This window comes from Mytilus trossulus, chromosome 13 (genome assembly GCF_036588685.1).
Source record: "Mytilus trossulus isolate FHL-02 chromosome 13, PNRI_Mtr1.1.1.hap1, whole genome shotgun sequence".
In the NCBI taxonomy this organism is placed as follows: Eukaryota; Metazoa; Mollusca; class Bivalvia; order Mytilida; family Mytilidae; genus Mytilus; species Mytilus trossulus.
In genome coordinates this window covers 32,876,745-32,937,025 of record NC_086385.1, presented here as the reverse complement: position 1 = coordinate 32,937,025, position 60,281 = coordinate 32,876,745, and the positions used below count along the sequence as shown (strand labels likewise).

Sequence of the window (60,281 nt, the reverse complement as noted above, 5' to 3'; positions counted from 1 at the left end):
AACACATGTGATCTTTTAAGCAGATTATTGTTTGCTGAAACAAGACTTTATTGTAGCATGTTATACCTGTATCTATTGTAGCTGACACATGCCATTATTATTATTAATTAAAATCTTGGATGGTTTTGTTTATATAAAGTTGGTATTGTGTTTCCTGAATTTTGCATCAATAACACTGATGAATAATTGTATGTCAAAACGTTTGCTGCAACAAAATTTATATCAGTTATGTTTATACAACAATGTAAAATGTGTGTCCATATTTTATGAGGGTGTGGATGGAATTAACATAATGTAGGATGATGGAGTAAATATGCAGCAGAAACAAAAAAGCAAAGACAAAAAAAAATAAAAGAGATACTGGGCAAAATGTTAACATATGTTTTTTAGGGTGTAGATGGGATAAACAGAATGTTTATAGGATAATGGGTACAATCTGAAGCAGAAAGGGGAATAAACATAGAGACAAAGACTAAGACAAAAAAAAATAAAGAGAATACTGGGCAAAACAAATAAAGAATTGAAAAAACTTGTCTAAAAAATAAAGATAAGTTATGAAGTTCCCCCATCCATAACCTCTTGTATTTGAATGCAGTTACAAACATTAAGAAAATAAATAAAACAATCAGATCTGTCAGTATGCGTCTTTTAATTGGTTAAATTGAAATGTTAAAGAAAGACTACAAGGTTAAGAAAATATAAATTTTAAATTACGAAAGAAATCACACGAACTATTTTTTTCTTTTCCTTAAATGAAATGATCAAGTTATGATTATTTTTTGCAACAAAAGAATTGAACATCGTTGAGAGCAGTGTCATCAATGATCAGTCCTTGCGGAAGCTGTATCCTTACTTTAAGGCCACAGATAGCTGACCCCACTGCACAATACTCACTCCATGCACCGAAGTCGCCCCATAAGCCACTTGTTCCCAATGTTGTACCGGAACTAGGACTGCCGATTTCTCTACATTTAAATCTTACATAATTTGCAGCAGAGTTATCTCCGTTGAACTGTTAAAAAATGTTCAACATTTATAAAAGCGTTAATAGATCTGTAATTTAAAAATATCCATATGCATATTCTAAGTTGTTACAAATATCGTTCTCCCTTTGATCAGTAATATCTTGATATCATTTGCATGACGACAAAATGCATTTCTGACGTAAACAAGTTTAATTCTGGTAACTATTTAAGTATTTTAAGTTATTTTATAGAAGACATCAAGATGGTAGGTACTTGTATCTATTAATGATTTTTCTTCACAAATCAATCTTTTGCACCTGTCCTAAGTCATGCATCTGATGTTCAGTGGTTGTCGTTTATTTATGTGGTTCATTAGTGTTTCACGTTTTTCGTTTTTGTATAGATTATAGACTTTTGGTGTTCCCGTTTGAACGGTTTTACACCAATATGTTCAACCCTTTATTGCTTGGTGTACGGTGTGAGCAAAGATTCCGTGTTGAAGGTCGTACCTTGAACTATAATGGTTTACATTTATATTGTTGCTTGGATGGTGAGTTGTCTCATTGGCACTCATACCACATCTTCCTATATCTATATTCATTCAATCATATACTAGGAATAAATGTATATACTACCCAACATTAACCCCTTTCAGAAAATTATTCCCCTACGAAGAAATATAGGTTGTGTATTATATTGGAGAAAAATACGCCAACAAAATACTAGAAAAATAAACAAACGTATATGACAAATATCTTATAACAAAATATATTAAAAATCAGCTTGTTTTTAAGTACAAACCTTTTAATGAAGATAATCGAACGAACGAATATATTATAAAGACACGCCTAGATTTATTTCATACTTTATCTTAATCGAAGAGATTTTTTTTCAATTGACACAAAACCAAATCAAGCAAGATAAGTTATATTTATTGCAACGTATTTTAATTTTTTTTATGTGATATTGAAATAAAGTAGAATTTGAAAACCTAAATATAAAAAATATATATTATTTTACCAATTTTTCAAACTGAAGAGAATAAGAAACCATAACTTCACCATAAAGACACATTGCTACGTCTCTCCAGTATCCGAATGGTCCCTCTTGTCCCATGATTGTCACACTGTTGTTAGCGTCAGTCCAATCCGGATTAGCACAGTGTAAACGAATGGCGTTTAGTGCAGAATCATCTCCACCACCTTGACTTTTTTCAATCTTTTGATAAAAAAAAAAATAATAATAAAAACAAAATTTCGGTTTGAACAGCATACTACGCAGTTGTAAGATTTTTTTTTGTTGTGTAATCATCCGCAGTTATTGAAACACAAACTTTTTTTTTTAACGTGTCCAAGAAGTTTGAATTTAACCATATTAAAACACATGAATATACTAACAAATCCTATTTCGGACTTTTGTTTTTCGTGGGATATCATTGAAAATCATCCAAATTTTGAGGAAACAATTGCTTTCTCTAAATAAAATTATTTCAATGTAATAACTGGTTGAGTAGCAACGTCGTGCACTTTGAGACAAGCTGTACACTCTTAGTGGTATTTGCATGATCTAGCGAGCCGTATGAAAAATAAAAAAATAATGACATGCGACATATTGCAAACAAAACATACATCGTATAACAACAAACAAACATCATTCGGGTATTTCTTTAAAAACATAATGTTGTACATTTTCCACCAATAAGGATATAGGTAACGTTTAAATTACTTATCTCAAGATCCATTTTATACTCTTAATTTCATCGTCACATTTTCAATTTGAAAGAAACATGTAGCTTTTTTATAAAACGTTATGACATTGTTTGGTTGGGTTTTATTTGATCCCAAGAGCTTCATGTGAAAATGTCATTTCTCAGCATGTTCAGGTATTCTTCTTGTTGGAAACTGTGGTGTTAATGTAAGACTTTGGATTTTTGTATATTCCAGTATTGATTCATAAATGAAGTCAACAGCAGTATAATGCTGTTAGAATTTGATTCTAGCAAGTGATTCGATCATAAATCATAAAAAAAATATCAGTGCACTATTAAAATTTCAACTCGACTTTTCATCTTAATTATCTTACTGAGTGAATACTTGGCTAACCTTCATTACGTATCCTATAGCAAAATGTCCTTGTGGACAATATTCTGTATCACTCCAATCACCCAACGTGCCACCATTGTCCACTGTCATTATCGATATGCCTGAAACAAATGATATTCATTTTTTATACAAATAAGTACAAATAATTATTGAAGGCCGTACGGTGACCTATATTTGTTAAGTGAGTCATTTTGGTCTCTAGTGAATAGTTGTCTCATTGTCAATGATACCATATCTTCTATTTTAGATATACCTAACAATGCCTAAAGCTAGTATATATATAAAACAAACAAGATGTGGTATGATTGCCAATGTAAAAAACTCTCCACAAAAGTTAAAATTGACACACAAATTATCAACTTTAGGTCACCGTACGGTATTTCAACAATGGGCAAAGCCCATACCGCATGGTCATCTATAAAAAGCCCCGAAATGACAATGTAAAAGAATAAAAACAGGAAAACTAACGGCCTAATTTATGTATATCAAATAAACGCAAAACAAATATGTTAAACATAAACAACAAACAACCACTGAGTTACAGGTTTCCTTTTCAGAAAAGATAAAAAATATATATAAAAAATTACCGAACGCCGAGGTAAATTCAAAACGGAAAGTCTTTAATCAAGTGGCAAAATCGAATGATAAATCACATCAAACAAATGGACAACAATTGTCATATTCCGGACTTGGTACAGGCATTTGCAAATGTAGAAAATGATGAATTAAATGTTTGTTATAGCGCTAAACCTCTCACTTGTATGACAGTTGCATCAAGTATCATTATATTTACAACGATACGTGAACAAAACAGACATAACAGCTAAAACTATAAAAATATGGGTACAGCAGTCATCACTGTGTCAATGTCAGAGTAAAAAATAGAACAATTAAAAAAAGTAATGAAACGATGTATAACTATTCTTTTTTCTTTAATGCCGATTTTTCGCATTAAATAACTATTTCAACATAAAGATATTAGGTAAAAGATCAAAAGTACAGAACTCCAAGAGAAATTTGGAACGCAAGGTCTTTATTGAGATTGAAAACAACAAAAGCTCAAACACATCTAATGAATGGAACACAACTGTTATATTTCTGTCTTGATACAGGCAATTTCTTATGTGGAAAATTGTGTTTTTAATCTGACTGAATAGCTACCTTATCTCATCTTTTATAACATGAAAAAGCTTAACAAATTCCACAAATACAAAAATGTATGTTGAGAATGAGAAATGCTTGCATACAGATCACTTGTTCATCTGTGTATTATTACATTCCCCATTTCCATTCTCAATTTTATTAACAAAATATGCCTTATATATCACATAATTAGCTTATATCGTTCATTGCTATTTGTAAATTGAACACTATGTGGTCCTTTTTTTTTTTATTAAACTACAGAATGACGAATAGTTATGCAAAAAGTAAAGTCTCAAATGTGTCAATATTATTTCTAGAGAAGAAGAGGGAACTATTATTATAAGTGCTCGAATTTCTAATTTTACTTACGTTTTTCAAATTCATTATATGGTTCGAACAACGGAACACATATATCCACTGGCTTCTGTGGTAGACAAATTTCATTCAATTTACACACAGGACGTTCACAAGGACCTTCAAATACCTGAACAAAAGAAAATAATTTGCAAAACTTAGTGTTAAAAGTTAAATGATACCCTGTAAATGAATTGGGTGTTATGAAAACACAAATCTTTTTGGCCATCGATTGTTATTCGAGAGAACCCTTAGAATTGTGTATGATAATACGCACTTTCTGTTCCTCTGGATTGAAGAGTAGAAAAGCTCTTCTTGTCTTTAAATGGAAATTGATGTAATCTAAATATTAAATGCGCGTTATGCAATAACCGATGATAAGTTGCAGATCATTTTGATCATACAAGCCGAATATAAATAAACGGCCGGTATACTTGACTAAGAATTATGGATTTATAAGAGTAAAAGTTTAAGGTCTGTGTTACAGAGAAAAACGCACGCAAAATAGAGAAACATCTTTTTAGTACTTGAAACAATAATACGTTGTATGATATATTGATTTGTCATTGATTTATAGTAGTTTAAACATGAGTAGCCATTATATTCGTATTATTTTAGCTCTCACTATCGCTCGGACAAAAATAATCATGATTATAACGCCTAATCATCTTAAACCTACAACAAATTATAGCTTGCATGAATTATTTCTTACTTTACTTTTAGAAATCATCAGCTTTGATTTACCAGTCATTATAATAGAAAAAGTAGAGTCCAAATTCCTTTTGTGCATTAACATGACATTGTTTACAAACACTGTAGATTCGTAATAAATTCCTTTACTGATCCCCATTTCTTTTGATAACTGTAGTAAAATAAAAAGGTGCATTTAGCGTTCATTTTTTAACTGTAGTTTTGATCAACCAATTAAATAATATTTGTAATAAACATTATCTACCAATCAAAAACTCAAAGATAGCTCTTCCTAAAACGAGCGGTCCTAGGTGATCAGACTGATTAAACAAAGAACTGGTATAGGTTAAACAGTAATGACTATTTAAGATGTATCAGTGACACTAACATTTACAAAATGAAAAATAAAATCTAAAATGTCCAACCCCTATTTATTATCTTATACGTTTTTGATGAATGGTTAAACAGTTCTAAATCAAATGAAACCGAAATTTCTGACAATTTACTTTTGAATATTAATTCAGATCCTACAATTGAATTTAAAGCTGTCACTCATTTTCATTATTAAGGACATTTTAAGGTACATAAACACCTATACGAAATTTTATATTGTGAGAACGGCATTTGGGCAGAATATTCAGGATACTTATGATTGTATGACAAATATATTAGAAGTCATCGAGAGGACCATTATAATTTCTAGTATTCCAGATTATTAAAAAGTTACCAGTGGTGCTAAAATAATGAAAAACGAAAGGAGGTTATATGATTCGAAAAGCTAACGAGCATTGCAAAATAAAACAATTTAGTCCATTATGTTGATATAAAATGCTGGCTAACAAATAGTTGCACGATCTAAAAGTAAATTAAACACTGAATATCAAGGTTTTTATGCCCCATGTATGGGCGTTTTGTTTTCTGGTCCGTGCCTCCGTTCGTCCCGCTTCAGGTTTAAGTTCGGGTTCAAATTGCTGGTCGAGATAGTTTTTTATGAGGTTGGAGTCTAATCAACTTGAAACTTAGTACACATGTTCCCTATCATATAATCTGTCTAATTGTAATGACAAATTCTTATATGACGTACTTCTTCCGCATTGTAATAATACTGTGATAAAATTATCGACATATCTATAATTAGCGAAGACTCAGAAATATAAATAAGAAGGCAGTTACAATATACTTCCCATATGCCGATTTGATTGATTTAAAAAGTGCAATTAAAAAAAGACAAAAAATTGTTATTCTAATACGGATGCATAATAAAAAGCAGAAATGCACAAGAGCTCGGCGAAATCAACAATAAAAATCAAATAAAATTCCGCGAAAGTCTTTAAATTTTTTTGGCGCATTAAAGTCATTTCAAAACATGACGTCATAAAAATGAAACCGCTAAAGATGAAAGTTTACTGTTATATGAACCATCGAAATCATTATGATATTGTATTAAAACAATTAACGCTCCGGATAAAATTCCAATATCACGAACCAGGCCATGTTTAAATTTCCTACAATCTATGGCTTCCATGAATGATTTCTTAATTAGAGATTTCCCCCAATTTTTACGGTCCATTAAACATAGAAAATTATATTGCAGATGGGGCATCTGTGTACATTCTTGCTTGTTATTTATTGATATTGTCAAAACAGTGATGTTTGTTTAATTAAAACTATAAGATGCCTCTAATGATTTTCTTTATTACTTTTATCATTATAAATAATGAATAACAGTTAATTAGATAATTGATTAGTAGGGAATTTTTTCTTATTTGTAAAATAAGATAAAAATCTTTTTCATGTTTATTCTATATTCTCACTGATACAAGAACCTATAAAAAAGAAGATGTGATATGCTTGCTTATAAGACCTCTTTCCACAAGAGACCGATATGCACAGATGTTGATAACTATATGTCACCGTACGGCATTCAATAATGAGCAAAGCCAATGTCACATAGTCAGCTTTAAAAGAACCCGAAATGACAATGTAAAACAATTCAAACACAAAAACTAACGGCCTTATTTATATATAAAAAATACAGTATAAACTTTTTGAGTGGGTTCACAAAATGCGTAGCTACTTTGATAAGACATAAAGGTAGGTTTATCTTTTAGGAATGGCAACCTGATTATCTAAAACTAACAGCCCCTGATGATGTTATATGTTTGAATGGACATTTAAATATAAGTTTATGATCTTGAAAATAATGTCTTTGTTTATCAATTGCTTAAATGCACATGATGGTATTCTGAAAGACAATAAACTGAATATAAAACTAACATATTAAACAAACCCCAAGGAAATTGTATTTTATTTTTCAAATTTATGATTTGAAAGTAAACTTATTTTGTTCGTTGATTGCTTAAATGCACATGATGACATATAAACAGGCAATAAACTGATTATAAACAATAAACAGCCCCAATGATATTGTTTATTTTAAAAGATATTCAAATTGATAAATTTACGGTCTGGAAAACTAACCTATTGTGTTTGTCGTTGGATGAAATGCGCATTATAATATTCTATAAAAAAAGAAGATGTAATATGATTGCCAATGACACAACTATCCACAAAAAAACCTAAATGACATATACATTATCAACTATAGGTCACCGTACGGCCTTCAACAATGAGCAAAGTCCATACCGCATAGTCAGCTATTCCATTATGGTATTGTTTTTGAAAGAACATTCACCATGTTAAAAATGAATAATACCAACAAATAAGAAAATAACTGACAGAAGTTCCACTTGACACTTTGTTATAAACAATGTCATAATATCTATACATGTTGAGACAAATAGTTTATACCATGTATTATATTAGGAACATAAAATGTAATTTTTGTTCCTTTGAAAATAACATTCAAGATTATTTCTTTCCTATTGGGACTTATATTATGAGGGAATCATATTATGTGAGAGGTCAACAAATTGATTAGGCGACAGTTTACTTTTAAGTTTGTTGATGTCAGTTCTTCTGAATTGCACATTCGGAACAGTTTAAGTATCAACAAATCACTCATATTGGTAAATAATATATATATAAGTACGTCTGAGTCAGTGACTACTCTACAACAGATGTATCCATCGGATCGCCATCAATGATGGTGATACATGGCTGTGTACATAATGTTTATACAACTTGTCTAAACATCAACCCAACAATGTTAGATTTGTAAATTTGAAGATCCAAACATTTGCGAAAGCAAATTTACAGATCTAACATTGTTGGGTTGATGTTCAGACGAGTTGTATAAATATATATATATATATATACAACTGATTTTGTTAAATAACTTAAGTTAACTCTTTCTATTGATGTGAGATCACAACAATTGCATTGGATGACCCTGGTACCTGAATAATATTAATTCTAATCAATCCGTAATAATTGAATATGAATATTTTAAAGAGTAAATTTAACAAAAAACATTTTATTCTTTACAAAATGTCTGAAACGAGTTCTGTGAAAAGAAACAAAAATAAAAGTACTGTCATAATTGTTTTAAAATTTATGCCTGCATCGTCGTCATTTTTAAACAAAATTGTTTTTGTTAAATATAAAGTCTTAGATGTCATGTGCTGATCTAAGAGAGATTACTCTTTAGAATCAAACCTTGTAGTCTTAAACTAATAGAGAAGTGACATCAAGCTTATCAATGATAATATTAAGTGTTTTTCAAACTGACATATATCAATTAAAATTATTCCTGTAAATTGTGTGCTGTAAGTTCCTTTAGGTTTTTTTATATTTTTTCGCCAGTTCAAAGTAAATACTTTGTAAAAATGTTATGAAAATTGAACCAGTCTAATCTATTCCCGGAAAATAAGTATATAATACAAAAGTTTAGGCTATGAGACTTAAATAATTGTTATTAAACTTTTTTTTCTGTCAGTTGTATTTTATTTATAATAACCGATTTGAATAACCAACATATGGACATCGGTAGTTCTGATTTAGAAGAGTAAAATTATGTAGCTTGTCATATGGTTGTTAAGATATTCAAATATCTACACATAATTAGCCTCCCAATGTTTTTAGATTTCTGATGATGTTGATCAAACAGAGTGCGAAACACGCGGCAATTTTAGAAAGTGTTATTTTTATTGTTAATATACCTCTCGAAATGATGGTTCAGCAACAAAAATGATCCCAACCATTTCAATCAATCCGTCATTGTGATTTCCAGGTTCTTCATTGTTAATCTGGCAGGTTTTATTCCAGGCTATAAAATTAATAGATTTGCATGCTTTTATCCTTGAACATAGCTTTGCACACGGTAACCACGTCGGCATAGACGTCTCAAACATAACATGACCACTAAATAGTGTGTCTCTTTGTATTTTGACAGTACCCTTTTCACATAATGTCCTTCTAAAAAGTAGAGCTAATAGGAATCCAATTCGTATTTTATTTTCCATTGCCTTTCAATTAAGAGATGATAATTGACAATATTCTTCGATAAGAAGATCAGCAGAATGTTAGTTTCAATAATGAAAATCATAATTGAAACATCAATGCTTATATATCAACGAAAACGAGGCTTTAGAAAATTCTAATAACTATTTCTAAACGTTAGAAATTTGGACCAACAAGAAACCAAATGCTAAAAACTCATAAAAAATATATCAAATAAACATAAAAAAAATACATAAAATAATGTACATTGTACACTATAAAGATTGTATCCGCTAAAAAATGTAATTAATTCGGATGGCTTGACAACAATACAATTGACCATTAAAAAACAATTCTTTAGAAAACAATTGAAGGTCTTTCCACCTCGATAATAAGAAAGAAATTAAAAAAATGCTGTTAGAAAATGTCACTCCGTGTTGATGTAATGTGGTAAATCAAACTGATATGAAAAATAAGATTAATAAATGCAGACGACTTTATTGTTTTATAATGAACCAGAAAGAATTTCTAGCAAAGGTGAAAATCTAGAACGTCAAATTGACCTTTGACCTTGACCTCAATTTTGAGGTCAAAGGTCAGTGATCTCAAATCAAAAGACCCTAGGTCAATCACTTATATGAGTGTGGAGAAATACTGATTTCAAATACATAAGGGGAGAGAAATCCTTTAAGGGTTAACCAAAACTCTTCGACTAAAATAGGTTGAAGTTGCGCCTTATTGTAAACAGTTATTTGGCAAACACATCATATCATTTACTGTAACAGTTTCTTTTGAATAACGATAACAAGCAAAATTCAAAATTTATAACATGACCTTCACCTTTGACTTCGACCTGAATTTCCTTCAAATGGACCAAGGAGTTCATATCAAAAGACTGTAGGCCTCTACGACTTTAAACGTATGAATTTATCCAACATATCGACTATCTTTAATTTTCAAAGGAAAATAACTCCCATAAGATGTCTTCCGATCACTCCAGTCAGAAAACAGTTTGTTAAAATATTTTACGGTTTTAGAGATATAGCGATAACAAGAAAAAGGGGACGCGGGGAGATAACTCCTATTAGAATAAGTGTTCCGTCACACAGGGTGATTTTTGAAACCCCCATTACTGTACAACATCATTGGCCAAAAATCCATTCGATGTGTTTTAAAACAAAAAAGCATCTCATACGGCAGAAGAAAAAAAAAATTAATAATAATCAGAAGAAAAACAAAAGGTTTTTGTGGAAAGACCTAATAAACAATAAACTAATAACATATCACTGTGGCTTTGTTTTGTTCACACATCGTTGTCAATATAATGGAATGTAATGTGACCGTTATACAAGTGAGAGGTTAGGCTTACCTTAAAACCAGGTTAAATCCATCATTGTCTACATTAGAAAATTACTGTACCAAGTCAGGTATTTTACCGTTGTTATCCATTCGTTTGATGTGTTTGAGCTTTTGATTTTGCCATTTGATTTGGAACTTTCCTTTTTTAAATTTTCCTCCAAGTTCAGTATTTTGGGGATTTTTACTTTTTCCTAACTTCAAACAATTCTCACTATCACTCATTTATTTAGTATGTAGCTCGTGCATTTCTCACAAGCTCATTCACACTATTTCTCGCCTTTTAGTTTTCAAACATTCTAACGCTAACTTATGTCAGCGTATACATAACATCAACAAACGTTAATCACTGAATTACAGAATCATGACTTGGGACAGCCACGCACAAAATGTTGTAGGGGTAAATATTTGCCTAAAACAAAACAAATGTATCAAAATAATCAACGCTTCCCCCAAAATGGATAGTTGTTTTAAATCAGAACATAATATTAGTAAGGTTAAACAACAACAAGAAGTAATTCTAAAAATGCTTAAGAATTTGGGAAGACTTTTATTATTAGGAGATTTCATCATTAAATCAATAGCGAGTTATAAAAAAAATCAATTGCATATTTCAAATCAGTTTTTGAGTTAAACAAGACCTTTGTAACAATATACTAACAATATCAAAATAGAGATAATAGACTTTACCATATTTACCATGTATTTTTATGCTTTGTTTGAACAATTTATGTTTTCAAAATAGATTTTTTGTCAAATTTCTGCAATGTCATGTTACAAACATTCTACATAACTGAGTTAACCGAATAACTCGAACCCAACCAAAATCCTAGGCTGATGTAAGTTTGGTAATACTCTAATCCAGAATTATCACTTTGGACTAACACATGGTCTGAATTTACCAGTAGATATCATACGTGTGTATAAATTTCTAGAATGCAAAAAGGTTGTCTTGTCCGAAAGTTCAATTTGGCTGAATGTTCACGTAATCCTGTACGAGTCACATCATTATTAGACGCTCAATGTCGAACGATAAATTATGATACTCTTAGCTCCTTTTGTCCCATTGCTCTTGACTTGGGATCAATATTCGAAAGGTTCAATTAAAGTCTTTGGAATGCTTTGCAATTTTGTCGTCTTTCATATTTTCTGCATCTGAGGTTTATATCATTTGCTTTAACTTTTATTCTAATACCTTTTACAGTTTTGAAAAAATCATTTACTTGTGGATGGCTTGTAACCAAACTATTGTAAAATAGCTATTTGTCATGTGCAGGCCTTTCATTATTAAACAAGAGGTACTTTGGTTTTCGTCTCATTGCACAATCGAGGTGTTGGATCGGGAATCTTCTTGTACTTCAAAAGAGAAAATCGAAGCACAATTATCTGTTTTAAACTAGATTGACATCCTTAGATACAATACTCATTAATTGAAACAAAATAATATATAATTATTAGATGAATCATTAAAACATTTAATCATGAAATTAAACTATTGAAACAAATAAAACAAATAAAACAAAGTTCAGTATATCTTTATATATATTGCATTATTTTCAAATTCCAGTCACCCGTTCAAAATATTATTGTGATCTTATTTTAAAAAAATAAACTACAGGTTTTAAATAAACTCATCATAGATACCAGGATTAATTTTCTATTACTAAAATCGTTGAAATTAAAATTGTTGGAAATAAAAGATGTAGGATGTGCTGTTACAAAGAAAACAATTCTTCATTATTTTCCTGTAACAAAGAATAAAATAACAAAATATAACCACCAAATATTAGATAATGGACAAAACAGTATACCATAACATTTTCAATGCTATTAAATTGACAATTGTAAACTCAAAATAACTGGTTTTGTTTACTAGTACTTACCTGCTTACTAGATGAATTCAAATCTATACTTTAATCTGACAACATACTACATTGTTTTTCTAAATTTAATAAAAATTTTCAGAGTTTTACTAACTTACATGTAGTGCATATGAATACATTTTCTTTATGCAAAATTCAATTCATAACTTGAGGATTTTTGCAAATAACTTGCTATTTTAAGGATAAAATAACATGATACAATGTATTCAATAAAACAAGACATAAAGTATTTCTTATACATCAGATGTATTCAATTTGTATTTCGCTAATCTAAACTATTCAGATCTGCAAACAAATTTGTTAAAATACCAAAAATATACACATTTATAACTGATTTAAAAACATTGCAAAAAATGTTATCGTGTGTATAAAAGTTATGAATGCACCAATTTGATAACGATAAACTGACAAAAAGTGTTTTATAAATAGTTATTCAATAGCTGTTATTATGTACATGCACACTGCTATACAAAATGAACTATGAACTGATAAACTATTTCGACCTAAAGTTCATATTGTACTAATAAAACTAGCTTTAAGTTCGTAGATTAATTCATAATGCGCTGTTATATGTTCTCTTAGATTACAAGCCACATTGAAAGCTATTGGTTAAGGATCGCACGATGAATATTCTACAGGAAGCCAACAAATGATTATCAGCATATAGAATAAAGATAAAAGAAAGCAAGCTTGTTTTATACAAAATTATACCTTATTGATATAAATACATATGTATATACATCTTAAGTGCAACACACAAAAAACGTGGTTAGTGCTCAGAACATGGTGTTATTTTATTCCTTAATAAAAAGGAATACAAACACACAATTGTACACTCAAAACGATACATAAAATGACTTAACAGCATAACTCATGTGACAATAGTTGAACATTAAACTTTTCATTCGTAATAGCATTAAATGTTTTGCTACCTGTCTTCTAAATGTTAAAATATGAGTCAGAGTAGAAAAATTCAAGACAATCTTAATTAAATCATAAAATAACAATTCGGCATTTATTATCAAAGACTTGTCGGAAATGTTGTTTTTTATAACACAAATATTTAACATCATACCTGAATTATCCGTTGTTTGCATTGTGCTTCGAATAGTCCCGTCCCCTTGCGACGTCATAAATGCAACAGTGGTCAATTCTGAGTAACAAGTCTCACAACATTGTAGTGACTCATTTTCACAATCCTTAGGCGCATTAGCGTACATGTCAGCACATGTCCACCCATTACTGGATATAGGTCCTTTTTCGTCGCCATATAAACAGTTGACTGATATCAATAAGCAAACTTGAATTATTACTTTGTGTAGAAATATACCTTATATACATTTTATTTTGTCAATGAGTATGCTTATTATCTTCATTGCTATACGTTGTTTTGGTTTTTTTTTACATATAATTTTAACATGTGTATGGTATCGGTTTATATCCTTTGATATATCGTATGTGTCTGTTCACTTGACGGTACCCATTATAATGTTGCAGATAGTTTTTTGACAATTTGTTTATCTTTCATCATAATCATCATCATCATCATCGTAATCTCAAATCATGGTAAATTACTGAATATCTACTGAAGACTATAGCATGTGCTATAAAAAAGAATAAAACTCCTGCAATTTGATACTGATAAGAATTTTAACATTTATATTCTTTGCCCGTTCAAGTGTTGTAGATCATGAAAACATGTCTTGTTATTTTATGGTTTTTGTTAGCATATAATAAAGCTACGATTTATCAAATGCTTACCATTTCCAGCTGGAGCATTGGTATCTGATGTACATACTCCTGACACACACCACTGCAAAAAAAACTTTTTCGTTAAAATCAGAACATAAATAAAATAATACACAGAACAAAAATGTATACACACCCATTTTATAAAATTTATAATTGCGGGAATTAAATTAGTGTAATTTAAAAGGTGAATAGGCTAATTGGATTGTGAAAAAATGGTTTACCTGTTCCAAGAAAAATGTCCAATTAACCTCTGTCACTGTACGTTATTTATAAAAGAATAATTTATGACAAATATCATCATGTTCAAAGGTTTATAAATGAGATACCTTATGATTTCCACAAAGTGTGCCACTTCCTGCTATTGCTGAGCGACAAGATGTTTCATCTTGATTATAGCACCAAAGTACACTGCATATTGATTCATAGTTACCATTGTATTGTCCCTAAAACATAACGAATTAAGCGAAGTAAGAGGGATTCACCGGTAGTCGAATTTTACTACTAGTAAATGTTTGCGTTAACAAAAACTGTCTCATGCAATCGCGTGAATTCATTTTGTAAGAAGCTACGCTAGATTATATTCTAGATCTTCAAATATGTATTACTCAGAATAAGGGCAAACCATTTCATTTGTATTTTAGTATTCAATGTAAATGATGAACAACAAGAATGTGTCCACAGTACACGCATGCCCCACTCGCACTATCATTTTCTATGTTTAATGGACCGTGAAATTGGAATAAATTCTCTAATTTGGCATTTAAATTAGAATGATCTTATCAAAGGGAACAAGTATACTAAGTTTCAAGATGATTGGACTTCAACTTCATCAAAAACTACCTTGACCAAAAACTTTAACTTGAAGCGGGACAGACGGACGAACAGACGGACGAACGGACGGACGGACGGACGGACGGACGAACGGACGCACAGACCAGAAAACATAATGCCCCTATTCTATCGTAGGTGGGGCATAAAAAGAATATCTGACTTTCAAAAGATTAACTAACCAATGCCTGCAGTTGTACTCATGAATGACTATCTATTTAGCGGTTGAATAAAATAATATCTGTCTATGTACTGTTTATCATCTGTCATCTCATGTTTGAAATATATTGATACAAAAGTCTTTTGAAATGATATTGCGGACTATGTACACCGTAGTTAACTTTAAGAATTTGCGTTAACATGGTTGATTGATTGTATTTTTTGTTTTACTTCCAGTCCAGTGGAACATGTATTTTATATATTCTGGATGAGTTTTTATATGAAGATATACAGCATACTTAGTTTATTTAAGACGTATCCTTACCCTACACATGTATGAACTGGTCCCGTAAATGTGACTACACTGGGCGTCAGCGTCATAATATTGTCCTGCTAATGATTGGTTGTATGGTGCAAGTGCAGTCGGATCAAAATTGGCTCCCAATGTCTTCATACAATTATTGCCTGACCTAAATTTCAAAATATGAATATAATTAATACATCAAGTAATATTGTTTTTATCTAGACAATTGAAGTATTTATAATCTGCTTATTTCATCTGTAAATGTACTGTCATTTGAATCGAGCTGATATATAACGATAGACTTATATGATCAATAGTGGAGATCATAGCAAATTTGATAATCTAAGTTTCGAGATCAAGTTTCTATTTCTCAAACCCTTAACCAGGCATCAGAACCAATATAATTGAACACAAATTAACACAACATATCAAAATATGTTAATTCAATTAGCAAGTTAACATATATTCATAGAATGCATTTCCAAATATAAGGATGATATGGAACAAAATAGACTGAAATCTTAAGAAAATTAAATATTGTCAATCTATTTCCGATATTTTAATATGATTTTCGATTGTTGTTGTAAATAATGTATCCTCGAAGATACACATTTAGATGCAAGAATGGTATGGATTTTTATTTTATGGTTGTAATATATTTTGGTAGAATGGATTATGTGTCACTGTCGACCAAAACCAGCACAATCAGGACGAATTTTTCTTATCATACCTCTAACTGAACATACAATCACACACCCTTCTCGAACCAGCTATGCAATTCCCAGTTCAAAAAGGATTATACTCACGATTCAAATGCATCTATCTTTAATGTGAAGTTATCTACTGAGCATGTAGAAAATTTCCATGGATTTGTTGCTTTATTAGGGTCTTGTTGAGGACTATTTGAGTAAGAAATTATATAAGCATCGGTTCCATTGCACGAGTTTCCATCGCCATCATGCTTGGCGCTCAGACTGAAAACATTAACAACAACTGGTACATACTTTGACTAAGGTAGCTTTGCAGTTGAAACAAAAAATACATCATCATTCTCATCATTTAAAAGCCTGCTTACCAAATTATGATGACATAAAGACTAATATAAAAAAAACATATCTTGAAGGCAAGTTTACTCGCATTTTTTTCTGGAATACCCTTCTATAATACTTTAAAGATAATATGTTGTAGCAAGTACTACAATTCACACAACTGTTTAAATGCACGTTGGGTTTTTCAAACTAAAACAAATATAAAGGTTAAAATGATTTATTATCAAAAACGTTTGCTGTCGAGGTTTTTTTCGTTGAATTTCGATCAATATTTATTTTAAAACCCAGTGGTGAGTGTGAACACTTTTAATAAATTTCATCTGATATTATAATTAAAGGATATATTTGAATATTCAAATCACCTGTGTCCTAGTTCATGTGCTGCTACAGTAATGACAATGAAATCAAATCTCTCCTGTGCGATAGATTGACTATTTTCACCACAAATGGTACCTACGAAGGATAATCCTACAAATATGTTTTCAATTAAGTTAGTCTACTTATAATGCTTAGTATCAACATAAATACGAGTTATAAACAAAACACTCGCACTTTTGCAGAACAGCTGACTAAAGATGTATTTCTCACAAATTTTGTCGTTGTAACCAATGCATAATTTTTTTAAAAATAAACATTTCCAAACATTACATAATCATATTATGTCACCATTAGCAAATATAATTCAACCAGCTATCATGCATGATTGTAGCTGTGTATAAACAAGATCACTGAAATATTCAAATCAATTCTTTATACTGACTTGTTAAAAGAAAACCTCGAACAGGAATGAACACGTTCAATTCTAAAGTTAAACTTAAAGTTATTTACTATAATATCGATCATTATATCTTAAAAATAATTATGACAACCATTCTTCTCTTTCTTCTTCTCTTTCTTCTTCTTTTTGTCTAATCTAACCAACCGTCGACAATTTTGATAATAATAAACTTCTAAAGGTTAAAATTAGGTTTCTCTCATTTTTGCACTATTTTCACATTGCTTGATCAGTGTGAGACAAATATTTCTCCTCACTTATGAAATATCTGTTCTCGGCAAATGATTGGTCGAAATTCAATATGTTTAACTATGTCGACAAATTTTATTGGTTTCTTCTGAATTTCATTTTGTGACGTCAAGAAAAAAAAGGCGACAATGTCTATCATCTTTAAAGAACATATTTTTCTGCAAACTTTTGAAAAGGAAGGATATTTTTCCACTCTGGACTGTAAATTCTTAACTTTTTCAAAAGCTCGGCAAGGCTCGCGCTTTAAAATTTAACTTTCTCGAGTTCAGAAATATCGTAATACACTTGTTGCAGTGTTGGAATCTATATTTCGATAACTTTGAAATGCATGAACTACTTTTAGCAATTGGCATGAATAATCGAGAGCTTCAATAATTGTAAACTTTTGACGTTTTTCAATGGAAGTATGGTAAGCGCATATGTTATTAAAATGTGTAGGCAAAACATGTAAAGAATACTGAGATGTACAATTATTTTGATAAAAAGATATTTATAACGAATGGCAATAATTTATTTTTGATTTATTGAACCATAGAATTAATTTTTGACTCTCCACATTTTACATTGTGAACATTAAAAAACAATTTTATGGTTCAATAAATTCAATATTAGTAATAACCATTCATTAAATGTTCATTTTGTGTTAAATTTTCGATTATTGATAATGTCATTTTGTACAGTTTTAAACATACTGGACTGAATATTTTATTAACTATAACGACGGAATAATTGAATGGATCAATGCATATTTCTTTTATTTTTTTCATAAACTACCTTCTTTTTTTTAATAAATTCCTTGTGGGTTTTTTTTCATGACAGTTTGAGGCAACGCCATGTAACATGTTTACCAACAATATAACAAATATTATCTATGGGGGCCTTTTATAGCTGACTATGCGGTTTGGACTTTGTTCATTTTTGAAGGCCGTACGGTGACCTATAGTTGTTAAAGTTTATGTCATTTTGGTCTTTTGTGGATAGTTGTCTCATTGGCAATCATACCACATCTTCTTTTTTATATTGTATAGTTTAATATATTTCCGCACGAAGAGATATTTCTTGCAACAAACTGAATGGAATGTTACATTGATAATTGATTTTTTTTAAATGCGTTCATTTGATTGGCATATGCTTAAATATGTAAAAAATATATAATAAAATTTCGATATTTCATTGGATATGCATAAGGTCCACGTTGACTTCCAATGGTAAAAACGGACTTTGAATAAAGACATAAACACGCAAAGGACGGCGTCATACATGTATATCATTAAAATCAAATAACTTGAGTTTATCAATGTTGATATACATGTAACCTGTGTAATGTGATTTTTTAAGTTTCACTCGTTGTGAAAAGAAAATGTAGATCATGAAAAAAATAGATCGAATATACATCTATTTTACATACCCGCTTTTGAAGTTGATCCTTCATATAAGAAGTCATATCTGTAGAATATAATTTTTAAAAGAATGACATTTGAAATCTTGTAAAAAGTACGATAACTGTTGTCTTTTCAATTGTTTTTCCTTTTTTTATTTTTTAAGGGCAAAGGAAACATGCCGCTTCCATTGTGATTTGTTTACGATTTTTTTTGCACCTGATCAATTCAAAGGACAAGGTATGATAAGGGCCGTTTCTTGCCCCCCTTTTTCCAGAATTCTAAAACTTTAAAGTTGAAACCCATCACGCCTGTGGAATGAACTGTAGTATCTGCTCGTCCATGGAGAACCTTATTTTTAGGTGTTATGTACTCAAATATGTTTAAACTTAGACTTTGAAAAGGCTTAAACGACGAAAAGTGTAGAAAATCTACAATTTCGTCATGTTCGGAGACGAAATTTGACATCAGCGCCAACGTAGACCATCTTGAAATTTTTAACCATAAACTGTTCTCTTCTGTATCTTTCACCTAATAAAATATCATGGTGATCTACGTTGGCACTCATGTCTAAAAATTTGAAAAATAATCCGATTGTTTACAATTTTTACAAGTCATTAGACAATGTTAGAATACGTTAAAGGGACCAGCACGGGTACGAAATTATTCCGGTATACATAATTGATCAGAATATATCACGTACGGATAGTTTTACGTCGTACATTTTGTATCCAGTCATCAAGACATGTCACTCTCTTAAAGAAATATGTTGTACATGAAATTAGACCCACAATGATCAAAATAGTCTACATGTAACACTGTACAGACAAATACAGAATTGTGTCCCTTGAAATATGGTGAATTAAATTTTTATTTATTATTATTTTCAAATATTAAACGAAATCTTACAAATGAATTTTATAATATGTTCTCAACACACTCAAACTCTTTTTGTAGTTTTGAAGAAAATCAGTTCCTCAAAACTTATATATTTTACACTTTGAAATTTTCTATTTAACCATCTACAGAAAAATAGATTTATATATCATATTTATTTCGTGCACAATAAAGTTTTCTACCGACCGTGCGAGGGCTGTGTGGCCAGTCAAGGTCGTTAAACAATTCCATTTGTAAAGTTTTCTATTATCACTATTTACAGCCGATTTCATTGAGTGTGTAGCCAAAGTTAAAATCTTTGGTAAGTTTGTTTGATTTGTTAACTGAACCGTGAAGTCATTATTATGTCAGGTTTACTACCATCCAATTTCGAAATAGCCTAGTCCATTAGACAGCTAGATTGGTAATCTGCTGGACTAGTGTTTTCTAAAAGGAGGTTAGTTCATCTGACCTAACAATGACTTTACGGTTCAGGTAACAAGCCAGCGAACTAAAGATATTACCTTTGGCTTCACACTCAATGAAATCGGCTGTAGAAGTCACTAGGTTCAACCTTTCCGGTATTGAATAAATATTTGAAACTACTTAAAAAATCTTATTTATTGCATTAGGGACATTAAACTGTAGTACTAGTAGTGCAATTTATGCCTTCAATTATATACATGTGAGAGGGAAACAAGTTCAACTACCATTTTTGGTGAATATTCAACAACTACCCTAATTGTTTTTAGTAGCAAGAAATATTGACTTAGTCCAAAAACCTGACATTTTTAGAGTATTTGAAGAATAATAAAAATCCTGTGACAATGCATGCTTCCATAATGTGTACAATAAACCTATTGGGTATTAAAGATGTAGCTCAAAAACTGTAGAAGGATAACCGACTTGTATAGCTTGTACCAAAAAGTTAATGTGTCAAAATACCGGACATTAAAAGAAAATTTGATAAAAAAATCAAAACCCTGTAGACATACACACCTTTATTATAAATAAAAAGCTTTTTAGCTCAAAAACTGAAGGAGATAGCTAGACATATATATCCGGACAGAAACAGACGAACGGACGGATGGATGGACGAACTGATCTAAATTAACGAACGTGCTCGACATTTTGTCACGTGGGGGAGGGGAACAAATGTGAAATAAAGACTAATAATAAACTAAGAGGGCATAGTTTGATAAACTACCTGTACATTGAACAGGTCAGAAGTACCAGCCCACTCCAGGATTCGGTATAGGTTTGGCATGAAAGATTGTCACTTACATAGAACTCCAGACAAAACAAAATACATATTTGAAATGGCTAACAAACACAATCACGTTTTATTTGAAAATCTTAAGATTCAATTCAATGCTACATTAATTTTGTACTTTTATTTTATGATTATTGCTTGTCACAAGAGTGCTCTGACACATATATAAGAAAAATCATTAGTGTACCGTCCGATATATGAATAGGCTGGTAATACATAATTCACAGTATAGCTTAAGTGTTGTGAACCTAATTTCAGTATCAACTGCTCTTCACATGGAATTATGTTTATATTTACATATCATACTTGGATTTAATATCTGCACATGCATAGCACATTAGTTTAGTACTGTAAACAGAGATTTTTGTTTATCAGCAAATCATTTTAATATTCTTATTTCCCTGTTCTAATATTTTATTAACTAAAACTGATGCACATTTAAAGTCCTAAATACTTGCACAAATGGAAGTTTTAAAAGACCTTGACTGGCTATACAACTCTTGTACACTTTGAAATTTTCTATTTAACCATCTACAGAAAAATAGATTTATATATCATATTTATTTCGTGCACAATAAAGTTTTCTACCGACCGTACAAGAGCTGTATAGCCAGTCAAGGTCTTTTAAAACTTCCATTTGTTCCCCTCCCCCACGTGACAAAATGTCGAGCACGTTCGTTAATTTAGATCTGTCCGTCCATCCATCCGTCCGTTCGTCTGTTTCTGTCCGGATATATATGTCTAGCTATCTCCTTCAGTTTTTGAGCTAAAAAGCTTTTTATTTATAATAAAGGTGTGTATGTCTACAGGGTTTTGATTTTTTTATCAAATTTTCTTTTAATGTCCGGTATTTTGATACATTAACTTTTTGGTACAAGCTATACAAGTCGGTTATCCTTCTACAGTTTTTGAGCTACATCTTTAATACCTAATAGGTTTATTGTACACATTATGGAAGCATGCATTGTCACAGGATTTTTATTATTCTTCAAATACTCTAAAAATGTCAGGTTTTTGGACTAAGTCAATATTTCTTGCTACTAATAACAATTAGGGTAGTTGTTGAATATTCACCAAAAATGGTAGTTGAACTTGTTTCCCTCTCACATGTATATAATTGAAGGCATAAATTGCACTACTAGTACTACAGTTTAATGTCCCTAATGCAATAAATAAGATTTTTTAAGTAGTTTCAAATATTTATTCAATACAGGAAAGGTTGAACCTAGTGACTTCTACAGCCGATTTCATTGAGTGTGAAGCCAAAGGTAATATCTTTAGTTCGCTGGCTTGTTACCTGAACCGTTAAGTCATTGTTAGGTCAGATGAACTAACCTCCTTTTAGAAAACACTAGTCCAGCAGATTACCAATCTAGCTGTCTAATGGACTAGGCTATTTCGAAATTGGATGGTAGTAAACCTGACATAATAATGACTTCACGGTTCAGTTAACAAATCAAACAAACTTACCAAAGATTTTAACTTTGGCTACACACTCAATGAAATCGGCTGTAAATAGTGAAAGTTGAAACCTTTTGCCTGAACTTTCAGTCCTGCAAGTGAAAATAATAAATAGATCAACATTGAAAGGAGAAATAAAGGTTGCAAACGAGTGCACCCGAACGAGCGTGGATCGAACTCAGAAGTAACTTCTTAGACCAATCAGCCATCGAGACACTCTAATGAAGTATGTCTACGTTTCTAATCAAATTCAAATGTTTTTGGGTTTCATTAAATACTACTTACCAATAACTGTTTCATTAAAAAAAAAAGCATAACATTTTGGATATGATAAGGAGATGTGGTATGATTGCACATAATACTAATTACCGGCAATCAGTGTGTTAATTTCAGGATATATATCGAAGAAATAATGGATTTTTAGAGAAACTTGAAGATGTTCATGCCTCTCAGTTCGTCTACACATCTTCATGAGAGTGTTTTTAAAGTCTTAACCCCTGATCTCACCGAAAACTTAGAACTTTGTTTTCAGTATTACTTTTTTTAGAATTTTATGTAAAGTGTTAAAATGTTCACAGTGTACGATTCTGATAGTGACAAAAATGGCATTGTACAGGCAATGCGTATATGCCATACACACTGTATAAATCTGATACTGAATCTTCAATAGTAGTTTTAATCCATTTGAGTTTTTTAATGTAGCGGTAATCATCACGTAAATGTGAAATGCTATATTCATAACTTCAACTATTACTTATGAATTATAAGTGTGCCACTTATTATATAATTAAAAGCTTTTTTATGCCTCCTTTATGAACATTATGTTTTCTAGTATGTGCGTCTGTCTGTTCGTTCGTCCGTTCGTCCGTCTGTTCCGCTTCAGGTTAAAGTTTTGGTCGAGGTAGTTTTTGATGAAGTTGAAGTCCAATCAACTTGAAACTTAATACACATGTTCCTTGTGATATGATCTTTCTTATTTTATGGCCAAATTAGAGATTTTCCCCTATTTTCATGGTCCACTGAACATAGAAAATGATAGTGGGGATGGTGCATCTGCGTACTGGGGACACATTCTTGTTTATTTTACCTATTTATACTTACTAATTATTATGTGATAATCTGATTTGTATTTATGTATTTTTGTCGAATAAACCGACCAATTCATTGATAGCTATCGTTTATTTAATACTAAAAGTGAGAATGAAAATGGGAAAATGTGTCAAAGAGACAACAACCCGACCATAGAGCAGACAACAACAAAAGGCCACCAATGGGTCTTCAATACAGCGAAAATCTCCCGCACCCTGAGGCATCTTTCAGCTGGCCCCTAAACAAATATGTATACTAGTTCAGTTATAATGTACGTCATACTACACTCCGAATTATACACAAGAAACTAAAATTTAAATCATACAACACTCACAAAAGTCAGAGGTTCCTGACTTGGGACAGGCACAAAATGCGGCGGGGTTAAACATGTTTTTTGAGATCTCAACTCTGTTTTTGGTAACAGCATATGATTTAATATTACTTCCTAAAAATATAATAATGAAGCTATAATCCTACTTCGGTATACAAACAAAAATATTATTCAACCGTTGCTAGGCACTAATTTGGTTGCTAATATTTTCATCAGCATGATATACAATTGACTTACTTTTATTTCTTACTGCTAGTTATTCTTTCATGCATTAAGCAATCTGACCTGATTTAACCCTAATTTGTACAATTAAAAATCAAGAGGTTTCTTTGTAGTTCAATTTAATTTTTATCTTTTTCGGCTGTTGCTAAGCATCTTTTAGGTTGCTATGGTCAATATGATTTTCTTGAAAAAATAATGATGACAATGACCCAGATATCATATATGAAAGAAAAATCATTTACGGTAGATAAATCTTTTAATATTGCTATATTTATACCTCATATGGCAAAAATTACAAATGTTTGAACCGTTGCTAGGCAATATCTTTGTTGCTAGGTTGTTGCTAAGCATTTTTTTAACAGAAATTGAAGTGATTGTTAATTTGCAACCTCAAGTTATTATTGAACAAACAATACTATTTTGAATTATGCTAATGTGTAATGAGAAAGCAATGCATACGTGATAATTTGGCTATTTAATAAAACCGTTGCTAGGCAACCTTCCTTTTATCGGAACATAAAAAAATTAAAGTTTTTAATAGTTTCTATACTGAGGCTATCAATGATGTAAATATGAACTTATTTGGGAAGGGGGCCAAAAACGCCTCTTATCATACCTTGTCCTTTGTAATATAAAGAAATCCTTCATATGCTAAATTCTGATATAAATTAGGTTCAAATTTGAGATATTTCCCAAAATTACAGTTTCTATCCTATTGATTGGCAATAAAAACAAATCTATGTTTAAAATATTCAAGTGCACATTTTGTAAAAAAAAAATGGAATATCTTCCTGTGAAAAGGATGTCCGTAACATGAGTATCTTTTTGTTGGAAATGACTCATTTTCATTAAATTTTCAAGATTTTAGAAGAAAAAAAACGGAATTTGGTGCTGTATACATGTATATATATATTTAGTTATTATTTGATGTGAAATGTAATTTGCGAATTTAAAAATTTTATAATATATACTTAAATATTCAATTTTAAAACAATTCAACGGTGTTTTCTGAATTGAAGATTCGAACTATCATCTTCATATAGTATCAATTGAAATGCTATTTCATAATGAATGGTCCATGTACTCGTTTTAAAGCTAATGATAAAAATTACTTGCAAAAATGAATCGATTTCCGATCTAAGTTTGACGTCGCGAAAAAACATACACCATAGCAAATTCACCACTTCCCCTGTAACTATATCATAGGCCTCTAAATTATTTTATTCCTCATGATTGTTCACATAAGTGTGTATTATAATTAGAGGGATAGGTTTCCCATATATGAAACATAATCATATTGGATTATCTCTCCTTATCCGGGAAAATCTGAAGTGACATTTAACTCATATGCTACATAGAGAATAATACATGGCAAAATCCGTATCATATGCTTATCATACCGAGATACCAATATCTGCCAGAGGGCCTTTAGGCCCGAGGGATGATATTGGTCGTGGGTGATACGGCATGTGATACGGATTTTGCCATGTTTTATACGATTTATCATATATTTCAACAGGAGAGTATGTTTCTGATCCCTAGCATCTTGGTAAACTTCAGTTCTACTTTTTAAAAAGCTTTAAAAGAACAGCTCAATAACTCATACAAATCACCTGTGTTACCTTACAGATTGCGTGCCGTAGTTTTAAAGATATTTGTTTATTGTATTATTCGTGTTTTTTGTATGGTATTTCATTGACTTCTTTTTTATAGTTGCATTTCGTGTGTCAGAAATAGGAAAAATCGACGTTTGTTACGTCAAATTCCCAACAATGGCGTCATTCAATAAATTGCGTCACGCCAGAATAACCGTTCATATAGGACCCATTTTGAGGGAAAACAATTGTGAAGAAACTTACATAAATTAAAACGGAATTTATGTGAAAATGATAAAAAAAAAATAGAAGGGGTGTGAAAAAGGGTGCGATAACGGGTATTGGTATGATAAAGGGTATGATAAAGGGTGTGCATCAAAGTTACGCGATATGGATTAAACAGCAGGCTATTTATCAAACATTCCAAACTACTGTATTTACTACAAAATGTATGATAAATCTTCTTTTACAAATGAATTATACATAACTTGTACAGGTCCCGTACCTACACGTAGATTACATGTAGCCATGTATAACTGACTGATAAGCTCTATCATACATATGTACACATTAATGTTCCTACTGTTCTGACTCGGGTTTTATTTTAAAAGTAAAATAATACATATTTTTCCTACAAATAATCTATATTTTTTTCCGTAAATATTTATATTAAATGTAAAAGTTTGTGTGGATTGAAACTTGTTTTTTTTAGGTATTTTTCTTTTTTCGAGTCAGAATTTAGGGTCCTGAATGCTTTTCAACTTAATACTTTTTTTACTTTCTAACTATTATTATTTGAGTGTCACTGATTAGTCTAATGAAGACGAAACGCGCGTCTTGTGTATCAAAATACAAGCCTGTTACCTTTAATAACTATATTCAGAACAAATTCCATAATCAGTAAGAACAGAGTATCATACATTACCTTGTAAACAACATAGACTGGTCTCTCTCTGGTAATTGTGATGAATTTGCTCTAATCCATTCATTGAATTTGTACAAGCATTGTATTGCATCAACCAAGTTTGGTGTAACAGTTTTATTTTTGAAACTTTCGGTCCATGGGGCGTCATCAGGTGTCTGTTGTAAACAAAATACGTGTGGTTTTTTTTAATTCACAGAGGATGATAACATAAACTTCTCAACTTTGCAGTAGGACTTGTAATACTTGAACGTGATAAATACAAAATGGTAATGATTGTTTAACACAAATCACGTATTGGTTTTGTGTCACACTTTGTACGTTACATGCAATTTACTACTAGTAGTTAAACGGTCTTGTTAAAAGTCACTCCTACTGCACGACTTACTTTTATTCAATTCAATTTTTCACAAATCAAAATATACCTTCTCTAGATCACATAATAATTGTATGATTCCCCTCTTACTTGTATGCTTTCTTTTAAAGAGGAAGGAAATTCAAAATGGATGTTCAAACTAATAGGTCGAGGTCGAACTTAAATCGCCAATGCAAAAAAAAGAGAGACGAAAAAAAGACAAGCTATATGTTTCAAGGCACACTATTAAAAACTGTAGACTAAACAACAGTACCCATCAAAACTGGGTGTGTTCTCAGGTGCTCTGAAAGGGTTAAGAACATCATGATCTTGATGTTACAGTCGTTCATATTTAATTTGAGTTTCTGTAATAATCTTGTTAAGATATGATGTTTTGTATACTGTACCTCAGCAAAATAGTGTTTTTATATGAAACTAGTCGTATCGCTTTTATTTTAGATTTGGAAATCGGTCTTGTATAGTTTTGACTTTTTTGTTGTCTTGTGATGTTATACGACGAATATAACTGAATATTATATATTGATACTAATCGATGATATACGCCAAGTTTCCAAAAGCTAATGTAGGGGATCTTTTAAAGCTTCTACACATGTATGATTCCTAGAAGGCCGTATAGTGACCTGTAGTTGTTCACATGTACGTTGTATGGTTTATAGTTGTCACATTAGCCTGAATATCAAACATGCTTTTTTATAGTGGTGTAATAAACATTATTACGTTTAATACACAAACACTTATGAAATCCACTTACATACATTCATAATAGAAACTTGCACATAACAACATTTTTGCATATGAGACTCCCAAAACAATTTTACATGAAATACTTAATCAATTCGTTATAAGGGTCTATTGATTTGAGTGAGAGAAAAACAGTTAAAATATACACTATGACAGTACCTGTGATATAACTATCCCAGCAAATAAGACTGATATTGTATATTCAGTTGTCTGGATATTCTTATACATAGCATCCATCTGAAATTAACATTTAAGTATTTGCGTAAACAAAACATCACGTTTTCAAATACCTTCAAATTTTAGGGTGGGTACTTAACTTTTCGCCACTAACTCTGATGATATCCTTAAATAGGTTTTTGGCGTGGTTGGTGTTGCTCAATCTTTAGTTTCTCGTGTTGAGAATATTTATAGGTGTTTTTCTTTTTGTCTTTTTTGTTCGCCATAACTTTGCTAGTCAATTTTCGACACATAAGTTTAAATTTCCATATAGAATATTTCGCCTCTCGGATTAAATGACTGGTTTTGCTTTTGTATATTGAATCATTCACAGAGACTTTTTTTGTAATTCTTATACCTTCTTAAGGTAAGTAAAACTCAAAAACAGTAGTGTAGTCTATAGTGAAGTAAATGTAATGTCCTTTTCAATAAATATATGTACATCGTTTCCAAAAGCACATACTGTACATTGGCTAATCGAATTAACAATCGCGGACAATGGTATCATTCGACGTAGTAAATATAGGTTTAAAACTGAAAATGTCTTTATAAAATCAATGCGACATCAATCCAACAAATATATGACACGTCTTAATGCATAAGACAAATGAGCTTAACTAATGTACGTTCACTTACCCCATTTATAACAAAGGCATAATATTGGCGGACAGATATAAGTGCGTCAGTTTCTTTTTCAGAAGTTGTTGACGCCTTACTTAGACGGTACCAACTGAAAGATAATTTAGAATAAACTAACTTAAGGCTTTGTCCTTTTCGTCTGTATCTTCAAGCTCTGTCACCTTTTTTTTTAGACAAAAACTACATGAACATTCTTGGGTATACAAAAATAAATACATACACTTTTTTGTCTGCAAAAAGTAATACTGTCATAACATCCAAAATGTTATCCAAATTTGCTGTATCAATGCACAGCTTATTAAATGGGCGTTTAAAAAGTCAAAATGTGAATATATATGTTCAAACTCTTTTAGGTCATTTTTAAGTAGCAATAAACAAAAACACTATGTCAATTGGACATGCTTTGATATTATATCTGCCCTTTGAATTTTACTAGATAACATTTTTTTTCGCTTTGGAGATTCCGTATATCGTCAGGTTATCGGAATTCCAGTTGGGACTAACTGTGCACCACTTATTGCGGACCTGTTTTTGTATTGCTATGAGTCACAATGTATGACTAAAATCAGCAAAGACTCATAGAAACAACATCTGATAAACAAATTTAATAATACTTTTAGATATTTGGATGATATTTTGGCTCTCAATAATGACGACTTCAGTATGTATACTAAAGAAATCTATCCTGTTGAACTTTCTTTAAATAAAACTAATACTAACAATGACCACTGCCCTTTTCTCGATCTTAATATCTATATCACTAACGGAAAGCTTAATACAAAAATTTAGGATAAAAGAGATGATTTTTCATTTCCTATCATAAATTATCCATTTTTAGATGGTGACGTTCCCTTGTCACCATCTTACGGTGTTTATTTATCTCAACTTGTACGATTCGCTCGTTTATGTAACAATGTTTTAGATTTTAACGAGAGAAATTTATGTATTACTGAAAAATTATTACACCAGGGTTTTCGATATCACAAACTAGTCAAAACGTTTACTAAAGTTTATCATCGGAATAAGGACATCATTCGTAAATATAGCTCAACATGCAGACTTCTTATACGTTCAGGTATTTCACATCCAATTTTTTTATGGAAATATTCTTTACAAAGCAAAAAAATGTCATTATTCACCTCAGAAACTAACAAAACCTTTAGATAGACTTATTAAGAAGGGATATAGTTACGATACTGTTGTCAGGTCATTAAAGATTGCATACTTTTGCGTTAATATCGATTTACTTATAGTGTCTTTGCATTGTATTTATTAAAAAAAAAAACAGTTATAGGCATGACACGGGTTATGTTCTTCTCATATATGTTATGATGGTATGATACTAAACCCCTAACGGGAAGGATTGTGCCTGATATTCATATGATGAAATCATAATCTTCTAATCCAGTCTGGAGCTGGCATGTCAGTAAACTGCTAGTAGTCTGTTGTTATTTATGTATTATTGTCATTTTGTTTATTTTCTTTGGTTACATCTTCTGACATCAGACTCGGACTTCTCTAGAACTGAATTTTAATGTGCGTATTGTTATGCATTTACTTTTCTACATTTGCTAGAGGTTTGAGATCTCATAAACATGTTTAACCCCGCCGCATTTTTGCGCCTGTCCCAAGTCAGGAGCCTCTGGCCTTTGAAAGTCTTGTATTATTTTAATTATAGTTTCTTGTGTACAATTTGGAAATTAGTATGGCGTTCATTATCACTGAACTAGTATATATTTGTTTAGTGGCCAGCTGAAGACGCCTCCGGGTGCGGGAATTTCTTGCTACATTGAAGACCTGTTGGTGACCTTCTGCTGTTGTTTTTTCTATGGTTGGGTTGTTTTCTCTTTGACACATTCCCCATTTCCATTGTCAATTTTATATTTTAAAAAAAAAACAAGCAACACCCAATTGCAAAGGGGTGAACAAAAATAAATAATTTTATTATCCATGTCTATTTTGCATCGTGATGCTCATTTGAGTCATATGAAACGTGTTTGCATATGTCAACGACAGTAACTCCCTGACATCTCAGGTGTGTTGTGGTATAATTTTTGTTTTCTATTTCAAGTGTACTATGCCATACTTTCGTATATTGTCTAATGTAATGAAATGGCGAAGTAAGTTTAACATTTGTAACTAATTTTTGTCATTTTTCTTGTTTTGACAATTATCAAAGTACACTATGCTTACAAAAAACATAATCCATGGGGTAAAAATCTACGAAAACTATATGTTCAATGTCCTCAATAAATTAAAGTTTCTGAATTGAAATATATGTTGTTGTTTTTTAAACTCATAGTGCACGTTGATTATTGCTCAATTTAATTAATATAGCCTCTTAAAGCCATCTTTAAACATAAGTGAACCATATTAACATGATTATTTTATTGTCAGTTTACTTACTAATCATAAATAGAATAGTCACAAACAATCAAGAGTTCTATTTGGTTCGATCCTGTGGCTCTTTTCTGTCGGTGATGTTTTCTTATTGGTAAATCTTTAAACAGATCATCTACAAGAACATTTAAATACAGAAGAATTGAAACATCAGTAGAACACCTTTCACCAAATGTAAATTGGTTATAAATATAAATTTACTGTTAAAAAACTTAAAATTTTTGAAAAACTACCGCTTTGCGCTTTACCTTAGCTGTATTTGGCAAAACTTATAGGAATGTTTGGTCCTCTTTGCTCTTCAACTGTGTACTTTATTTGAATCGAGCGTCACTTGTGAGTCCTTTGAAGACAAATCGTGCGTCTGACGCTAACACAAAAATTCAATTCAGGTATATATGATGAGTTTATTTATCAGAGTTGTAAAATTATACAAAGTTGAAAGGCTGACAGAGCGGGTTTTTATCCAATAGCTGGGTGTTGTGGTTTATTCTATTGTTCAAAAGGTTTATGAATTCCTTTATCATCTTGTATTTAACACACACATAATTTTTAAAACTAAGGATTACTTCCCTCATCATGTACATGTGTTCTTTACTTTTACTCTTCAATGCTTTAATTACAAAATTATTTCATGACGACTATGATCTCTTTAATATGTAGCTGCGGTATCGTAGCTCTTTAGGTCCTTTTGTAATTTTTTGACTATTTGCGGACCATAGAGCTACGGATTTTTCCTATTTCAAAACGTTCGGAATTGCGACCCAGGTTCAGGTCGCACTTATTTCCCTAAAATTTATTCTTTATAATCCATACAAAGCTTGTCAAAATATCTAGTTCGTTTCGTTAGATATTTTTCTAGGATATGACGTACCTATTTATGTTTGAATATTCATTTCCTTAACACTATTATCTAATTATTTCCATTATTTGATTTTTAAGATTATGTAATCTATTTAATAGTATTGGCAACGGGCGCTGTAAGAATGATTGGTCGACCTTTTATATTTACATTTGCTGAATATCGAATGTTCCATGTATCAATCTTCATCATAGAAAATATGAGTATCCAATAAGTTAATTTCCTCAAACTTTTGGTGTATTAATATCTTGGGGCATTTAGCTGTATTTCTTACAATTATTGACTAACCAGTTTGTAATCCATCTCCAAATTCTGTTCGATTTCTTATTTCTTTAATTATTTCAAATCTGTGGTTGGACTGTATGGTAGTTATTTCATCTAGACTTTTGAGAATAAAACTGTTATCACCAGAATTGAAAGTACCGAACTATAAATGAAGGTTAGAAACCATTTTGATAACAATTGCATCTTTTCATGCATCACAATTGTTCTTCAAAGAAAAGCAAATCACTTAATGATATAATCAGTCAGGAGCGTTACTTAAACAAATTATTTTTTTTGTTACTTATATAGGTAATTTTTGTTTTTGAAAATTATAAAATTACTCAATAGAAGCATGGACTTAATGTAGTTTTCATGAATATTTACATCATTTTATATCATAAAATTAAGAATTTATTATACTTGAGAGGAGTATAGAGGTAAAGGGTTACTTTAAGAATAACGACAAAAATATTACTTGAATAAGTTATTTTATACATCTTTGAAATATTCAGTAATAACACTTACTTAAGAATCATATGTAATTGTTTTGGGTTACAAATTATAAATAACTTTAAGCCTTAATTAAATCACAAGTTTCTATCTATTTATATATGTCTACCTTCAAGATTTTCAAGGAAAATGATAAATTAATAGTCCCAAGAGACCAATCTTTGACCCAGAAGCGTCAATTTGAAAGATAAGTGCGTCAGAAAGGTAATTAGTGTTTCAGAAGGATTAGATATTATATTTCATGGGAAAAATAACCAGATGACTGTGAAAATTTGTTAAAGCTAGTAAAATCTGTATAATTGAACACCTACAAAAATAATATTTAGAAAAATTACTTATATATATAAGTAATATTTAAAATAGCCTCGTTTTCAACATTACTTGTATAGGTAATTTTAAATGTTACTTGTTTAAGTAATGTCCCTGACTGATAATTAGCGTCCGCGTTGTATTGTAAGCATTAAATACTGAAATCACCCCCAGTTTTTTTAGGGATTTGTGATACCTTTATTTTTCTATATTGTGTTTTTTTCTTATCCATGGTATTTTTAGTTTATTTCGACTTGTGATTTTGAATTTGTCTTTGTTATCTTTCGCCTCTAATTTAAAGTCCAATGGGAGTGTTGAGATAAAACACAGAAAAGCAGTTTTTATAAAAAAAATTAAAAAAACAACCTCGAAGAGTGTAAAGATCTCGTATTTAAGTTGTATATGAGATAAACCATTGCACTTGGATATCAAATATATATCTCCATTTTCAATAGTTAGACTCATAGCATCATTAGCTTAACACGACGGCTAGTCAAGCATTTCGAAATTTTTCGTCTAACTATGGGAAAGAAAAATGTCCGATTCTTTTTTAAATATGATGTTAGCTGAACACTTTCTTTTTAACTGAAACTCGTCAATGTCCTTGGTGTTAACCTACAACCACATTCAAAGTATCGATAACATCCAGTATCGTATCCAGAAAGGCGTTGAGGACAGTTCCCTCGCCTTTGTTGGCATAAAATCGTCCAAGGTTTTGTATTCATACACTGCGTTTTCTGTGATTTAGACTTCTTCAAAAACATCCTTGTTCTGTCCTTCACATGCATTATGAGGTTACAGATTTGAAGAATGCGGAACACTAAATGGTTTAGTTATATCATGAATAGATAATAAGTATTTTAACCGTTTATGTAAATTATGTAACAAATGACTGTTAAATCATGAACAAAATATATTTTTAACTTTTTATCTAAGGTATATATGTGAGATATAGAAATCAATTATGATTATGCGATTAAAGTTATTTTACACGGCAACAATAGAGAAAATATAAATCAACAGATTGACAAGGTTTTCCTTTTCTTTTCTTTTTGTATTGAAATGTCATGCTTCACAGAACAAAATAAAGGGATTAGTCATCATTGTATTGAACTTGTTGAAATGAATATGAGCAAATATATAACCAGGAAGATGTTATATTTAGAACATATTCACCAATTCTCGTCCAATGGAAAATCAATTTTTTTTCATAGCATATGGCTTCCCATCACTATATAATGCTATACATAAATTACTATTCACTGAAACATTTTGTTTAAGAAGTGTATAATTTCGATGTCCAAGAGCCTAAAATATTTTATATATTAATTGAACATGACCAAGTATTATCTAACCTATAATGAGACTTGCTAATTCGTCTAGCTTACCTTTTATATTTCTTTGTGTTCAATTATTTATTTTTTTTAATTTGTCTTAATGAAACAATTAAACAATAATCTTTTTTCTATAGATACTGTATATATATATACAACTCGTCTAAACATCAACCCAACAATGTTAGATCTGTAAATTTGCTTTCGCAAATTTTTTGTTCTTCCCTCGCCGGGATTCGAACCCATGCTACTGAGATATTGTGACATCAAATCGCCTGCACTGCAGCCGTCCCGTTAGACCACACGACCACCTGGGCTTCACAATAATAAAGCTTTCGGTGGCCGTGTGTTACCTTTCCTCGTCAGTTTTAATCTAGCGGCGTACTGCAGTACATGATATATAAGGCGTGGAGATGTTATTGTTACAGATCAGCTCAATTATCTGTAGTAAAGGATCCTACAAATTCATGCAAGATACAGTCACAGAAAATAATTATGTTTATAAGTAAGTCTGAGTCAGTGACAACTCTACAACAGATTTATACATCGGATCACTAGCAATGATGGTGATACATGGCTGTGTACATAATGTATATACAACTCGTCTAAACATCAACCCAACAATGTTAGATCTGTAAATTTGCTTTCGCAATTTTTTTCGTTTTTCCCTCGCCGGGATTCGAACCCATGCTACTGAGATATCGTGACACCAAATCGCCTGCACTGCAGCCGTACCGCTAGACCACACGACCACCTGGGCTTCACAATAATAAAGCTTTCGGTGGTTGTGTGTTACCCTTCCTCCTCAGTTTTAATCTAGCGGCGTACTACAGTACATGATATATAAGGCATGGAGATGTTATTATTACAGATCAGCTCAATTATCTATATTAAAGGATCCTTCAAATTAATGCAAGTTACAATCACAGAAAATAATTATATATATATATACAACTCGTCTAAACATCAACCAAACAATGTTAGATCTGTAAATTTGCTTTCGCAAATTTTTTGTTCTTCCCTTGCCGGGATTCGAACCCATGCTACTGAGATATCGTGACACCAAATCGCCTGCACTGCAGCCGTCCCGCTAGACCACCCGACCATCTGGGCTTCACAATAATAAAGCTTTCGGTGGCCGTGTGTTACCTTTCCTCGTCAGTTTTAATCTAGCGTCGTACTACAGTACATGATATATTAGGCACGGAGATGTTATTGTTACAGATCATCTCAATTATCTATAGTAAAGGACCCTACAAATTAATGTAAGATACAGTCACAGAAAATAATTATATTTATCAGTACGTCTGAGTCAGTGACAACTCTACAACAGATTTATCCATCGGATCTCCAGCAATGATGGTGATACATGGCTGTGTACATTATGTATATACAACTCGTCTAAACATCAACCCAACAATGTTAGATATATATATATATATATATATATATATAAGTACGTCTGAGTGAGAGACCACTCTACAACAGATTTATCCATCGGATCACCAGCAATGATGGTGATACATGGCTGTGTACACTATGTATATATACAACTCGTCTAAACATCAACCCAACAATGTAAGATCTGCAAATTTGCTTAATACGCAAATTTTTTGTTCTTCCCTCGCCGGGATTCGAACCCATGTTACTGAGATATCGTGACACCAAATCGCCTGCACTGCATATAATTATGTCATTTATATATATATACTTTTGTATCTTAGTTGGAAGGCAAGTTTGTACTGTACGGACCTTGCATATACAATTTAAAGTATTGGTAATCCGTCTTTGGGTTATACAGCTAGAAATAAAATATGGTTAAAAACCAAACGATTGCAAACAAAATTTTTTTTGTTTAAGCAAATGACATAATTACATAAATGTTTCATTAGAACACTACAATGATACACACATTGTACAGTAACAAATGACTGTAAAAACATTGACCCTGATTATATACGGAAAAGACGATCAAATCACCGGACGCACAGACCAGAAAACATTATACAAACGTATAGTATTTGGAGCATACTTCGACAAAACAAATAGAAAATTTGCCATGAGATGCTTTAAGATGTACGGGGGTCTGGATGGAGTTTACATAATAGAGAAAAAAAATTACCAATGCTACAGAAAAAATGGCCAACAAATTAAAAAAAAAAGGTCCAATAACTCGACAGCGAAGAATGATTTGTATGAAATAAGTAAGATTGAAAAAATGACAAATAAAAAATGAAAGTCTTCAAAAATGAAGGACCCGATCCAGACCGTCAGATATGTTTTTGTTTTTAAATGAGATATCCTTTGCCTTTTCCTTATAGCATAGGCATTACTACGAAGCATCCACTTAACACATACCACAACAATATAGCTTACCAAAGTTCAAAACTCGAAATACAAAATAATTTAAACATTCACAAGTTTAGTTACATTTTATAAAATAATAATATCATCGTGCCACTCTGTAAATCCAATCCCTTTCCAACTGATTTTTTTTTTACAGTCTTTTTGAAATCCATTTGGCAACACAGACAATGTAGTTGCTTTCATATACATGTACGTCTTTTTGTCTACCTGGTAATCATGCCACATTTACTTTTATAAATATATCTTACCATACTTTCTGACAGTTCCTTGTTCTGTTGCACGACAAACGATGCTCCGTTTTTAATATCTTGATAAAATTCAGACATCTGTAATAATCATATTTAGACCTGAGCTAATAACAATGATTCAAACCCTTTTCTGCAAAACAGCATACCCATAAAAATATGTTAACAGAATTGTTCATAGCATGAAATAACTTTGAAAAAATACTCAAACTAAGAACTACGTTTGCATAAACATATTACAGTACGAGACTTCATTGTTTCTCGATCTTTGTCCAGGATTATATGATCAATGTTTTATCCAGTCCCTTGAAAGAACCTGCAACAAATTTAAATGTACCATCCTTACTGAGTGATCTGTAATCTGCAACGTCGATTTTGCTGGAGAAGAAGAACTTTTTTATTTGCATCTTGTATTCAATACTTTTATAATTCAAATTTGCAATAACGCGCAACATTCAGTATGGATATTTTTCTCAAAAGACATATACCTTTTCTTCTTGAAGTATTGTGTCTGTTAGTATTCCTTGTCTCAATGTCATTGTTGGAACATTCGTCCTAGTGTTATCATTCCGTTCTAAATGAAAATGAACTCGTGTCCTTTCAACTTTTAGTGCAAGGTCATAAGTCTGTGGATGAAAGCTGTTGTCGGCTGATCTTCTCGTTCGCAGACCTTGTGATATTTTAACTAGAATCTCTTCTGTAAAATAAATTTAAAAAAAAAACCATAAATAAAATTAAAGAAAGAGAATAATGGATGCTTATATATATACATAAAATACGATATTCCCACTTTTTTAGTTTGAAACATTTTTTGCTGAAATTTGCATAAGAATACGTAACAAATACATGTACATGCACTGCTCTATTTTTCTTTTTTAATTCTATAAATGACAGCTACTATCACGATTGTCGTACCCTCCTATTACAGTTAACAAAGACCTCAGAGCAACCCTTTATACTTATAGTTTCAGATACCTTGTCCTGTTACATTTTATAAAAATCCCATTTGTCGATTCAAATTGTAAAGGGACTTTATACATGTGTACTCTAGAGTATAAATCCCATGCTATTTCGCACATTTTTGGCTATGACACGATATCTTTAAGAAACCCTGCACCGGATTCGCTTACGAGTGTTTTGCAATTTCGTTTCATTAACATTCGTTTCATTATAACTAACAATTTATCATGGTTTAATACCCTTAAATATCAGTAGGTAGACATTTGACGTATTCAATATAACAACGTTATTAAGAGTCTGAGAAAAAACAACGTATTCAATGCCAACATATAAGACCATTAGATCAACAGGATAAGTTGCTTTTAATGGAAATAATTTTTACGTTCTTTTGGGCCGTTTGCGAAAAGCCTATGTTGACTAATTGACATATTGCAGGCCAGGTAAATAATAGCAAGTTTTACTTAACGTTTAGACTTTTTCAGTTAACATTGCACAATATTGTATTGTTAATTTTGGTGGCCTTACAGAGAAATGTTCAAGCAACAAAGTTAAACAAAACCAATGATAATGAGATTGTTGTTTTTATGCATATCACGTCGTTGATGTTTACATTGAAGATGTTACTTGCGATCTATGTTTGTTGCTAGGGATAATTCTCTCTTCTCGGCAAATATAAAAAAAAAAGTATCACACAAAAAAATGAAAGACAAAATACACCCAATAGCGATATTTATTGAATATTGATGGTAATACAAACGAGAGGCCGAATCTCATTTACAGTGTCATGGAAGGTGACAGCCTTAAGATAAGTATGGCCAAGGGAAAAAACCTAGTTTGAAAGACAATAGATAATAATTTGATCGCTATTTTGTCTATCGATGATGGTTAACGTTGTTAATGTTAACACTGCCGTAGATTCAAAAAGCGAGAGAGAAAAAACAGAATTATACCTTATATCATTTCGTATCAACTCTAAATTTTAAAGAAATAATTTAACATAAGCTTACCTCTGTATACCACATTGTCATGAGGTGACCATCTATAAAAACATGTAACTTTTGAAATCCATAAAACAACGATAATTGACAAAATATTCATTCTGGGTTGTTACATTAGAACACTATCCAAATAAAACGAAGGTATCAAAGACTAAAATTTCATCTTAAGTTCCAACAAACTGTTGCCTGTTCGGTGTCTACTTTTAAAGTTATTCAATTGACAGCTTCTCGTTTAAATACCCTGTTATTGACGAACACGCAGTTTAATCAAATGACGTATTTCAATGTCACTGGAAGGAAGTATATTAGCATAAACTGTGTGTCGGGATTCGTGATACGTTAAACTTCTCTTTTCAAGGATAAACGTATTTCTACGGAAACACAAAACAGTACACTTTTATCCTTCATTTCAACATGCGAAAATAATTAATTTATGGTGCATTTCTTTAAGACAATAAATACTTACTAGTGAATTCAAAATATGAAATTATTTACAAAAAAACCATTAACTATTGTTACTACTTCAGCTGCTGATAAATAGTGAAATTTCTTGGAATATAAATGTTCACAAAAGAACTCGAGGTCCTGAACATTGGGATATAACAGATTACAATCTCCAAACTTTTATATTATATAGTGTATTTTCTTTACCCAAAGAAATAGTATCGCTCCATTTTAGCGGCACGTCATTTTGATCATATGCGTATTATTTATATGACAGTTTGTGCATATGTTAAACTAGGTAATGAAAGTAAAGTAGACATAATTTACACCCATCCCTGTATCAGCCCTATTTGTCGTCACGTGGTCGGTGTAAGAAATAGGATTATCAAAATATTTGTATGATAATACCTGCAGACACTTCCACTGTGAACCATCAGTCGTTTTAGGTTCCCTTTTCAAGAAATACGTTTACATTACGATTCATTATAAATGTTTATAACATTTGTGTCAAAAAAGATATATAGATAGATATAGGAAGATGTGATGTGAGTGCTAATGAAACAACTCTCCATTCAAATAACAATTCAAAAAAAAGGTAAATCATTATAGGTCAATGTACGGCCTTCAAAACTGAGCCTTTGCTCACAGCGAACAACAAGCTATAAAAAGGCCCACATTACAAGACTTTAGTGTAAAACCATTCAAACGGGAAACCCATGAAAACCAGGTATGTTTAAGGTCAAACTGAAGTAGTGTTTAGTGTTTTAATGCAAAATGTCGATTCATCTTCTATTTTATAATCTAGATTAGCCAAAAGATACCAACATGACTTTCAACTTTAACGCCATGCAAAAAAGATTAAAAAAACCAAATTTAAACACAAAACAAAACAGAGAAAACTAAAAACCCGGGACTGACTCAGTTGCTTAGGAAGGATAAATCAAATCATAATATTGTGGCATGTTGCTCATCAGCATGTAATAATTGTTTGCAACTGTAAACTATTTTGATTAAATAATATCAATTAGGTAACAAAAGAACAACAGTCCGTATTTCAATATTTTCACCAAACACACAAAACAGGTTATCCGCTAATTACATTTCCTGAGTTGTGATATGTGTAGTCAAATGTTGTATAAACTTCTTGGTCAAACGAACGGAGTTATATTTCAAATGTGCATGTAATAATACATTTATTTTTAAATCCATCTATTTACTTCACAAATGCATGAAATGAAAGCACCTGGAACCATTTGTTTTACATCGCTAACGTAATATTGTACTGTAAAATCAAAAAATCAGTGTGTGTAAATACTATTGTGAATGTTGATCCATTTCACAAAAAAATGTTTCAACAATTAACCATTGAGGACTAAGGAAAGGGATGCATAGCAATAATTTTACTGCTAATTAAAGTGCTACAAACATCTCGAAGCAATGCTTATGATAATAAAAACCTAACAAAATTGTCTAAATTAACTGTATTGATCGTTGTCATTATATTAAGGACGCCTAACGAACATATTTCTCATTTAATAAAAATTTCACAAACAATTCCTGGTAGAAGTAAACAGTTATGGTTAAGGGATATGATTTTGAAGGTGTGATAAAGTAAACATCAAACAAGGCATGTGGACGGGTAAATGTTATTGCGTGGCACCTTTTAGTTATAAATTATAAAACCATTCCATAGGGAACTAAATAGTCAATGCATGTACAGAGACATTTTATTGATGTTCACTATTTAAGTCAAATATTCTAACTGCTGTGGGAAAATGCTGACATACTCATATTAAACATGGTAAAAATGTACAGATACCGAGCAGCTGACAAGCTTTAATCAACATTCCAAATGTCTGATAGTAAAAGTATTCGTTATCTATAATCTATCAACATGTTATACTTATTTTACATGAAATAGATTATCGTAACACTGTTTATAAAACATATTATAACTTGCAAGTTTTATTTTGTCTTCTGTACAACATAAGCTTACAACTACATGGTTAACTGTAAAAACGGTTATAAAACCAAATTCGTATTACCATGACCTACTAGCTTTGGATATAATTTTGCACATTGTAATTGGCAGCTTGGGTAGTGACGTAAATATAAAACGAAAATATAAATAAAGAAATCAGTACGCATATGCAGCATCACTAAAATGTAAACTGAAAGAATACTCATTGATAATACAATTCATTAAGTTTAAAAAAAACACACACACAAAAGATCAATTTGTTCATTACATAATATGTTCATTATAATATAAAAAAGAAGATGTGGTATGATTGCCAATGAGACAACTATCCACAAAAGACAACAGACATTAACAAATATAGGTCACCGTACGGCCTTCAACAATGAGCAAAGCCCATACCGCATAGCCAGCTATAAAAGGTCCCGATAAGACAATGTAAAACAATTCAAACGAGAAAACTAACGGCCTTATTTGTGTAAAACAATGAACGAAAAACAAATATGTAACACATAAACAAACGACATAAGTATGTTCTGTCCTAATCAGGAATCGATAAACTGCTTATGAGTGGAAACACCGATTGTATCGTGTCTAGCAGATTATCTGTATTTATCTAGACAGACCTGTTTGTATTTAATTACATGTAAAACAGATATTCTTAAACAGAGATAATACATGTATGTGTTCAATATATCAGCAAAGATATTTACAAATCAATCCACTAGTAATACAAACGAAACAATGTTTATCAATTTCAAACTGTTGTACTTGGTCATAGATATTTGTAATGATATAATAGTCAAATTTCCAATAGTGCTTGCTCAATTTAAAAATCTTCATCTTAAATGGCTTTTAACTAGATCGGTTGATCGTTTCTTAACTAATTTTGTTTGAAAGTTTTTAATGGTGCATGGGGAGAAATTGTAATCAGATATTTTCTTTAAGTCACGAATCAATTAATTGTTGTGCAAATGTGACGTCACTTTTTTCTTATACACAGACATGCATTCATATACAAACAAACAAGAACCTTATTCTTAACGTAAATAAATGGGAAGGTAATCTACGATATGTTTTGAACACCCAATAAAACAGAACATTACAGTTACGATGCATCTTATTTTGTTCATTAGAGAGTGGCTAAGGATCTTATTTAAATCTATAAGAACCAATATAACAGATATAAGAAGACCTGATATAAGTGTTTTGAAACAACTTTCTATCCAAGTCAAATTATAAAATTAAACCATTATTGGTCAAAGTACAGTTTTAACACGTAACATTGGCTCACACCGAACAGCAAGCTATAAAAGGCTCCACAAAATGACTAGTGTTAAACCATTCAAACGGAAAAACCGACGGTCTAATCTATATTCAAACGAAAAACGAGAAACATTTTTGAACATTATCAACAAACGACAACCACTGAACTTTATTTTCATGACTTAAAAAAGGTACAATCAAATGCAGCAGGTTTCAACCTTCATCCTTACCTAAAACAATAGTGTAACATCACACACTATAAAATATCGATTGAAATGGCTTATTTCAATCACAAGACATATGACAACAAATTAGTGAATATACACTGAATTTGATCTTTAACACAATAAAAAAACAAAATCAATAAAATAAGAGGTGAGATAGTAAACAAGTTTAGAAAGTTACCCATAACCTTGAACAAAAAGTCGCCATATAACGATGAAACAACCTTGAACACATGCCGCCATATGACGATGAAACTTTTGACACATACCGCCGTATTACGATGAAACCTTGAACACAAGCCTCCAAATAGAAAAATGTACATAAAAGGTATATGAAAATAAGTTTGTACAGTAATGGAAAACGGGAATGTGTTTCTTTATAAAATCAATATATTTGTTGCTTTATAGCCATACCACAGCAATATCAAAGCTGGCATATATTAAAATTAGAGAGACGAGATATATAAATATTTTTTTAAGTACGTAAACATTAAATGACAAAAAACGATTTAAGAAAACTCGTAGTTATTGAAAACTAGCTAAAAGCTCAACATAATAAATAATACAAAATTATGCATCCATCAACAGAACCCGCCAAAATATTGTAAACATCAATTCAAGAAAACAGCTTAGTCAACTAAACCAGAGGTATATAATTATATTTAGTATGAGAGCTTTATGTCGTATATTTCTTGCGTTTTTCAAATAATTTCAAATTTGACGACCTTCGGTCAAGCAATGCTTCTTGGTGTGTCACAATCCCAAGAACGAAAATTTGAAGAGAACTGTCTCAGAGAAATAGATAACCAGTTGTCATTTTGCATTCGTCGTCATATGTGTAACAATTATTTAATAACCGTCAACCAACTCGTGATGGCTTCCATCAGCATTCAGTTTAACGACTTGACCCTCTTGATTGAAAAGCTTTCTTGTGGACAGTAGCCATCTATCAAGGAAATCATGTTATATATTGCAAGTCATTGAATCAAGTATCAACTAGGAAATATAAACTTCATATGCAGGCGCTGCTAATCTGTTGCTACTAAGCAATATAAATTTAAGATTTGGCGAGTAGAAATCATATATTTTTTGTCTACTGTTTTATTTCCAAGTTTTGCAGTCTGTTATGTTGTTTAAACACTTGATTGAAGACAAACCGATTACTAAATTTTCTGTTTTGTGCTTTGTTTATAAAGTATATCTTTTTGCATTGCATTTCCTCGTCAATTTTTGGATACAAAAATCGATCTCTGGTGTTGCTCTCATTCTGCTCAACGCCATTTACAGCTAAAATGAAATGAATACACAAAATGCGCTTCTAACGCTTGATAGATCATCGTGCAATACGCAGATCACAAGTAAAATAATTTATATAAAACAGTAGACGAAGAACATCGGTCGTCTGAATTAAGGGTTAACCAAATGTTGATGTAAAAGCCACAAATTATTTCTAGTACATGTATAACATATATTATCCAGAATATAATTTACAACATCATACATATAATACAATTAACGTTACCAATTTTCATGCACCAGATGAGCATTTCGACAATACATTTCTCTTGAGTGATGCTCGTGGACAAAATATTTGAAATCCAAAGCTTATATAAAAGATGAAGAGCTATAATCCAAAAGGTCTAAAAAGTATAGCCAAATCCGTGAAAGGAATCAGAGCTTTGCATGAGGGAGATACATTCCTGAATTTATAATAATTTCTATCATTTTATAAAGTGCTCGCAAGTTGTTCATGTAAATAAAATACAACTTATGAACATTGATTCAGTTATTTAATTGAAATTAAGTTCAAATTCGGACATTTTTATCTTTTGAAGGAAAAATCAAGTTTGGTTCGTAGGAATTTGTGTATTTGTTTTTCTTTTGCCTCCTTTTTACAACAAATACACCATTGCAGTCAAAACAGTAAGAAATATTAAATGCGTGTGGACATGGTTTGTCAATTTACACACATCATACGGTCACACACATTTAATTGAATTTCTAGTTCTTTTTCTTAAGTTTAGAGCAATTTTATTATCGGAATACTTTTTATAAAAGTGTATAATACTTAGATATCAAAAATTAAAGTATGCTGTAAGTTACTCAGAAATCAAGTATTTTATACATCTTATTGATTTGACTGCAATGGTGTATTTGTTGTAGGGTATACATATTACTTGTCTTTTTTACGAGTACATTGTTTCGAAGTTTTTTCTCTTTCTTATTCTTTTGCGTAAGACAATAAAGTTTCCAGAGGGACAATCAAAATGGATAAGTCGAGGCGCAGTTGGCAAAATCATTGCATAAAAACGAAAAAATGACGAAAACGCCATTAATAGTCTGCAAAGTGCTATAAACTAAAAGTACATATCTGGTTATTTATTGATAATTGTTTTAGTTCTAAAATTGTATTTCCAATTGGTACAATAAAGTACTAATTTCCTGATTATACTTAATTGATCAATGTATGTTAATAGACTTTGCATGCAAATTGTTATAAATAACACATTTATATGAGTTTTTAAAAACATATGTTAATCTATTAAGAAAGTAGGTCTTCCATGGTAACATTTGCCTATATCTGTTCTCTATCATAATAAGATATGATTTTGGATAGTATTTATAACGTGTAGGTTCCCAAATTGCACCGTCATTGACAGATTTTTCACCTACGTTTTTATTGTCTCAACAAAAGTTTCCATTCATTGTTTATTTTGTAGACGCATCTTTATTTACTATACAGTTATACCAAATAATTTGTAATCTATATATATTGAATCATCGACAAATAGGTTTGAACCGACCACCTAACGGTCAATGATTCTGGAATAAGGAATACACCAATGCATTCGTGTCTAAATTCCCATCCTTAACAATAGAATTACAGATTTTTTAATTTACTTGAAATATTAGAACAATTTGACATTGGTGCATGCTTGCTGTTAATTTTTTTCAAGAAAAGGATGCTTATAACATATTTTATTTGCACATTTTTCAAAGATGACTTTTTGAGAATGTAATATTCCGACGTTTTCATAGGTTCAACTTTTTCAGTTAGTGCTGCAATATTTGATATATACTATTAACGTTTTGTTTAAATACATATATCTATTAATGTTGAAAAACATGTATAATGTCCAATCATAATAATAAAAAGTGTTTTGACTCAAGCAAATAATTCCGCAGCTATTTTTTGTTGAATAGATGCATTTCTGGTACTCTGTACAATTTATTTACCGTGACGTTAATAACATACTTTTCTTGACATGTGCACAATTCATTTTGTATACTTTGTTTAATTATTTCATCCATTATACACTAGTTTTAACGTAAAATAATTGTCTTGTCTTATCTTGATTGTCTTGTGTAGTTTTGTCTTGAATTACATAATAATCATTTTCATATGTGATGGTCTATTGATTAATTAAAATATAAGAAAAAGAAAAATAAAGACATACGTCGTAAAATTGGACGGTTTTACTTGCAAGGATTTTTTTTATATTAAAAATTACATCCAATTATTTTATAGCAATGTCAAGACAACCTATATATATTTTTTCCCATCATATATTTCCAAACATAATTTCCTGCTAAAGTTTTCTAGAAATAAACTAATAAATGTAAATTGATTTGTTAAACAATATTGGAATTTGTACCTAATTATTCGTTTCCTATTAGGTTCAATTTGGATATTATCATAGTTATTGTAAAGTTGACATTCACAAAAATCTTCATATATGGATATTATGATACTATATTTGCAACGTATGTCAGGTTCTCGTGTGAATCTGAATCTGGAATAACCAATACACTCCTAATTGTTGAGTACTTTTTGACTATATATAAGATTAACATATCAACTGGAACTATAATATATATGATATTTTCTGAAGGAAGAACTAAATTCTTATTTTGTAAGTGTTAAATAATACTTGTGTGGTACTTGATTGGCTTTTCTACTTTTTTTATTCGAGCGTTACTATTGAGTCTTTTGTAGACGAAATGCGCGTCTGATGCATTTCAAAATTTCAATCCTGGTATCTATGAAGAGTTTATTCGTAATTTGATAATTTTTTTCTCTATATGAGTATCAACATTTTTTTTTTATCATGAACTGTCTTAAGATGTCAATTCACATTACTATAAGACGTGTCACGGTACTTTTCTATCCCAAATTCATGTATTTGGTTTTGATGTTATATTTGTTATTCTCATCGGATTTTGTCTAATGCTAAAGTCCGTTTCTGTGTGTGTTTCATTTTAATGTTGTGTCGTTGTTCTCCTCTTATATCTCTTTTAAAACGTTTGTCTCAGTTTAGTTTGTTAACCCGATTTTGTTTTTTGTCCATCGATTTACGAGTTTTGAACAGCGGTATACTACGTTTGCCTTTATTTAAGAATTTTTTTTTACAATTTGATAAATATGTGTGTTGTTCGTTTATTGTCGACGAATACCCAAATTAAAAAAAAAGATATAAGTATGATTCATTTTGATTAAAGGGGTTCATACAAATTCCTTGCTAAAGGAAAATAGGACACCGCACCAAAAACATCTAAAAGGCAAATAGTGTTTCATAAGATAGTTTGAGAAATCACATGATTGGGTGACAACACTCCAATCAAACTCATGGGGTAAGGTCTAGAGCGGGGTGGGTAAAAGGGGACAGCTTGATTCATGTGGCATTTGTTGGTATCGTTATATCATTGATATGCTTAATTTGAAAATAAGAAAGTAATGTCATCAAAGATACATGTACAATTTATTACAGAAATCAAACATGTAGATGGATTGATATATGAGTGTGTTGTTATTCTGTCTGATGTCGAGGGATGTTTTCTTACTTTAAACATCGGTATATTACTTTTGGTTTTATTCCTTTTTTTTTTGTTATAATAATTATTATAATATCAGTTCTACATTCCTATATTATCTTTTTAAAGTTGAGACAACTTTAATACTCAGTTAACACATATACAAAATACCAGAATTACCAGAAAAAAGTTAACCATATTATCAGTTGCAATATATTAATGGAATGTCAATAAAGTACGTGACAAGAGGTTTATTCCAATAAAGTCAGTCCATTTATGATAGTCCTTTCTTTTCAAATAATCTCAATTGAGGCATAAGTGGTTTGGTGGTCATATTCTAGGTAGAGAAAATAAATTCTACAAAAAAGTCTGTTTAGATTTGACAACACAATAAATCCCAACTGGTAAACTCTACTTCATCATGCATGATCAGGGAACAATTTGAATGTTGCGGTGAATTTTAGAATATTATGAAGTCAACGTTAAGGATCGTAAATGAGATAAAGATGTATGCATATGCACATGCATGTAAAAAGTATAAATCGGGCTTGACAATTTTTATGAATGAAAGGAAAAAATTGTCAGGATATATACAGCACTTTTATATGTACTGTAGTGTATGCATCAGAATATTAAGTACAGTACTTGCTCTCAGTCATTTTGCAACATATAAATTTTACATACTGGTTGGTTTTGTAATAAAACAGTTGTTTTCTGAATTAACGGAAAAGCTGCACTATAATTTTGTAAGTATAATTAAGAAAAAACATCGTTTCATAAATTTTTGATAGCGGATTCATTATCCACAGACTTGAATCGTACGTTTTGTCATTCATATCTTAATAATTTAATTTTGGATGTAACGCGTCTTCTGATTAGCTGACGTTATTTTGCTATGATCCCATGGACATAATTTAGTCATGTGATCGTGACGTCATCAACGTTTTTCCATGGTTTTTTACGGTTTAAAAAGGAATTTAGAATTAGATTATAAGAAATTACTGTAATATTTTTTTCTGTCTATTCGAAATAAAATTAAAAAAAATTGGTGCACACTGTTAAATAACCCGCTACGCGCGTCATTCTGTGTGCATCAAATTTTTTATGTTATTTCTTCATAGACGGAAAAAGTATTACAGTCATTCCTTAATAAAATGAGATGTGGTACGATTGCAAATGAGACAACTGTCCTCCAGAGACCAACTGACATTGATATAAACAACTATATGTACCGAAATGACAAATATTTAACTATAGTATTGAAACGAATGTCATATACTGAGATTTTCTTTAAAAAAAACTTGGTATTATCCAAGGGAAGTGGTGGTATATGTAGGTTAACAGAATAAAGAACTGGACAAACAATAGTCATGAAATAATGGCAAAAATTAATGAAAGAAAGAAGAATAAAAAGGTGCTAAATATAAAAATAACGGGCTATGAACACAGTATATATAACAGAACCGCCCCTCCTGTACTCCTTATATATGATCTCATAAAATGTCTAGTTAAAACATAGGGTAAAGGACTGAAAACGCCATGCCAAAAAAAATCAGTGATTTATAAAATTATTTTTAAAAATCTCCAGCCATGAGTAAGGTATATTGTATCCAAACCTTTTGATAACTATTCTAGTTCGGTGGATTGTGGGGGAAGCAGTTCCTTTTCATTAATAACACTGTCTTTTTGCTATTAAGGAGTTTAAGGTTGATACCTTTCTTTAATTAAGATAGCAGGTTTATTTTCATATAGTTACTCTTCTGACGCACGAAATTATATGGTGCTAGTTTCATTTAATTGCTGCTGTATAAAAAAAAAGAGAACGTGGTATGATTGCCAATGAGACAACTCTTGGTCAAAATCTTTAATAATTATTCAAAAATTGGAATGTGAAATTCAACAATAATCTATAGCATTGTGTACAATCTTTATATTTGGGGACAAAGCATTCTCTCAAACATTGTCAGTATTCGTATCACTAATATAAAAATATCGGATATTAATTCGAAAATGCATTGTTGAATCTGTCGAACACCATGAGTTTATCCCCAGCTGTTGGTGCTGTATTGATGTGTTTAAAAGTAAAATCACCAAATAGTCGACCAGAATTAGAGTTAATGTTTCCGGATTGTTGTTCAATGATTCAAAGTTTGTTTTTATTTGCAAATACGTACATAAAAAATGTTTTGAATCACTACGTCTCGAAATAGTAGGAATACATATCACTTTCGATATTTTTTAGTTTGAAAAATATCTAAAATGTTTATAGTTGTCTTGTTTTTAATAAAAATATGTTTTGTTTGTTTTTGGCATTGTACAGGACCATGTTAATAATTTCTATGGAGGGCAGCTACCAATATCGAGGCTGGTCTCTTACCAACAAGAGTCCATGCGGGTTGATCCTCATCTAGTTCAAACACATTGCTGGCATCAATACAACAATACGTACAATTGTATTTGCATCGTATGCTAGCTGTTATGTAAAGCAAGCACAAAGTGCATAATTTAATGGTGCTTGCTAGTTTAATATATCGTCTGAAATAAACTCATCATAGATATTAGGCGTAAAAAGTTTGTATGTACATGTAGGCTAGATGCATGTTTCGTCTACTAAAGTTCCAGTTACCCTCGAATCAAGAACGTTATTTATGCGATGTTGGACATAATGGTATATTAGACTTATCCGTTCCATCCAACACTCACCAGAAACAGCAAATATCTAACATCGAACTCGGACTTCTTTTGAACTGAATGTTACTGTGCGTATTGCTATGTGTTTCTTTATTCTACTTTGTTTAGCGGTATAGGCGAACAAAACATGATTAATTAGCCCAGCCGCATTTTTGCGCCTGTCCTAAGTCAGAACCATATAGCCTTTGTTAGTCTTATATATTTTTTAGTTCATTTAATAGTTGTCTTGGAATTAAATGTGACGTCCATATTAACTAAACTAGTACATCATTTTATTTAGGGACAAGCTGAGGACCGACCCCGGGTGAGGGATTTTCTCTCTGAGTTGAAGCCCTAATGATGGCCTTCGGCTGTTTCTGTTTTTGTTTGGTCGGTTGTTGTCTCTTTGACATATTTTGATTCACAATTTTAGTAAGAAAGTTTTTTGTTTGACCTATCTGTACTGACATAATGGCGCTTGTAATCCACTTATTAAGTCATTAGCCTTCAAGCGCTCTCACGGGAGCACCTTCTTCAATTTTTAAGTCCGTTTGAAATCTTTAAGTGTATAATCTTTAAAAATAAATTATGAAAAATTAAAGTTAAAATGTATTGTAGTTGAATCTATAATGCACATCTCTCAAATGGTATACAAGCTGTGACAATTTGTGTGAGAATGATTTGTCAATAAATAGATAAGTTACTGTTATGTTGGGGTTATTTTGTATCTCAGTTCCCAACCTATACACTGGGGAAAGAGACTAATTGTCCGCATTCCTATGTGCTACCTTCTGTGTAGTATTTCGCTTATCAGTTAAAAACAACTTGAACATAAAGAGTAAACAAGCGAGATTTCGCTCACTGTGTTTTAGTGGCTCGGTCCTCTGCTTTAAAGTTTTGGTGTAGGCAGAATTCTTTGAGTTGCAAAAAATAATGTGATTCGTATCTTTTTTACATGAAGTCTTTACTAAATTTATCCACACTTATTGTATTCTTAAGCAGTTTTGCGCCTTTTCCTAATGAAAACGATTCTTTTTGAAGATCATATTTATGATGAGATATAGACATATACATGTTAGTACATTTCTATTCCGTTATATTTGTATTTTCTCTAATATATTTCTCTCTTTAGTAACTGTGGAATAAGGTTTTAGAAATAGTCTGATAGTAATATGATTATAAATCTTTGGTTAGTACTGCACGGGCATTTCTAAGGCGGTAAATATTACGGTGAGGTTCTAAAGTCATATATTTGTCCGATACTTGTATAGTATGAATCTAGGTGGCCACAGTAACTTCACAGTACAACACGTTCTGCATAGTATATTAATTGCATTATAGTATGATGATTCAGTATAGAATAGCAAGATGTATTTTCGTTGAGAGAGTTTGTAATGTTCTTATTCTTATTATCGTTATTAAATGTTGTATCCCGTACGAAATTATAAGGCGTATTACGCCTGGAAATAAGGAGTAAACCAGGCGTAAGTGGTAGTTACGTGTCTAGATCCAAGCGTAAGGGAGCAGGAAACGTAAATTTGTAGTCCTGACGGGCGTAGAAAAAAGAACTTAACCTGGCGTAAATTGAAATAAGCAAGGCGTAAGTTTTCTTACGGGCGTAAATAGAAATAAGCAAGGCGTAAATTTTCTTACGGGCGTAAAACTGCTGGTATGGCGTAAATAAAAATACCCATAATGCTTTGTGCAAAGGATCATGGGATTTTTTTTCAAAATTTGCCTCTTTGATTTTAGTTTGCTAGAGTTGGACACATGTCAGCTACATATATTCAGGGATAATTTGCTTGTTTTGTGCTTTTTGGAAGAATCTGAAATTGGAAATACTGAATCAAATAAATTAATGAAAATTGTGAATTTAAATATTACGCCTAATTTTACGCCTGGTTTACGCCTTAGTTACGCCTAATTTACGCCTGGTTGACGCCTGGTTGACGCCTGGATATGCATTTTGTAAACACTGCAATGCCGCCAGGTTAAAGTATGATTTTTACGCCTGGTTTCCGTGTCATATACGGGCGTCACAGTTCGTACAGGATAGCACAGACAATAATAAGTTACTGCAAGCAAACAAAGATTACATTATGATTGCATCTTTTGTAGCCATGTAGATAGATTAAAAATGCTTTAAATCCGGACGAATTTATGACGGAGAATCTTACTAAAAAATGTATTTTTATGTATTTTTTTAAGGAAGGAGGTTTTTTTGTGTTCTTTTTTTGTTTGTTTGCAGTAGTAGTATAGAAAACCTTCACATTGAAATAAATATTTGCACGTAGCTTTCGATTTTCTAAAAATACAGCTGATTTTCATTTTAAAATTACACTTAAACAAAAGTATTGAGACTTGAATAACTTCCTGTCGCAGGATGCTATTTCAAGTGGTGTTATCTTCCGTGTACTATCAAAAATATTATCGACGAAATTAAACTCCCTATATAAAAATGACTATCTTCTTATATGGAAACTAATACCTACAATATAGAAATTATTAACCTCCAATATGGAAATTATCAACTTCCATTATGAAATTTATTATCTTCTAATATGGAAATAAATGTTTCTCTGTATTTAAATTAATATCTACCTGTATGATATAGCATAATATTAATCTATTGTAATAAAAATTCATAAAATGTGTAGATTCAGGTAACAAAGTCCTTATACATGTATTTGTATAAAGTAACATTTGTTTATAGTGGAAAAATTGTTTTAACGTTAAATACGCTTCAATTAAAAATTGCTTGCTAGTCCCTCTCTGTGATAACAATTAGATAACTTTGGTTCAATCTATCATGAAAGGAAGATAATTAATTAGATTTTCATTTATAGTCTTTTTTAAAAATGATGATGACAGCTAAAGCGATTGGCGATTGTGTATCGATAATTATGGCCGGTTCAATCAGTTTCATGACCAGCTCGTGTGTCCAGTAGCAAATAGTTCACTTTTGATGCTGCATATCACCCTTTTTTAGTTTAAAATTTATCGATTTCAAACTTTTATGAGGAAAAAATTTCGGATGTCATTTGACTTTCAAAATAAACTCTTCCCGAAATGTTCCACTTCACAGATGTCAAGATTTTTTGTAATTATTTTTTTTAAATCAGTTACGACAGCCGAGATACTGTTGTATGTCGTTGCTTTGGCTGACGACGCATTTTCTTGCGCATTAACAGTATATATATATATATTCTTATTCTAAAACTGTACGTGAGTCTTCGATAAATGTAAATTCGGGTCTGAATTAATCATACTTCAGAATAATGATAAAAAAAGATAGAAAAAATAGGCCGAAAAAAACAAAAGATATTAAATTGATTCTTAAATGTATAGAATAGATAACAGTATACAAAATGTAAAGCTGGGGTCACACATTCACGATTTTTACTACCGTTCTTGACAGGACCTACCCGATTAAAATTTATTAAAAGTCTGATCAAGATCTTGTGAATCGTGAATGGAAATTCAAACTTAAATTAAAATTTATAAAAAAAATAATTTGATCACGACAACAATCAGATAGTTTTCAGGAAGCACCGATATTCAACAGTTTCTAAACGAATTAGTCCCGATAATCCCGTTCTGAATCCGCTTCTAATCCGATTCGTATTTTTCGCCAGGTAAAAGTCGACCGAGTCTGTCACGACTGCGTCACGACTCTACCGAATGTAATCCGACTGAGATCAGACAATGACCAGACAGTGAACCGACGCTGACGGAAGTTATCCGTTCGAAAACTGTCGGCATATTCGGGATGATCAGGTACTGTCGGAATGTAATCCTATCACGGTCCGCTCTATCGCATTGCAAACGGCTTTGTCTGGTCTCAGTCGTATTGTATTGACGAATTTCGTATTAATAACGGGACTGTTTCGGAACGGTTTCGGCAAAAAACGGTTCGCAATCGACAAGATCTGAATGCAATCTGGACTCAATCGGCAGAAAAACAGCTATGAAAAATTACTCCGGATCATTCCCGTTCCACAGGACACCGTCCAGAATACACAAGACATTGGTCGGAATTCGATCCGATACAGCAGAATCTGTCACGACATAGCCACGATTGTAATCCGACTAGACAAAATCGGCTGAATTGCCCAGAATGTTACGGGACGCACCTAACTGTCGGGATGCTTTGCCGAACTAATCGAACCCGTCCCGGTCCGTAGGAATCTGTTACGAACTAAAACGAATGCGTTCAGACAATGATAGGACATTCCAGATAATTGAGGATACTAATCCGACTTTTTCACTTTTCGTGTCGTATTGCTGTCTGATCTCAAACGGGAGCAAAAATCGGCAATGTGTGAACCCCGCATTAAGAGAAAGAAATATGGCTCAAATAAATAAAGAATGCAGAAATGAAAAACACCCCCATTATCACCACCTAAACCCCTCCACCACCACGACCCCCATTTATAAGAACTAGACCCTCTTTAATGTATGATGTATTTTTAAAAATAAAATTGAGAAAGGAAATGATGAATGTTTCAAAGCGGCAACCACCCTACCATAGAGCAGACAACAACCGAAGGCCACCCATAAGTCTTCAATGTAGCGAAAATTCCCGCACACAAGAAACTGAAATTAAAATAATACAAGACTATTAAACAAAGACCACAGGCTCCTGACTTGGGTTAAACATGTTTGTGAGATCTCTACCCTCCCCCTATACCTCTAGCCAATGTAGAAAAGTAAACGCATAACAATATGATGTATTTTTCAAACTATTTTTAATATTCCAGGTGATATTTGACAAAAACAGAAACTGAGCATGGAAAACTTCCCGCCTATGACACCAATAATTGACATCCTTCGAGGATTGAAAATAAAACTACAAGAAGGTTCAGATTACATAGACGAGGTGCAAAGAAATTTTGTATGTTGAATAAAATGTTCATAATTATAAATATATATATACGTGTACATCAGTATTGCATGTATGAATACGCGGCCATGTCCGGTCAAAAGAACATGTAATTCACATGCCCTGCATGTGTAAGGTGAGAGCCATAGTCTCTTTACTTATCATTGTAAACAATACTGGTGTATCTAGGTTGTACGTCTGTTAACGTTGCGACGATCAAACTTGACGGTTTTTTTTCATAAATTCCTGTCCAAATTTCTTGTCCGCCGTCCAGGTTAACATATATCATGCAGAATATCTACATTGAAAAAATACCTTTTTCCTGAATATCCATAAAATATTTGCAACTGGACGTTCAACTATCAACAATGATATTGAAAGAATTCAGAAGGAGTATGAAATAATTTGTTATCAGTTACTCATCTCGATGTCGCGGTGAGGATTTCAAAGCAAAACTAAAGAATACATTTAAATGCGAATGAGATCGAACGAAATAGTTTTGTCCTATTTGGGAAACATTTGTTAATGATAGATATTTAATAATCTTCATTCAATCGATTAACTGTTTTATCTCAACATTTACATTTATTTATTTATTTATCTGCTGCCATAATAAGTATGAAAAATATTTTTCATTTGAAATGTTCATTATTCTAAAAAATAAAAATATTTTCTAGGGTTTACAGAAACTACAGAGTCGTAGGATGATTCATATGCTATCAGCATCTGTAAAATGCAGAGTAAAGAAACTTGATGAAAGCAGGGTACAGAAGGCACTTAAAAAGGTATCAAGTCATATTCGAAACAAACTCCTCAAAGATACCAGGATTAAAAATTGTAATTGCGCCAGCCGCGCGTTTCGTCTACTTAGGACTCATCAGTGACGCTCGAAACGAACATTTATTACGGCTAAATGAAGATTTAAAAACGTAAAAAACATAATAAATACTATTTAATGCAAAACTTATAAAATCTAAATTCATAGGAAACAGAGTGATCGAAACAAATACTAGTTCTTATTTTCAATGTTATTAGAAGTACTCTTATTTATATTTTTATTCAGTATTATCATAGATAAAGGTATTTACATCTATGGGATTATTATCACAGATAATTAATTATCATGATTGTTTGAATCTGTTAATTTTGTTTTTAATTTTTTTGCAGCTTCATGTAAGGTTTTTAAGATCCCACAAACGGTTTACCAGAACGAAACGTGTTCTGATGAATGTTTACAAAAACGAAACCGAGTTTCTAAACGTTGAAACCAGATTTAACGATCTGCTGCCAAAAGTAAATTCCATTCTACAAGACCTTGACATTGCTATCGACCAATCAAATACGAGAAGAAAATTTATCAATGAAAGCATTTCTGCTGAAACTTACACTACTAAAATCTCCGACGAAATCGATCATGCCAGAAATAGTTTTGATGATGAAAGTGAAAGTAGCTCATCAAGTTCTGATACAGAAGATGAAAGTAAAGATGAAGTGGAGGATAAAAGAGACGACGAAATGAAATACCGTTCTAAAGATAGATGTGGTCGTTGGCAAAAAGATTTTATTAAGTTGTATAAAATTAAACTAATATTAGATAGAGAGCGATATAATTACGAGCTATTATATAATTGTCATCCAATGAAATCTGCGCTGTTATAGATAGGTTCGTGACACAACACTTGTATATGAAACTGTATAATTATTGTATTTATTTATATAAAGAAATTGATATGTCAGTTAACTTAATATTCAATTGAAAAAGAAAACGCATGAGGGGGTGTTTTTTTGCTTACTACACATATATTTCAATTATTACTATTGCGATATTTTCCCGTTTGATTTATATAAAAATGATTTCATACCAAAGAATTAAAACAAATGCCAGCTTCTTACATGTAGATTGAAATGTATTGGTTTAAAGTGAAATGTATTGGTTTAAAAGTGAAATGTATTGGTTTAAAAGTGAAATTCATGTTTTATCGAAATGTAATGTGTCGCTCAAGGTGGTGAGGCATTTATTAAAACAAGGATTTATTAGATAGACAGAATTACAAGCATATAAAAACTAGGTTTAAGGAATGACTGACAAATGAGCGACACATTACCTTTCGATGAAAAATATACTTTTAAATCAATACGTTTTAACTAAGAAGCTGGTATTTGATTCAATTCTATGATAGAAATTATTTTATTTTAATTTCCAGAGTGATAGTAAATCCTACGGAAAACCGAAAAAGATTTAGTGTTTTTTCCTGAAGCTTCAGAATATTTCTCAAAACTAGGGAGAGGTGTTTTTTTGAAAAAATGGAGCTCTTTAAATGTTTGTTTTGCTTGCTGTGAATAGATTATGGTTCGGTTCCTTCCGTGCAGTCCAATATGTGTTGCTAAAAAATCTCAAAAAATAAATTGGAAACTGTAGTTTTATACATAAGTCGCCTTTTCTCATCTTCGGAAAACTGCCACCTCGTATCAAACATATCCATCACCCCACATGTTGCGTTTTACACGGTGACTTTAATATGAAACTGCATGTATATGCATTATATTTTGTATTATAAAGAAATTGATATGTCAATTGACTTTTTATTCCAATGAGAGAAAAAAAACACATGACGGTGCGTATTTTTCGTTTAGGGAGCAACCATTTAACTTTAAAGGGTTTATGATTTTTTCTAAGTCGGAGTATATTTTTCGCGCCAAACGCGTGCAAATTTAATTCTTAAGTATTTTGATGCAAATCTCCAGAGTCGCTTAGCGAAAGAAATATAGGCCACTGACTTATGGTGCTACTATTTGTTTTTTTAGAGGGGGCTCGAATGAAAAATAATGTGTTCAGCATTTTTTTTGTAACCTATGTCATTCCTTTTTGTTTTTAACTCTACTCGGTCCTGCCTTTTTATTATTTTATCATTACTTTTTTTACATAAATTGTCATCTGGATTTTTTTTTACATGTAACTCAAACTCCTAACTTTTTTTCAAATATCATCATAGCTCTTCTCCATAATAATCAAATGGTATAGGTACCTTAATTCAAGATCATATTTGAAACAAATGGTCAATAACATGCACATCTAGATGCTGATTTCGAAGCAAATTGTAAACATCGAATTATTTTCAAATTTTGTTATATTTGCTGTGTGCTTTATTCTTAGCGAAAACGTCAAGAACATGACAAACAGCATGCATATAACATTCAAACTGAAATCTGGTGTGATTGTGGGCGATTCACTCTGTGTTTTTGAATAGGTAACAAAGACAGGGTCGTAAACGTATGTCTTCCAATAAACAGCAATCACCCTGTGAACATGCAGTGAATCTAAATCACTTAACACCAACAAGAGTGATTTTTAAGTGAAATTCAATCCTCATGTGGCTTAGTCGCTGCTAGAATTAGAAAAAAAGTCCCCGCACTGCATTTAATAATACTAACGAATTATAACTTAAGTAAGAGTAGTCTCCGCTGTCCAAATCTCGTCCAAATCTCGTAAACCAATTAGGGTGACGAACCGGTTGACTATATATAGTTTAATAAGCGGAAGTAATTAAACAATATTTTTCCGACTTGTAAAAAAAACCCAATCCAAAACGTTTTGCGAGAGATAATGAATTTCTCAAAATCAATTTCATTTCAGTTTCGGATCAGGGAAGGGGAGGTTTTTTTGGACGACCAATGCAGTTAAATGGGGAAATACGGTTGGTACCACCCTCCCCTTCCTCCACTCCCACACACCTTTTGAAAATGGCTGGATCCGCCCATACATATACATCGTAAAACTTTTTTTCACGCTATTTCTTTTGATTTATAAAGGTTGGTGTGTAAACAAAAGTTGTATCTCCTACAACCCGGCTGTTGTACCTAAGTAAATATTGTCGCAGTTTGTCTCTGTACGGGATATATAAATACGTAACCACAGCTAGTCGAAATAAAACGTGTAGGGAGTGTGTACTTCATGCATCGTGCTAAACCCGTACAAAGCCCTTTTATACGTTCTTAAAGGAACTACCACTTGATTGTTATCATGGAGTGGGGGAGGGGAGGACTAGGATGAAATTTGACTTAAAATGCAGACAGGATTTTCCAGTACGATGTGTTGTGTGCATTCAAACCTGTTTAACCCTGTCACATTCTGCGTGTGCCTCCCAAGTCAGGATCATGTAGTTAAGTTGTTTTCGTTGGTTCATGCCTGTCATATTTGTTTTGGTAAACTTTTTTGTCATAAATTAAGTCGTTTGTTTTTCTCGTTTTAATAAATATTGATTCACGTTTTTCATATCGGGGCCTTTTATTTGTGACTATACATGGCATTTTTGCGCCTATTCGAAGTCAGGAACCTCTGACCTTTGCAAGTTTTTAAATTTTAGTTCATTTATATGTTTTGGAGTTTAGTGGGACGTACATTACCAATGCATTATTATTCATTTTTGTTGATGGACCAGTTATAAAGCATGATTCCGGGTGTAATATTTTCTCGCTGAAGACACACATTTTAAAAGTGGTTTTGTGCTGATTTCTGCTATCTTAGTAGTTGGGTTGTAGTCTCTTTGACACATTCCCCATTTCCATTCTCTATTCTATACAGTAAATGTTTTAGCATCATTGTTGAAGGCCGTATGGGGGCCTATATTT

At 31.5% G+C, this 60,281-nt stretch overlaps 3 protein-coding genes across 5 annotated transcripts; 1 reads left to right on the top strand and 2 right to left on the bottom strand.

Annotated features, from left to right (window-relative positions):
- Positions 1-772: 772 nt before the first annotated feature.
- LOC134694283 (vitelline membrane outer layer protein 1 homolog) lies at positions 773-3,164 on the bottom strand. Its single transcript, XM_063555287.1, has 3 exons — positions 3,068-3,164; positions 1,986-2,183; positions 773-1,012 (listed from the first exon to the last, which is right to left on the bottom strand). Exons 1-3 carry the CDS (start codon positions 3,155-3,157, stop codon positions 773-775), a joined length of 528 nt encoding a protein of 175 aa, XP_063411357.1. The 5' UTR covers positions 3,158-3,164.
- Positions 3,165-10,923: 7,759 nt separating this feature from the next.
- On the bottom strand, positions 10,924-39,642 carry LOC134694582 (A disintegrin and metalloproteinase with thrombospondin motifs 6-like). Of its 3 annotated transcripts, XM_063555605.1 has the most exons (17): positions 39,386-39,641; positions 37,907-38,115; positions 37,422-37,499; positions 32,678-32,816; positions 31,537-31,645; positions 29,128-29,221; positions 28,435-28,512; positions 27,162-27,316; positions 19,419-19,456; positions 17,349-17,454; positions 16,744-16,911; positions 15,959-16,103; positions 14,973-15,089; positions 14,656-14,707; positions 13,970-14,176; positions 12,895-12,953; positions 10,926-12,367 (listed from the first exon to the last, which is right to left on the bottom strand). In XM_063555605.1, exons 1-16 carry the CDS (start codon positions 39,474-39,476, stop codon positions 12,925-12,927), a joined length of 1,815 nt encoding a protein of 604 aa, XP_063411675.1. In that variant the 5' UTR covers positions 39,477-39,641; the 3' UTR covers positions 10,926-12,367; positions 12,895-12,924. The 3 variants fall into 3 exon arrangements, with proteins under 3 accessions (XP_063411672.1, XP_063411674.1, XP_063411675.1); XM_063555604.1 differs by having other exon boundaries at positions 10,925-12,953; positions 39,386-39,640; XM_063555602.1 differs by having other exon boundaries at positions 10,924-14,176; positions 39,386-39,642.
- Positions 39,643-47,062: 7,420 nt separating this feature from the next.
- Positions 47,063-57,393, top strand: LOC134694937 (uncharacterized). Its single transcript, XM_063556051.1, has 4 exons — positions 47,063-47,202; positions 55,531-55,664; positions 56,330-56,437; positions 56,820-57,393. Exons 2-4 carry the CDS (start codon positions 55,560-55,562, stop codon positions 57,309-57,311), a joined length of 705 nt encoding a protein of 234 aa, XP_063412121.1. The 5' UTR covers positions 47,063-47,202; positions 55,531-55,559; the 3' UTR covers positions 57,312-57,393.
- The last annotated feature ends 2,888 nt before the right edge of the window (positions 57,394-60,281 follow it).

Excerpts from the sequence above, each read along its gene's own strand:
- LOC134694937 (XM_063556051.1), top strand. The coding sequence starts at position 55,560 with ATGGAAAACTTCCCGCCTATGACACCAATAATTGACATCCTTCGAGGA. Across the intron at positions 55,665-56,329 it reads ACGAGGTGCAAAGAAATTTT|GGTTTACAGAAACTACAGAG; the intron begins GTATGTTGAATA and ends AATATTTTCTAG. Across the intron at positions 56,438-56,819 it reads TACAGAAGGCACTTAAAAAG|CTTCATGTAAGGTTTTTAAG; the intron begins GTATCAAGTCAT and ends ATTTTTTTGCAG.
- LOC134694283 (XM_063555287.1), bottom strand. The coding sequence starts at position 3,157 with ATGACAGTGGACAATGGTGGCACGTTGGGTGATTGGAGTGATACAGAA. Across the intron at positions 2,184-3,067 it reads CTATAGGATACGTAATGAAG|ATTGAAAAAAGTCAAGGTGG; the intron begins GTTAGCCAAGTA and ends TTTTATCAAAAG. Across the intron at positions 1,013-1,985 it reads CTCTTCAGTTTGAAAAATTG|TTCAACGGAGATAACTCTGC; the intron begins GTAAAATAATAT and ends ATTTTTTAACAG.
- LOC134694582 (XM_063555602.1), bottom strand. The coding sequence starts at position 39,476 with ATGAATATTTTGTCAATTATCGTTGTTTTATGGATTTCAAAAGTTACA. Across the intron at positions 38,116-39,385 it reads TGACAATGTGGTATACAGAG|AAGAGATTCTAGTTAAAATA; the intron begins GTAAGCTTATGT and ends TTTATTTTACAG. Across the intron at positions 27,317-28,434 it reads CTGGGATAGTTATATCACAG|ACACCTGATGACGCCCCATG; the intron begins GTACTGTCATAG and ends TGTTTACAACAG.